This window comes from Ixodes scapularis, unplaced genomic scaffold (genome assembly GCF_016920785.2).
Source record: "Ixodes scapularis isolate PalLabHiFi unplaced genomic scaffold, ASM1692078v2 PGA_scaffold4__175_contigs__length_147842914, whole genome shotgun sequence".
Lineage (NCBI taxonomy): Eukaryota > Metazoa > Arthropoda > Arachnida > Ixodida > Ixodidae > Ixodes > Ixodes scapularis.
The window spans coordinates 27,520,111-27,592,199 of NW_024609879.1; the positions used below are offsets into that span (position 1 = coordinate 27,520,111).

General features: G+C 42.3%; 1 protein-coding gene across 1 annotated transcript; it reads right to left on the reverse strand.

The window, feature by feature from the left end:
* Positions 1 to 9,557: 9,557 nt before the first annotated feature.
* LOC115330504 (zinc metalloproteinase-disintegrin-like ecarin) lies at positions 9,558 to 44,952 on the reverse strand. The gene is made up of 14 exons (XM_040215037.2): positions 44,892 to 44,952; positions 41,840 to 42,012; positions 41,067 to 41,159; positions 38,230 to 38,356; positions 33,537 to 33,569; positions 32,271 to 32,401; positions 30,831 to 30,905; positions 30,582 to 30,739; positions 27,892 to 27,941; positions 25,548 to 25,659; positions 24,206 to 24,370; positions 16,099 to 16,239; positions 11,477 to 11,585; positions 9,558 to 9,635 (listed from the first exon to the last, which is right to left on the reverse strand). Exons 1-14 carry the CDS (start codon positions 44,950 to 44,952, stop codon positions 9,558 to 9,560), a joined length of 1,506 nt encoding a protein of 501 aa, XP_040070971.2.
* Between the last annotated feature and the right edge of the window lie 27,137 nt (positions 44,953 to 72,089).

Consider the following 72,089-nt stretch of genomic DNA (forward strand, 5'->3'; position numbering starts at 1 on the left):
ATTGAAGAGGGCCGGAGCTGCATGACCGAGACACCGAGACAATTTAATTTGGTTGAAGTCAGGAAGCTAATTACGACACTTTGCACAAATCGCTTTTGTAACATTGGGTATAACTACTACAAAAAATGAAAGACGTTTACAATCCGAATAAAAGATTAAGGAATAAAAGGAATAAAGAAACACGAACGACAGGACAGGCGCTTCACTCTCAACTGGTTTTTATTAACACCATTGTCACCTATATATACACATTGCCCAAACCACATCGGATTCAATCGCGACAATCAGAGCCAACCTTCCAGAAACACCATCTCACTCTGGAGCAAATACAAAGACGGAGCGCTGACGCAATTGTTTTCTTTCTTTTTTATGTAGAATGCCTCTATAATCTCTCTTTCCGTTTTTTCCTTTGCCTTCCTTAAAAACTTGGCGCCAGTCAGGTCAGGTTTACATCCACATCGCCTACAATGGTCAGCGAGATGGCCCCCCGCGTTGTTGCTCACACACAAATTATGTTCACGTGCTCTATCATTGAAGCAGCGCCCAGTCTGCCCAATGTAGACTCTGCCACAACTAAACGGAATCTCGTACACCACATTGGTGACGCACGCTGTATATTGCACCGCGTGTTTCTTGGAGCACGGTGCCTTTGGGCAATGTGTATCTATAGGTGACAATGGTGTTAATAAAAACCAGTTGAGAGTGAAGCGCCTGTCCTGTCGTTCGTGTTTCTTTATTGTCCTCGTTTGTTCGCGCTTTTTAACCTTTTATTCAGTAACGGACCAACTAGCCCAAACCCAAGTTTTAATGTTTACAATCCCCATGTAACGACGAATCAGAGCGCAGCTCTTGAGGAGAATGAGGAGAGGGAACGGAGAGGAGCGTCTGCCCTTGCTCTTCATCCTTACCCCCCTCTCCTGCTCCTCTCCCATCTGGAAGAAAATTTTCGGTAAAATTTCCGCTAATTCCCCGTTAAATTTAGCGGGAATTATTTTCCACTAAATCTAGCGGGGAACTTTTGCCGCTAAATATAGCGGGTAAATTTTTTCCGCAAAGTTTAACGGTGATTTTTATCCACTAAATTTAACGTGGAATTTTTTCCGCTAAATTTAGCGGGGAAATTTTCGCGCTAAATTTAGCGGAGAATTTTTTCGCCAAAATAAAGCGGTGAATTTTTTTTCTGCTAAATTTAGCGGGGAATTCTTCCGCAAAACTTAGCCGAGAAATTGTTCTGCTAAATTTAGCGGGAAAATTTACCCATAATAAAAGGCGCGGTTTCGTCGCAAGTGACGTCACATGTGACGTCATTATGGGAAACGTCCCGTAATGCAACGCGCGGTCACGCCGGCGCCGACGCCGCTTAAGCCGGAAACGGGCGCCTAAGAGCTGTGCTCTAAAACATGGCTAACAAATCCGTGTTCACGGATGCTTATACAATCACTGATAAAGTTGCTACAATTAAAGGAATCAAAATGCGCTAATTAAAAAAAATATATACCGGCGAGTGCGATGGTTGACGACGTCTCCCTGTGCGGTCCGTTCAAGGTGAATAAGTTCCGACGATTCGCTGGCTTGCTATGGGCGTTAACCCCTGGCCTGACACCCGCTTCTTGAGATGGCGCACACACACACGGGACAATTCCGTCCTGTACTTAGGTGGGGCCGTCGACAGTGGTCCCTCCAAGCTCGACGACACGATGCGTCCGCTCGAATCCGAGTTTCTTCTCGCACCACCCTTTGTTCTTGACACCCAAAGCCAGGCTCGCACACCAAACGTAACTATTCCCCTCCCCCAGACGGTCATTGCCCTGCGGGTCTGCCCTTGCCGTTTTATGTAGTGCAACCCTGTACGGTTCAAAGACCTCCTGGTATATATTTTATGCCTCGTTTGACTCTAGGCAGAGTCACAAGAAAACATGCCTCGTCATATTTACGACTGCGGATGTCCCAGACGCGGTCGTCTGCCGTCTATGGTTTCGAGAGTATGCCGAGCCTCGGCGAGGGAAGTTCAGAACCGAGGGATATAAGCGTTGTCCCACCGAGCCTGGACGGGCCAGGTGAGGGGAAGGGGACCACCGAGCGAGGCGTCGAAAGACACTTTTCGCACGCGTCAGGGAATTCGAAGACGAGGGAAAGCTCCGCGAAACTGTGAGTCAGCTCACGTCGTGAGACATGCCTTCCCTGACATTCGTACAGTACCCTTGCCGTTTTATATGACAGTATCATAATATCGATTCGGGTGACTACATACATATTCCTGAAAGAAGGCCCCAGAACTAACAGTCGGTATGGAGGCAAGCCGTACAATCTATATCATAATTATCTTAAGAACAACCGAGTAGTGGAGAAGCTCGAATGACCACTTTTGGTGAGATTCATAACACAGAAAATACCGAAATTTCTTTTCCATCAATTTTATTAAAAAAGATGCCAGTTCGTTTTAGATATTATGGGTAGGATTATTCTGTGGACGTTCATGTTCAACTTGAAAAGCACTGGAATAATACCTTTCGTGTGCTGAAGATTCAATCTTTTGTGATATACACTCTCAACAAAAGGGTTGTCGTAGGGTACTATACTTGGGGTAGTCAGAAGCCGTCACAGATATCGCTACCCCCCCTTCGTTACACTAACAACCCCGTGGGCAGTCACACGGCACGCAATCAACAGGTTGTCAGAGTGAGCACCCCCAAAAGCAACATATCGGCTGGCAAGCGACAGTGGAGCAATACGAGTAAGGCCTAGCGAGCTGGACTGCTTTTTGCTCAAATACGATGCTCAAGTGCGTACGCCCCTTCGCTGCCTTCCGGCGCACAAAGCACTCAGAAACGCGCCTCGAAGCACCGGCACCGCACCTATTACGAGTAGGGGCGACGATGTGAGGGGGGGGGGGGGGGGGGGGCGCATTCGGGGGGGTTTGTCCGCGATTGCTTTCGCGAAGCCGGCTGCATTTATTTCGCGGCCCGAAAACATTCAAAGGAGGAAACGAAATAGCGACAAATGGAATGATGTCTTTATTGAACAGAGCATCTGCTTGCTGTGCTTGCCGCAAGTGATCCGGCGTTTTCGGTTGACAGCGGCGAGGCGAAGCATCACCGATTTAGGCGGCGTCGGTTGCGATCGTTCAACGCACCTGCTCACCTGTTAGCATTCGTTATCCACTTTCGAGTCCCTGGTAATCCTCACCGCGTCTGTGCACGCACTTGGCGCTATTCACCGCACGGAACACCCATTCAACTGATCCCATTTGGACGAGAGGCCGAGAACCGAACCAGACCGAACCCTTTGCATAGAGTAATATACACAAGGTAAAGAGCGGACACTGCCATAGGCCCCAGCGGCCCAGATAGACGAGTGACAGGTAGCGCTCCTAGCGGGCGGTATTAAGTATAATCTGATTCCGTTTCCGGTCAAGTTAGTTTCGGTTTCGGTTTGGGCATTTCTGCTCCGGTTCTCCGGTACCCTTCTCTCTTTCTTTCCTCCCCGCCTCGCTCATCTCTCGGGAGCACCTTGACTGCCGAAGCCGCTGTTTTTTTGTTTTTTTTTTCTTTTTTTAATACTGACACACTTTTGCTTTATTTTTTACAATAGAGTCCGTGGAAAATGTGTCAAACAATATTTCAACTTACTTCACAAATCAGAAGTATATATATTTCTTGTTCTTTTTATATTGTAAAGCATTGAAGTTACACAATCACCGCATTGACTCCTGGCTGCTGGAGCATTTTGGGGTCAACAACAGTAAGTGGTTCGAACACACTTTATTGGACCGCATTCATGTACACATGATTTACTTCAGAAGCTCTGTATATTTTATACGAAAGAGATCGATACTCACAAAAATAAATGAATATGAAGGACTTCGGTATTCGTACACTTCGTAATAGATTCTTAGCGGAACCAAGTTAACAAACCCCTTCCACGGAGAACATGCTGTATGATACATTCACTTTCACGCCGACTGGAGTACGGGAAGTAAGTGCAAAAATAACTAAGACATCGCTATCATTACCAGTCATAAGAGTATAATAACAGTGCGAAGCACACGCCGGATAGTACAAATTCCCGATTTCCGGCAAATATAAAAAAACACCAATTTGCATAGCCTCAAACTCAATGCGGGCGAGCCATTACCAAACAATGAGAACTCTATTCGAAATCTGACAAGATTCAATGTCCCTAAATATTCCCCGAAATTGTCCAGAAAAGAAATATGGCTTCAGAAAAAAGCGGCTAAAAAACTATGGACAGTGGATACAAAAGTGGATACATTTTCTTTCAGATATTGTTAGCCTCTATACACTATTTTCTATCGAATTTTTTTAGAAAGTGGACAAATATTTTTGTTAGGGAGCCGTGATACACATTCGCTGGAAAAATGGGAAACAAATATTTGGAGAGCAAGCTGCATCGCCCACTTAATCACTTTTTGTTTTTGGTTTGGCAACCGCCTCTGTTGATACGCTATTAACAGTTAAACCTGTCTCGTTCTTACTAGCCACTGAAGAGTGCAACCAAACTTTGTCCGAATTCCGGTTAAGAAATCAAACATGTCAACACAAGCGTATTCTGCAAAACAATTTTAAAAACCCTTTGTGGTAATCCCCTGGGCAAAGGCGAAAACCACCCAGACCTCAAAGTGTGCTATACAAGGCGGCACACACTCCTCGAACATGTGTCACACTCTCTAGTATGGGAAGAAAGTGATTTTCTAGTTGCTGAATGAAATGAAAGGCAGCCTGTGATGGTACTACTAAGTTCCCGAAGAATTTTCCAGGCACGTGGTATGCTTTAGGAACAAGACAGTACTGGTGAGGCCTGGTCAAGTTATTAGACTCATCCGATAGCAGCTGAGAACAGCCACAGCTGTAAGTTGTCTGTTCAAGCAAAAGCTTGATATAATAATAGCCCCAAACGTAATAAAAACGTGGACGAGTCATCAATTATGTTAGACCTGATGTCTGATGCCAGCTCAGAAATATCCTCTAGTGGCGGGAAGTTATCTATTGAAAGACATTCCACAATGTCTGAAATTAAACTTTCATGGTGCGAAGATATTTGCAACTCCTTTAGGAGGTCAGCCTTGTCATCTTCTACGTTTTCATTGTCCGACAGTTTGAGCAGTTTCTTTATCCAGAGGTGTTTTAGTCCTGAGGTGAACCGATGCACATTTGGGCTTGTGTTGCAGCCCAGCATTTGTCGTATATAGCTCCAAAAACGTTCTCACGTGTGTCTTGCTGCAGGCGTCGTGTAAGTAAGAACTTAAAGTCATGGCTGCTTGAAAGCTCATCCCAGAGCATGAGGACACTTTTTATAGTAACTAGCCACCCAATGATGGCTTATGGCTGCCTCCTACTTTGGAACTGCCATGCTGAAATCCATCCGAGTTACTGGTGGAGAAAATCAAGTATTTGAGATTTTCCCTTTAGAATGGCATGACGCAACTTCTGCCTTGTCTTCTTGAATTTTTTAGCTATTTAGACAATCAAAAAGTATGCACATCCTATCACAGAGATAGGCTGTAGCCATGGCTGCCTCAGGAAGTTCCTTTGCATAAACAAGAGATATGATTACAAGAAAGATTGAGGCACTCAGTACCTGTGGGGCACAATTTTCTTCCATGTTACAGAAAGGTTTTTGAATAAATGTGTCTCTCAGTAAGTTTCGGAGTCAATTGCAAGCTAATCTCATGGATAGAACAATGAAGTTCAACAATAGAAGACCGCTCAATGACCTCATTTCCAATGCAAAGTTTGTGGGCTTGGAGATTGCTCTTGGTTGTTTTGGGAAGGTGCGGAACATCACAGACAAAGTAAACGTGTTCCTTGTCAACTTCAAAAAATGGCTTATCACCACACACACCAAGCTTACGTTTGAAGCCCCCTAACCACAGGCCACAGCCTTTACTGTGAAGACAACAGTCTTAAAGGGGCGATGCACTGATATTTGTATTTTGCGCAAATACCGCTCAGAACGAATCCCTGAAGTTAATGATCCGTAAAATATACCCGTTCGTTTTCACCACACGCAATCGAAGTCGCAGAAAAAAATAAAGAAAACGAGCAGAGTTCATCCCCTCAACTCGCAGCCAGAACAAGCGGCCCCGCGATCTGGAGCCGATTATATGCCGCCAACGTTGATCATAGTCATGCGCTGGGATTGGCAAGGCACAAAACACGCGCTGAGTTCCAGACATTGTTATGGTTCGGCTGTTGTCGTCATTGCAGCGATTTGACACAGGACACTACCCGAATGTTTCTCGAGCTATCGATTATCACGAGCCCAAATCGAGTGTCCACGCCATGCTCGGGTCCAATCAATGAGCCATATTCAAATATCGTCACTGGGCGGTACTGCTACCGTCCAGCTATGTCACCAGGTTTTTCGAAGGAGAGATTGAATAAAAACACTGGGTTTTGTCCTCGAAATTACAGCGCAACAGAGGAGTTTCTTGGTCAGTGGCGTTGTGTGCGAGTATCTCTGAGTCTTACTAGTGCCAGTAAGCTCGTGTAAAGTGAAAAACATTCCAACTGAATATCATTGCACCGCCCCTTTAAGCTCCCGAATGAGAGAAATATGGAGACTGCGTTAAACAGAAGACGTTGTTGGAGTGTGCACAACAGTGTGCAAACGCACCTCCTGGAAATTTCAGACAGCATAACAACCAAGGCTCTATCTGCAATGTTAGAGGTTCGTTCAACACCGTCATGTGTAAACCCATGGGCAATGTCGTGTGCAAGGTCGTAAGTTAAATTCTTTTTTTAAAACAATCTCATCGAAAATCAACATGCACACACGTTCAAGTGCAGCCAGACAGCCCGGCAGAAACAACAGCGCGAGAAGCTCGAACCGATCGGCTCCACGAATTCACGCCGAGCATGCGAGCACTCGGGCGGTCATGCGTCACCTTGATTGATGCAAAGTCGAAGGAACATGATGCAGCAGAAAGCACAGATGGACGGCACGCACGGCACAGACGAACGACGAAGGGACGAGCAGAGGCCATGCAGAATGATGCAGAGGCGACGGCGTGCAGGCAGGCAGGCCATGGCAGGCGCCATTCGTCACGTGGTTTTTGTGACGTATTTGATTTGATCTATTTAGTCGTTTTAAGTACTTTAAACAATTTTAAAGCATTGCCATTTAAAAAATAAATACTTTTCACAGAAAGAGTTTTAATTAATTTTAACCAAATTGTAGAAAAGCGCCACGTAGCGGAGGGTATGAAACGCACTATCTGGGCCGCGAATCGGCTCCTGTGTCCTCTCTTTACGGTTACTATATTACTCTATGCCCTTTGTGGCTGCTACGTGGAGCCATGGAACGCCTCCATGTTTTTCGCTCAAATAAGTAGACACATAAACGCGCGACTCCTTAAATTGGGCGGCGACACGCGCCACCTAACGGACAGCGCTCAAATTAAAGGAAAAAAGAAACCAGATATTCGTGCTCTGAGCGCCTCGCCAGACAATGCCGTATGTACATATCCCACGCCACACTTCACTCATACGCGACATACAGACATCACAGCATTTTACAGATCAACGCATTCAGAAACAGCACAAGATACAACATCACATATTGACACTCTACATTCCTATACACACGCCTAGTCGACACCACCAGCTTATATACTGCTGTATTTTATGTGACCGATTAGGATGGTGACCACTGTCATATTTTGCATAAATACGAAAAGACTGTGCAAGATTTAGCCGTATATATTCTTTTCCTCTGCTGCCCTTAGGAAAGCGCTCGTATCTCTAATGTAGGGCCATTGCAAAAGTGAACTGCATGCAGATTATAAAAAAATTTGAATAGTTGCTACACGTCACATTTTGAACTGTTTCGTTTTCTCGCTCGCCTACACTTCAAGTATACAGAAGCCTGTTTAATTAATTGTATTAATTATCGAAACCAATTTGTGCAATCACAACCTTCTGAACACACTGATGTATTTTCTTTTCTCTTTTTACATATCCAGACTGACTTTAGCGGCGGTTGGGTACACGTTGAGTACACTGAGCACGCGTAGGTGATTTTAGCGAAGCCCGTCCGCCGGTCCTCCCCGAAGCGTTATTTCAGTTTTCTTCTTTTCGCTAAATATCCGTTCTATGCGCTCGCGCTCGCGCTCGCGCCAAGAGGACAGTGCAGAATTGCTGCTTTCGGGCCCGTGCCTTCCCCTGCAACGAACGCGAAATACGTATGCTAAATTATCTAAATCCTAGTTGAGACAGTAGTGTTTGACTGCGTGCGTCTGACTGCGTTGCGGCAGCAAGAAATCAGGACATCCCTGCTGCTTATATCGCGTGCCAAGATGATTCCTTGAATTGGATTCCACGCTTGATACGAAGCACAGACGTGCCGGTGAGTGGCTTTCGGTTCTCGACGCAACGCTGTCAAACGCTAGTGTCTGAACCGGCCTTGTTTGAAGCATTTTTTTATCGAGTATGCTCGATGAAATGTGCCAAATGAACCGGAGAATGCGAATTATGTAGCTCGAGACCGAGAAATAGTGAAATAAACGTACATGATCCCAGATATCTGTGTACGTTCGTCCTGTCCGGCCTCAGTCGTGGTGTTCAATGCTTCATACTTCACTGCACTTGAAAGCAAAAAAATTGGGTACGACAGGCGCGCAAGTTCGGCGGAACCGAGGAGGCCAGTTGCAACTGATCTGCACGCAGAACTGACCGATCACACCTTTATTGAGAGCACGCTCTTTACTGAACCGCACAACAAAAGACGACGAGAGTATCTCGTCCGGCGAACATTCAAGTAAACTCACGCCTGTGCGTAGCTTCCTGTGCTTTTCTAGAGATTTGGTTAAATTCCTCGAGCACGACGCCAGCTGGCAGCTGTTTACTGCTGTACATGGTAAAACCCGCGACGGAACCAAAAAGCACAACCGCGATACTTTTTATCTGCCTCGGGTTTTAGCAGGTGCCTACCAAGGTTGCCTGTACTAGTTTGTTTTCTGCCAGTTTAGGCGAACTGAGCCACACGCTTGTTTCGACCGGTTCAAATTTGAATAAATGATAGCCAACGCACAAATAAAACAAGTTTCAAGTACTTTTTGAGATTTTTTAAGTGACTTTTACTATTGAACAACTGCATGCACTTGAATGTTCCATTCAAGAGTTTATTAAACGTGACTACCCCATGCTTGTCACCTGCCAACAGGGTGCTAACTCTCAGTGGCTCGAGCTCAGTGGGTAGTTAAGTAAGCCTGTGGGGTAATTACAGCCGTCAAAACGCACGATGACGAGGGGGGGTGCTCACTTTTTCTTAGAGTGTATATAAGCTTGCATATCGCTTGTTTTACTGAGAATTTGTTTTGTGAAGTGAAAATCTTTCTATAAAACTGCAACTTTTTGATGCCATTTTTTTGTATAGTGACGCTTGTTATAAAATTGAGAATACGATTTTCTAGGATTGCTTTATTTATTAGTCAATTCAATCATTTCAACCTCAAAGGCGTCATTGTCGGCCCATTTGCGGCCGAAACGGCTACGAATTTCATCGAGTGCTGCGTGTCCTTCACGTCCTGGCCGTTGTTATTGTTGACCCCGTGTTGTAGGCGTCGCTGGCCTAGGTCGCTGGTCCTTCTTAACGCATTGGTGTTTGACGCAGTGCTGGAACATCAAAACATGTAGTCTTGAAATCGTAAAGCGAGTGAACTTATTTCGACTTGCTTCGCGTTCGCCTGGATTCTCGCTGCTGTTAAACACCGCACAGGCGGGCTAAACTATTTAAGCTGATGACTGACAAAACGGAAGTCATATTGCAGCGTGGAAATGAGATCACCATTTGTTTCCGGCACCCACGGAGTCGCTTAAGGAAAGACACAGAATATTCCATCGTTTCTTAAGCGGACGGCGAGTGTGCGCTTAGCGATACTCAGATTCTTATTAAGGCCGACCACAGCCGATGCTACGTTCCAATGGAACCAACCAAAAAGCGACAAAAAAAGAAAAAAAAAGGGGGGGGGGGGGTTGCGCAATGATTTCCGGACTTAGGTCGAAAATTTGTGCGATTCGCCCTCTAACACTTCTGAAGTAAAGAACAGAAAAACCGATTTCGCTTGCGTGTCCCAATTGTGTAAAAAAAAAAAAAAAACGAAAAAAAACCCCGGAAGATACATGTTGGCATTTCTGGCGCCCCTCAATTCACTCGCAGCCTTCAGGGTCACACCTGGTCGCACTCGTAGTGAGGTAATTCGGGGTGCCGTGTAGGTTCCCGTGTGCTCCCTCGGGGGGCGCTTCCTCTCTCTGCTGACAATGGTGGTGTTAGGCTGCAGCTTAGAGCCCAGCGAGGTCAGGTAACCTTCACGCCGTAGTTCCTTCGGCTGCCACTCGCGGCTGCCGGTGGGGGAAAAATCTCGACTTTTGCCTTGCGACTATGCAGCGGAATCGCGACATTTTTTAGTGAAGGTGATGTTTTCTGTTTCCTCCGCGACACGATAAAAAAGGTAAAAACGACGAAATGCAAATTATTTTCATTATAAAATATTTGTACGCACCCCTTAAGGCTAAGTCACATAGGGCGTATTCACGCCGTATTTGCGCGCGCTTTAGCGGTCTTAATTCTGACGTCGAGAGGGCGCAAAGATTGAACCATGTAGGGCGTATCTCCGATGAATATATAGGGGCGTTGGGACGGCTCCTTCCCCGTCGCCTCCTGAAGGTCGGCGTAAATATGCGCGTATTCGGTAATCCGACCGAGACCGATCTCGGCTTATCGCATGTGTATAATAATCCCTACAGCTCTGGTAGTTCAGTGTTCTAATAAACGAATGTATTTGCTTATGCGGTGATGTCTGCCATACACATGCGATTACTAAATTCTATATTTGCTAATATATTAACTATTTGCTGATGCATTACCTTGGCTCTAATCATGACTGATCTATATAAAATTCTGGAAAAGCGCCTAATAATAAAAAAAACACAAAAAACAACTAACGTTTGTTTGTTTGATTGCGTAAGAAAAGCGACGATAGTACAAACTTTTTCGTAACGTAATTCCTCGTCAACGTTCTAGTTACTTCACAGGAGCAGCTTACAAAGCTTAGAATAAACAACCACTTCACCGAAAGTGAAAAAGTGGATTACTTAGAGTAATCCAGGCTGCAATATTTGCATAATGTCTTGCCCTTGTTATAAATAGCAAATATTAGTTATTAATAAGTTATTAATATATCAAGAAACCTAACAGTGACGATGGATCATACGATATTATATAGTTATTAAATGGCTAACGGATTTTATTACATCCCGGCAATACTATCCCAACCAAAAGCAATCCGAGCTTCTCATATATTTTTTTTAAAGTTAGCTTTTGGTGTAGAGCAGAGAACAAAACATCAGGGTTAAATTCGTATTTAGCGAACGACGTACAATGAACAGAACTATTATTACAAGAAACGTCTTGTGCGAATGATCCGCGATACAAATTACAAAATTATAGGCCTTACATGTCCGCTTCCACACTCCATTCCATCCGTAAGAGCGGCATACAGGCACGGTTGCCTGGGTCCAAAAGGGCAACACGACACGATGCAGTCCCTTGCCTTCTTCGATTCATGTGGACAAATGAAGTTGATAATTCATTATGGAATAGCGTTACGATTGTGTTGTCTGGTGGTTTTATTCGGCACTTGTAGGGAAACAGCGTGAAATAATCAAGAAATAAAATTATGCCAAATTGTTTCTAAGGAAATGAAAATAAAGGTTGAGTTTTTGAATAGTGATGCCGCAATGGAGGTCTCGGGCTAAACCTGCTGCTTTGACCGGGGGCGCTCATTCGGACACTTGGCGGAAAAATCGGCGCGAAATCCTGCGGCTCTGATTGGCCGACTCCAAGTTCAAATGGGGCGTTGGCCAATCACAGCCGCCGGATTTCTCGTCGACCTTTTCGCCAAGTGTCCCGATTAGGGCCCCAGGTTGGTGTCCTATGCTAGCAATACCGTCGTGCGATTTTCTCACAGTGACTGTCGATTCGGAAGGGTGGTTCCCTTTTCGACCCATTCCCAATTCAACCTTCCCGTGTGTACCTTCCCGTTTCGACCCGGCTCAAAACGACTTTCCCGTTTTATCCTTTCCTGTTTCGCCCTATACCGAAACAACCTTCCTGCTTCGGCCATCGTTTGTTGTCAGTTGGGTCGGTTCGTTTGTATTGTTCGTTAACAGTTGATTAGGTTGAAGTGTACAATGTCTGTCCTCCTGCTGACCTCACCTCTCCCTCTCCCGAAACAACCTTGTAGACACGAGAGTTTAAGATAAACACGGTATCAGGGAGGGCTCACCCGAACATTTACAGCTTCATCGATTTGATCAAACGGGATGAGGCTTTGGCAAGGGTATCGTTGCAGCAGCCTGCAAAGAGTGGCTCCGTGCGGGCCAGGGGGCTCAAGTGGGTCAGCAAGGATCGCAAACAATCAGAACTGGAGTGTCGCCTTTCTGATGGCCAAAGTTTCCCTGCTCGACTTTCTCAACAAGGCGAAGGCATTTTCTGCTCCATGAAGTTTTCCTGTGTGCGCGAATGTTCAATGTTTAAAATCGTAAAAAAAAAAAAAAAAATAATAAAGTCGCAAATATATTCCTGTCATTCTGTCTGATTTATCGCTCTCCCAAATATCAAGATCACGAAAATGACGTTTTAGAATTATGTATTCAAACACTTTGGGTACCCTAAAAATAGCGTTGCGATGGGGATGCTATTTTTACCTTATCCACTGTGCGTGTGTACGCAAGATTTTATTATTGTACGCAGCGCGAACAAGCGATCGACAATGTTGGTGTTTATCTGATAGAATTAGGCTGCCATAAAAACCATTACTGTCTTTGGAAGTACTCATCTGAGCCAGCACCCTAAGCCCTCAAATCTGGTGCCTGCTAATACCATTTCGAAGTAAAATTAAAGAAAAAAAAGGAGCGTCAAGGCCGTCTTTGCAGTAACGGTCTCGCAGAGTGTACATAGACCGTTTCGGGGTTGCGCGCTATAAAGATCATCTTGAAAAAAAAAAAAAAGAAGTGGTTGAACTAAGAATAATATATTACTTCGAAGCTTGCTTGAAAGAGGTGCATATTTTTAGAATACATTGGCATGCAATAATATTTCAGAACATATATTCTGAAGCAGAACGGTGCGCACGCCAGGGTCAGAACGACTAAACTTTACTCGAGAGATATTGTGATGGGCAGGATCTTCTACAAATGGGTTGAAAATGGACGGGTTCAAACGCAAAGGGTCTTTCGAGTATCGGTTGAACGGGGCGGGTTCAAATGAGAAGGGCGTTTCGGGAATGGGACGAAACGGGACAGGTTCAAACGGGAAGGTCGTTTTGAAAATAGGGAGTTTTAGCAGGTCGTTTCCACACGAACGGTTCGCCTTCGAACGCATCGGCGATGCCACTGCGCATGAGGGCACGAGTCGTTCGGGGAGTCGGGAGGCTCTTCTCGTTCGTTTCTCCCATTCCGGCCACTGGAGTCGTCACCGCAACGCAGCCAGCACCGTTCACGACTCGGGTACAAAAAAGATGGCGGTCGATTCGGCGACCGCCTTCGCCGACCCAGCCGAGCGTTAGGCTTAGGACAACGGGAGGCGATTTGCCGTCCTGTTTAAGTCTGCTTCGTATGAGAGGTTGAACCAAATCATTTCGACGACTGCTCACAATGGTAAGCGATCGCAAATGCGATCTGCGGGCAGACTAGCTGCCGTGGCGACCGCGAGCAGACTAAATAATTTGGTTCGACGGCACACAACGTGAACGATCGTTCAAAATGAAGATGACTGATACACACCACAACCTTTACGGTCGTTCAGACACTTTTTACTCTATCTACCTTCGCAGTTCTTGAAATTCCGACCGGCAAAAATACGTCGGTCGTCTTGTTTACAGCAGTCTTACGCCGAAAACACGAAACGCCGCCACGTTGTCCGCAACCGTCGCCACTGATTTACACGTTGCAGAATGTTTCACATGTTTACTAGAGGATGGCGCCACCATTAAGCACGATCATCATCATCATCGTTTGCACGGTCGTGCCAGTTTCACGATTCGCTAAAGTATGTCAAATTTGACGTACGGCTTCACGGAACGGACCAGCTGTACCGTTCGTGATTTCGGAACTCCCTAATGGGTCGAAAGGGGACGGGTTCAAACGGGAAAGTCGATTCGGGAATGGGTCGAAATGGGACGGGTTCAAACGGGAATGGGTTGTTTCAGGCTACGCCCATTCAGAAAGGGTGTGCCCTAAGCCATATCAAATCTTGTTTCTAAGAGTATTCATTTTGTTACCGCTGAAGCGGTTAGGGGTATACGGAAATGAAGAACACTATTCCTATGCTGTCCCTGAAGCGTCATTGCGAAGACATTGTTGGCAGGCTTTTGATGGACCTTTTCCACATACCGACGGCACCAGGCGGCGGCTGCACGAACTAAAAATCGGCGATGGGAGCTACCTGCGCCACCAATCGACAATGGGAGCTACTCTACCAGTTTCTTTGCTCTCTGAGCTGCGGCGCGTGCGCAACACGACTTTAAAGAGGGGCATTCGTGGCGTCCACCCAAACATCATGTTTTTCTCTGCGTCCATTTTCTTTTTTTATGACACACAATTATATATATTCTGCAATTAATTACGTGTTCTACTCGCTGATCCAAAGCCTCTTTTCGAATTTCCTCGATTGTTCGTGCCGACTTCCACCGCTTGGCGTTGGGCGCTCGCACGTGCGCAGAACGCTCATCCTGTCAAGCAGAGAGACTGCAGCTTCCAGATCTCGTTGTTTATAACATGTTGTGTCCATCGTGGTGTGCATCTAGCCTGGATCCTTTCAAGTGCTCCTTTATTTATTGAAAAAAAAAAAAACAACAACAACAACAACCACAACATAAGCGGTTCTTATTGCTGTGAAAGTGATAGGCTTAGCTTGCTGAGACACGTTTCGTTCGGTTCTTGGGACGCCCAAAGGGGCAATTCTATCGAGGACGTAGCTGCACCTGTAAGAGTTTGCACACCTTCGAGTCTAGGTGAAATATCTACAATTTATCAGAGTCTGGGGGGGGGGGGGGGGGGGGGGGATAAAAGCTCACATGGTAGTTCCTCGAATTACTCAAAATATTTAAAAGTTTTTTGGCTTCTCAAAAAAAAAAAAAAAAAAAAAACACCCAAGCAACTGTGAATTTAAATCATTCATTATAGTGTCTTTGTTGCATGCTTGGGATTATTAACGGATTATTTTTATTGAGTTATCTCCTAGTTTTTATTTTTAAGGGGGTTAAATTTTCGAGGTTTTGTATCGAGTCATTACAACGGTTGAACAATGATGAGAATAACATTTCGGCACTCGAAGCAAGAAGCGTCATTCAGTTTCGGTTCAACGATTCCAAGCCGAGGGGGAATTCAAGCACTGTGAAAGTGCAACGCCACGGCGTTCGCCGTGCGTCTACTTTCTCATTCGCCGGCTTATCGAATAAACCGCGAAAAGTACGCCATGACGTGGCGCTTTTAGTTTATATATGTGCGCTTTTGCGTCTTCTAGGTTTCTTACAGCGCTCTGACTTAAAGTGTAACGAAATATAGATATTATTCTGCCGCCAACAGTGTACAAAATCTGCATTGAATGTTCTGGATGTCACTTCTGAGTCGAGTAAACAGTCTGAGCGACTATCCAACAACATCAACATCTGTTATGAAAAGCTCATTTCCAGCCTAATTTTAAACGCTATGCGTTTACTTTATAGCTTGTTTTGTATGGTCTTTCTTGCCAATTCAATGTAACTATCCAGATAAAGCATGAAATGATTTTATAATCTCGAGACACTTGGTCAGTTCCCTTCCACAGTATACTATTCTTGTGTGCATTTATGTTTCAAAAATATCATAGATTCCGTTCAAGTGCACCACATGATGAGGAATCAATTCTTAATAAAAATGAACACCATAGCCAGAGTATACTAATAACATCGGTGGGTGTCGCGTTTTTCCGGCATCTAAGGACACTCTTGGTTGTGTCTCTGCCACTGAATCGTAACCAAGGGTGTTCTGCGTAGCATAGCTTTATGATCACCGAGTAAAGCGGTGGGAACTTACAGAATTGGTTGTCATACCACTGAAGCCTGGGTAGGTTAACTCACACAACCGTTGTTTCGTAAGGTTTGCACCGGGAAGTTCTGTCAATTTTATCCAGTAGTACTCCGGTGACAACACATAAAAGCAATCTTGTCGAAGAGTCCTGAAAATACAAAGGGGAAATAATATTATCCGTAGTTTGTCACAGTTAAAAAATGCAGCATACGCTCCGCTCGCAGGCATAATCTGCCGGCTTCAAATTCCTCCGCCGCCGAGATATATTGCATTGCCTGCTCCAGGCTCGCGCGGAGGGTCCAAGTATAGCGGGTCATAGAGTGAGACATTATCACGAAGACGAAACAAAGAAATATGTGCGACTTCGAAAAATAAAGATTAAAAAAAACCGGGAAGATTTTTTGCTATTGTTGTCATGGCAGACGCGAGGATGCCATTGCAAGTTTGTCTCCCGATGAATTTACATGTGTCAGTGGTAGGAGCGGCTATCATCGCTTCCCTAGCTTACCTTCTGGCTTTTTTCAACAGCGAGACTTGACAAGGGCTTAACGTTTTGAAAAGAATACATATAGCTTCGAAGACATGATTTCAGTGGGCATCTTTCATTTATTCAAGCAATACTTCGTTTCAGCTTAAGTCTAAAAGCAGCCGACGCTACGGGGTAACGGGACAAATCAAATGGCGTCAACAGCAAAGTCACTATGTCGTCTCTGTTCGCGATTGGTTAGACGGTGATAGGGCACGCACAGAATGGTGACAAACACCATAATGGGCACTTTTGACGAAGCTTGATCGGCCCCCTCAGCTCATAGCGTCGGCTCTACGTTTTGACCAATAGGGCAACTCCGGTCAATATTCTCGAATTTGGGATTAAGTCTGTTTTCAGCTCAGTCAATGTCCCAGACTTCGAGGCATAAATTTTCTTGTTTATATTGTTTGTAGTCTTATAAATATCACTGGCCAATATTTGGTTTCGAACACGTAAAAAAAAGAACAGAAATTATTTGAGAGGGAGAGCAGCAGTGATTATTAGCTGTACGGCCGCGACCTGACGTCACGGTGGTGCTGCGGTACGCGACACCCAATGTTACTTGAATAAAACCTAACACGCTTGCCACCTGCTAAAAAGCACCTGGTCGCGTCTGTAACAGCGGTTTTTGCGGAGTATGTGGCTTTGCTTTGACCTAATATTTCGGCTGTGATCATATTTCATGCCACTAAAGTGATGACAGTCATTATTTTGATTTTGTTTTCGACCAGAGTTGCCCTTTAAGGTGATACGAAGTATAGTAAGAAAAACACACAGAGCGTGGCGTGTTGGCGCGGCCACTACGCCGCGTCACGTACTGCCGAGAAGCTCCCGAACAACTGTGTCTCGTGCCAGGCGCAGTCCAGCGCGGTGCAGCGCGGCCCGGCGAACTCCTCCATTTTTTGGATGCGCGTCTCCGTAGAATCAGCATGGTCTCGAGGAGCGTATATCCGCTTTCTGGTCGGTATCAACCATGCGATCGGTCGGTGTGGTCAGTCTGTGTCATGTGGTCAGGCTTCGAAGCCGCCATTTGGGGCAATGGTTTGCAGTTTGAAAGAAGCGAATGATGGGGATAGCGAGTGCAAACCAGGAGATGCCTTCTACAAAATGTTAAGCAAATGTTTGACGAAAGAAAAAATCACAATATCAGTTCCGTCGAAGCTAACTGATTGGCAGGTTCACCGGAGTCGTGCCAAGTGACTTTGGCGAATCCGACGGGGTACTTCGCTAGAAGCGGGGCACTAGTTATTCCACAGCGGCCCTTTTCTGACTGATGTGCTCTCATCATAGCTAGCCTTTCACGTTGACTCAAGAAGCTGACACCAAAAAGAGCGCACGATGGCTATAAATTACTCAATGTATGGTTTCGAAATTGTAGAGTACTTTACGAAGTCCATGCAGACCAACACAGGTTATAGTCTCAATTTGATCGCGTACCGCTACTATCGTTTACAAGCTAAGAAATCCCAGGTGAACATTTTTAAACGGCTAAAGATTCTATATTTTTCGCTGGGTTTGTCGCTCCCATATATTCTTCGGGGCTTGTTGTTTTGTTCAGGAATGGCTGCTGCGGCGCACGACTAGAACACGATTATATGTAGCACACAGATTGTCACCCTTAATTTTATTTAACTCTACCTCTGGAGCGTCATCGAGCTTCCAGTTTTTGCCGGCGCATATCCGTCCGGCCCGTGAGGCCTACGAAGCCTCTCGGGGTGGCGCACCCTCGGAGCAGTCCACGCCCACGCATACACTCACACAGTGGAGCGCACGAACGTTAAATATGAGCTCCAACACAGAAGAAACACGGAAGCACCGCACGACACACGGCCAGAACGGCAAGTGCAGATGGCAAAAACGAGTTGCTCGCAAACTCTGACTGTTCCCGACATCCAGATTCCGACTGTGGCGCTTGAGCGAGGGTTTCTGGGATAGCCAACGTCGTCGGTCTGCGCTTGTCGACGACGCGAATGCTCTCTTCCGTTGTGAGCTGCGCAACGCCGCGGTCTGGGGTACGCTGCGCTACGTCGCGTTGCGCGTGACGATGGACCGAGAAACTGAAAGCTCTGGTATACTCCTACGTCGAGCGTAGCAAACGCGGCGTAGCGCAGCGCACGTAGATACTGATCGGTCGAAGATATTGACTTCCTCATCAGCGCCACTGGAAGGCGCATAACCTGCGCTACGCTGCGTTCGCTCTTTTCAGCGTCGGACCATAACAGAGCCTTGAGGGAGGAGACGAATGCATGCATGGACGCCAGAACGCCGAGCTCTGGTTAGAATGATTTGTAGGTAGATTCATAGCCTACATACTGATTCCTATATACTGAAAAAGCCTGGCAGATCGTCACGAGAAGCAGCCGCCGAAATGGAAAGGCTGGAGCGGCAGACAACGGATGAGAGGAGAGCAACGGGACTGACGCGCCGCTGCGGCGAGACGCCGAAACACACTTCACCCGAGCGAATAAGTGTGTTTCGGGTCTTCGCCGCTGCAAAAGCTGTGCGTTGATGTCCAGGTTTCCCGAGAAATGGCTCTTTATGCTCTGTGCTGCCTGATCCTTGCGCTCAAAATCTGGGACCGGGCACTCGATGGCTTCGTCGTCGAACTGCCAGGCTTTGTGAGTATAGAGGAGGCTATGGTAGGCCTAAAACTAGCTGCTTTGTCTGCACTGCACTTGTGGAACACGTTCGAATGCGAGAGAAAAACACCAGGGCCCGTTTGCGGGAAGCTGGTTAACTCTAACCGCGGTTAGAAGTTAACCACATTTCCCTACGAGAATGCATTTTGGGTCGCGTGACCGGCAGGGTAAGGACGGCAAGGAAACATGGCGGCGCCCCGGTGAGTGAGCACCGCTCGCTTTGGAACAAATATGTCGTTGTAGCTGCAATATCGGGCGCGTTAGTCAGCAATGAATTGTTCAGGAGGCTTTCGCTTTGACTTAACTCACGTGAATCGCAGAGCATGAGCAATGACCTCGCCAGATTTTTTAGATAGTCTTTCGATTCTGGCCAGTACTAAGCATAAATGAACGCGATAATTGTCGGCGTGGCATCGTCTTCGGAAAGTGGATTGCCTTGACTCAATCGGCCGGGTATTGATAGAACGCGGAAGCAAACAGCGTCCCAATAGTCGATTTGCTAAATTTCCCGAGCACCAAGGTGCATGCAAGAAGTGTTGTTACACGCGCTGCGCGTGCTGGCATCTGCAGTAGCAACGGCTCTCAAGCAAAAAGCCTAAAACAAATTTTGCCTTCCACGCGCGTTCGTCAAAGCCTTTTCATGACTATTGACTTCGAATCTTTTATAAGCAGAAGGCTAGCACGCGCGGATCATAGAATTATACTTCCTGCGCTTTCCTCGATGCTTGGGTAATTTACCAATAGGTCTATTTTCACTGGAGCCGAATAAACAGGTTTTTGAATTTATGATGGTGTTATATGCAGTTCTTACATGCTGGCCAACTATGCTGCTGGTGTACTGCCCGCCTTTCACCGCTCACTCCTTCCTTATCGTTTCTAGGACTGAACTTCGTCGTCCTCTTTCAAATTTGAAAGGAAATTTCAGAGAGTCTGGTCTTCAATCGAGACAGCCAAGTGTTCAGAAATTTTCCAAACAAGGGTTAATTTAGTTTTACCTGACCCAATATCTGGACCACCAGCAACAAAAAAATATATCTTAAGCTGAAATGTAGGCCGCGCTGCGTTGCGAAAACCCGGTAGCGTGCGTTTTTGGGTCCCCCCTTTTTCCACAGAAGCCACTTATATTTACTACAGTCAGTAGGTGACGCCAGCTACCCCCCTATAATAAAACACGGAGCTATCGCTCATCCAGCCCTCGTCAACTTGGCTAGGTACTTGTAGCGAACTATAATAGTAGGGACGGGCGGTGAACTCTTAAGCGCGGTTAAAGTTAAACGGCCTCGAGCAAACGGGCCCAGATGCCGTCGTTCCGCGTTCTAACGCGTTCAACAGGCGCAGTGGAAACAAAGGCAGCTAGCTTTAGGTGTATTCACGAATTACTTCAACAACAGATGGTCGTTCTGATGTCTCCGTGCGCTCCCGTCTCGTCCTTTCTCTCAGTTTCTCGGCGAAAAGACCCCCGTTCACAGACAGCGTTGGCCCACGCTATAGGCCTGTTTTCCTTGTCCAGGGGGCGCTGTACCGTCCACGAGACGAGACCACAAAAGAGGCATTTTCGCTAGCGTCCACGAGACGCGAACATTTACTGCGAAAGTGAAGCGGCCTCCTAGAGTCCCATGAGGCACGATCCATGGGCGTAAACATGCCTATGTCAGCTTCCCTCGCGTCTACCCACAGGCACTAACAGAGCGTGTGAAAGGACGAAGCGCGACGCACGATGGTAACGCGACCTACAAATATGCGACTTTGCTCGCCAGGGTCGCTTCTCAAAACTTGAGAGCTACGCGTCTGTAAGGTGCGTGCTCTCGTTGAAGTTACGACAGAGTGTAAACCGCCCTTAAAGCTCGCGGCGTTGCGTTCGTATGGAGCATGCGTAGTGTGAGACACTCAACGCTAACGAAAATGCGCAGCGCGTGCGTTTGCTCCTATACGTAATACTAAAACTCAGTATTGGCGTCCACTGAATTGACACAACGCCCAACCAGAGTCATTGAGAAAAAAGCGTTAATATTGCCACAAGTTTGCAACGCAACTTGAGTTAGAAACGAGCGCCAAATCCATGGACGGAAGGGAGGACATCAGTGCCGAAGACATCTGTCTGCACTGCTCTTTGGTCGCCACGCACATTCGATAGATCAAGCGCACACATTGAACACTTCGACGCCGACAGGCCCGTCAGATTCTCACGTCGCCACACACACACAAAAATCTAGATAAATTTAGTGTGAGACATATAAATGCGTTAGTAAACAGACCTTCAGGTTGACGCCAGCAGATTTCATAAAATTAGCCGAGAAGTTGTGCGAGAATCTTCAAAGGTCAAGTAGTCAGATTAGCTGAAGAGCGTGTTGGTAACAATGACTGGCAACAAAAGGATTCTGTTGGCAGCCAAGTAGTCCCCCCTGCCTAATTACACTCGTAGAATATACGAGTGTGAGTCAAACAAGAATCTTGAAATTGCAATGACATCCTAAACCATCTTGCCATTGTCCTGTAAGCTTTCACCTTTCATGCCAATAGCAAAGTGCAAACAAGCAGCATGACGTCACAGTCGCTGCTTGACGATGGACGCCTCACTCGAGCTGTGCACCAACGAGGAGCAGCGTTCTCTGGTCCGGTTTTTAGGCAGTGAAGGAATGGAAACTTTTGAAACTCATTGTATAACAAAGTTACAGTATGGTGATAACTGCATGTCACTTGGACAGGATTAAGAATGAGCTTCACTTTGTTTCAGGTAAGCACAGTTCCCTCCAGCGCTACGAGCTAATCAAACAAACCAATCTCTGTGACAGGCGTAAATCATTAAGCTTTTTTCGTTTATTATTGGTTCAGCTATGATAGAATACATACAGAAATTAACTAGGGAAGCACGGTGATGGTTCCTCTTGATGCTGCCTGATTAATTCGACCAGCTCGTAGCGTCGCCTTTGTCTAGATTTAAAAAGACACTAAAGCGAAGAAAAAAAAGTTTTGATAAGTTTAAATATTTTTAGCAATATTCACGTTATTAGGCGCAGTTTAGTTGTATGCGGAGGTCTCAGTCCGCCAAGCCCCGCCCCGAGCTTACAAGGTGCTTACTTCCCTATTGGCAGGCGAGATGATAGACGTGTGAAATGCCGGTTGTAAAATTGTCTCACAGTTCCGTAATAGTATTTAAATCATCAACACTAGTTTTATGTTTATAAAACACATGATCTGGATAGATTCATTATTGTTTTCAAAGATATCCCGAGATTGCATTTCTGCTTGGGTTTCAAAAGGTACCAAGCATGGCTGCCGGCGTCTGCGGAGTGATAAACGAGGGCGGCTCTTCAAGCTCGTCTGTTTTAATGGGTGCGAGTTGTTCTGCGTTTACCGAGGTGTTTAGACGAAGATTTTCTCAACCGATCTATTGGGTGTCTCAAATAGCGGCCAGGCGCTTTAAATTGACCAGAAACTTCGGTTGCTTAACCTATCGCGCTATGTTTTTGTTCAGCGTGGCCCATAGGTGGTGCATTAAAAAAATGTGCAAAGAGCGAATTTATTTGAGAAAAAAGTAAAACAAGAAGAAGGCTTAACTCCTACGGAATTGGAGCCAAGCCACCCGTTTTCCAACAATAGGGAGCCCTAATGTTTGAAGACCGGTTGCAAATTCTTTGGACTTAATGTATTTGCAAGATACCAAAGTGCTAGCAAAAGCAAGAGTACTTAAGATAGGTACAAGTCTGGACTCTATCTCTTGAAATGTAGCCCTATATGTATTGTCCTTACCATTCACGTTCCCGCCTCAAACGGTGAAGAGCCTGCTTTCGTGAAAATTGCTATGTTACGATATGTTACTCAGTAGTAACATGCAGTATATTATTGGTTATGAAAACAAAACAGCACAGCGTTATATAAAATTTCGATTTATTTTTACTGTCATTTTCTTGATTATAATTTATAAAGTTGTCTCTAAAACGTCCGCGAAAAAAATTATATTTAGGACCGGGGGACTGTTTAATAGTTCCTGTCATATATGTTTAATCTGAACAAAACGAGGACCCGCATGTTCAATATGGCTGCTTAAAAACTGGGTTTTGCGTGCTGCATTTTTTAACTCTCATCAATATTTACACTTCTGCGTAACCACAGGGTAGTATTTATTCATGAAGACTAATTATTGACGTATTCGTAAATTTAACTTTTTCTTTGAACATTTTGCGAGAAGTCATGCATGTTCACGTTCACAATTCCCCTAGGTGCCTTTTGAATTGAATAAATACACCTGATCTTATTAGACAATTCAATCCAAGGTTAATGTCGTTGCATATTTATTTAATAAAACTAAATATTTATTACACATCATTTTCTATGTTTCTTAGTAGCACTTGGCCTTTTGAAGCGGTAAATACAAGCCAAACTTTCAGCGAGAAAACTCAAACTCAAGAAAATGCCCAAGTTGTTATACCAAATATTCTTCACAAAGCCCATAAGAACTGCCCCAGAAAAAAGCAAGGATTTTGTATTCTCTGTAAAAGTAACCTAAAGACCGATGTGCGACTGAAAAAAAGAAAATGAACAGAAAGTAGTCTCTTTTTTTTACAGTCGCATGATACTTAGCCTTCATCTACGAAAGCTTAAATGAGAACACTCCAACAAAAGCTGCATTTGTACTCATGATAAGTGATCGTGCAATTCGAAGTTTGAAAAAAGAAAGGAGTTCAGGTAAATAGTGCTAATAAATAAAAGAATAGCTTCCAGCCTACCTAAAATGTTTCTAAATGGCAGGGAAAACATTACAAACAAGTCAAATTTGTGATAAATCCGGAAGGCATTCGAACTACTCGGTATCTCAATGGTCTTTAAAGGATGAAGCACACTAAAGTCAATTTTCTTCATTATAAGTTAGAAATGAGCGTAGATTAGATGACGCCGGCAGGTAGGGCACACTGAAGCATCAAAGCGATAGAATATAAAACTTTTACCTGACAAATCCACGCATTTGGTCCAAGGAGCAGGAGGACCACTGTCCCATCCGCCTGCCGTATGCAACCGGCGCCATCGTGAAGCCATCTTTTGGGTTGCATACACGATGCTTGTTTCCAGGAGTGCTATATCGTGCTTTGTCCCCGTCATGCACCATACCAAGCCTATTGAGAAAAGTTATGGAAAATTTCTAGGCAATTGTGTTTTGTACGTGAAACCTTTTAGCATCACAAAGGTTTAGCGACACTTTGAGTTTTTAGACGCCCAGGTTCATGGCGCTCTTAATCAGATCGTTTAACGGGTACCATATATACACTTGATTGTTGTTCCTAGAACGAAATGACACCAGCACTCTTGGGGCTGATAAACTTGGCGATCTTCCAAAGCCTTCCATACTCTCGAGCTCCTCTCGCTCAGTGCTCACAGGTGGTCGAGCTCCCCCACGCCTACCTCATTCCTCCACGCCTACCCTTCTGGTCACGTGACTTGTCCGTTAACCAATCAGCTTCGACCACATTACCCCTCGTCTCCAACCCGTCAATCAATCAGTGTCGGTCCTCGCGGCCACGCTTTTACCTATTCAGACTTCACGAAATCCCGAACCGCTTGCCAAAGAACGTTTTACGTTAAAATTAAATTTAGGATATCTGCTAGTGACATGCTCGTGAAATGAAATCATGATCCAGGCACCATGCTTATATTCATGTGTTATAGTTGCTTGCAAATACCGGGTGTTTGAATCGAACAGATTAACAAAATCGTAAAACGTGAACCAATTCACTTTGCGAAGTGAGCTATATGGCCAAGGGGACATAATATAAAGGGAGGATACGCCTCACTAAGAGTCAAATAATCAACTAAGTGTTATTGATTACCTTTTTAATTTGTCGAAATAAACATATGGTTTTAAATAAAAACTGGGTGATTAAAACTACTAAATCAGTATTAAAAAAGAAAAAAAAAAAAAAAAAACATGGAGTAGGTGGTAGGCGAGTGGTACGTTAAAGTTACCACTTGTGCAACAGGCTCAAGTGTGGTGGCGCCAAAAACGCGGATGATGAGAAACGTAAGAACCGCTGGAGTGCGTCAAATTTGGACGCCTATTCAGGGATGAAGAAACACTAAGAACGCGTCTATAGCGTTCCGTTAAAATTTTATGGTCTAGATTTCAATTAAGGTAGCTGAATACAAGTCACCGATATTACAACCGATTGAATATGGAAGTAGTTTGTGATCCAGTCACGCGGCATAACGTTTACAGAATGAAAGGATTAAATGTAACTTCTAAACCCTGGCGCAAGAGGACGACGCGCAACGGGCCATTTAAAGGCGAGTACTCACGAGTGCCCGAGTTCGTGCGTCAAAATAGGGACCATGCTGTGCGTATGAGGCGCGTCTTCTGATTGGGCAACACGCAGGTCAGCCTTGCACACTCCCCCGACGTAGGCGACGCCTGCAGGTAACACAATTGACATTTAAACTTTTGGATACTAAGCATACCCTCTTATATCCCAAATGTGAAAGGCAAACAGCTTTAACACGGGGTGTTCTTTACTCTAAAAATATTAAACACAAAATAAAAAAAAAAAGATACAACAAAAACGCGTTCATTTTTGAGACATGAACCGCATATACAAAATTGCGTAACTTATCAAGTTAATCTTCTAGCGAGATACGTAAAGGCATAAGGAATTCCTTGCGTCCTTTCAAACGCTCTGTTGGTGCACATAGATAGACGCCGAGGGACGCCGACAGACGCTAGTTTACTTTCGTGGATCGTGCATGATGGGAGGTCAGGACGCCGATTCCCGTCAGCTAATCATGTCGTTTAACACCTCAAAATCTGGTGCAAAAGATGCAAACAACAAAGGAGATCTCTGCATAGAAGGTAGTTGACAATGATGGTATTGTGGGTTTGACCGCTTGGTCTCTTGGGAATCTGTATATGCTTTGTATTTGAAAACGATATCAACAAAGGTGATCTCTGCGTAGAAGGTGGCTCAGAGTGACTGTGAGAGTATAAATGGGATGCCTTAGAAGTAAACCAGATAGCTGAATTTGTGACGTTCCCTTTTGTGCCTGTTCCTTCGATTAAAATGTTTTTCCTTTTCTGTTCCACATCTTTGTGTGTCTAGCGACCTATGCTGGTCATACATCAAAAGTGGTCTGACGTAGCAACAAATGACGTCACAGAAGCCGAAGTGTCATGCTGTTGCATGTCGTGATCTTGGCGGTTGGTCGTAGACATGTTAACGAGAAGCTGCGAGTAACAGAACCGAACGCGAGTGTCGCTGTCGTCATGGCGTCCCAACTTCTGGCTGCGAAAGCTTCCGTCTCCTGACACACTGGCGAGCCCGACATTCAGCAGAACAGGTGTCTGCCACTTGCACCACAGCTGTTGGGACTCCGCCAGGATCACGACCGACGACAACATGACACTTCGTCATCAGGCGGAAACCGAGGGACCACTTTTTCTGATGTGGTAAACACACCAGTTGAAGACGCGTGCCAGGCACTTTAATGAAATGGTCACGTATCCCGGACGCTACCTGAGGATTGCACCTCTTTTGTGGTGAAGTCTTGTGGACTGTAGCACCCCTGGCCGAGAAGAATAAGCCTATAAATGTCTATATGTTGAAAAAGCATAAAACTCATTGATATGCCTCCTGAAGTGTAGCTACATACAGATCCATTGTCTATTCACGACGGATGAGGCACACGATAGATCTTAGAAATTGATCACTCTTCACGCTATAAAGAGACTGCAGAGTTGAAAGAAAAACAACATAATGCCTGACAAAATGAGGCACCAAGTCACACCAGAGGCAACGACGCACGAGACGCCAGAGTGGCTTGGGTTTTCGTGTATTAATCTCAACTTTTTATTGATAATGTCCGGACCTCGATTTTTCTAGCAATAAGAAACGGGTTAATTATTACGATTCGCGGAAAATCAGCGATCGTGGAGGTTGCACGGTGGGGCAGGCTCAAGCGCGGATCGGATAATTATGTGAATGTCAGATTATTGGTTTGGACACTGCGGAAAAGTAGCATTTTGGAATTGTGCACAAATGGTGGACCTAAATCGGACGAGTATCTTACGGAACACTAAAAAATCCACGGCGATTCTTACCGACCAGTTCGGTTTGACTGTCTTCTTTCTAATCAAAATCGTTTTTTATTGTAAACTAGAAAGCGGTTGTACTTTCGTGACATACGTTACTTCACGGGGCGTGCCCCCGAAAGAGTCCTGACTAAACTATATTTGAAGATCGATCTCACAATAACGGCGTTATCGGCAGAGGTAGAGTTTGCGCACAAAGAGAGTAAGCAATCTGTTAGCTTTCTAATTTTTTTTTCTTATCTAGATGGCTGCTTCTTTGTAACATTTAGCCATATATTTGTATTATTAATTTAATATTGAGTGTATTTAACTAACTTCGGGAATGTCCGTACCATTTTCGTATTTCCAGCAACTTGATGACGGGGTGAGCGTTTGAAAGCATCTAGAGCTGCATTTTTCAATCGACAGATAGAGTAATTTCCTAAGGTGGTTCCAAGTCTTGGAGAAATATAAGTTACGGTGCCACTCTATACAAAAGGGTCTGTGTTCAAGCGCATGCAGGAATGATTACGGTATTTTTCTTTATGAATTAAACATAGGCGTTCAACGTCTATTTCGTACCGAGGACGCTGTTGGAAAGCTTGCCTTTAACATAATCTGCAAGGTCCAGCCTAGAGAGATGAGAAACGGTCATTAAACTCGGTTAAGTAATGCTTTCTTATATTAAAACACGTTACTTCCCTTGTTCCGTGCCTGGGCGCGGGCATGGCTACTCTCGAAAATACTTTTATCGCCCTCCGCAAATAAGATTGCTGCATCGAATCAGGAAGTCAGAATTCTGAAGCCCGCGTTTTTTAACCTGTCAGTGACTACACCATTCGTAAGAACATAGAACAAGCAACCTGCTCTATAACGTGTACAAAAGCGCCAGATGCTGAGGATAAACGATTCATTTGATGACCTGCGTAAATTGCGCTTAGAGGTAGCATTTTTCTGATTTTTGATTTATTCTGTTAATACCAGTAAAATATATAGCAATTTTAATTTGTTTATCCTTAATCTGCCAACTGCGCACAGCAAAACGCCTAGAATGGGAATGTCATTAATGCTGCTTGATACTACTCGTATCACTAGTTGTGTTTTTAAACCTTCATTAAGAATAAAATGCTGGCTTATAATTTCCAACTGTTATATATGTGTGTCAAGACACTGCGGTGTCTTTAAGAAAAAAATTAATAAAGCATTGCTTTTCTGCCTTGGACGTCACGTTTCTGCCAAATTTCTGCTGGGCTCTCTTGCTATGGTGGGCTACAGTATAGACGACATTCAGCTCACTTATATTCGAGTGATCAGAAGATAATCTTACTTAGTCGATTCGCAAGTGACATGCGGCTAATTGCCCTTTAAAGTTTTTAATGTGGTTCGGATATTAGAATGAAATACAGGTGCACCGCGCATAGGATATTATACACCAACGATATCAAGCGACATTTTTCAATAAACATAATATTTGTAAAATGAGGGTTTGGAAGTACGGATCCTTGGGGTAACAAAGTCTGGCTTCTTAGCCAGGGGCAACGCGGCTCTATAATACTCTGCACATTGACCATCAGTTTGAAGTAGGTGGCCTGAATTGTACGACTAATACAATTTATTCTTCATCCCTCCGTAAGACTTCTTTGAATGAAAATACCTTCATTCCTATGCTGTATCAGTTATTAGCAATCACCTGTTCATAAACCTTGTTAGCACCGTTCACTGCTTCGAGCATTCATGAAATACGTTTGAAATTACTGTTCTTTGTTTTAGGGGAGCGCAGCCCTTAGGCGCCCGTTTCCGGATTGAGCCACGTCGCCGTCGCCGTCGGCGTAACCGCGCTCCCCATTATGGGATGCTCCCCATAATGACGTCACACGGGACGCCACTCAACCCGGGAAAAGTCTCCCACAAAATTTAGCTGGAAAGCTTTTCCGGTAAATTAAGCGGGCAAACTTTTTCGTTACCTTTTGCCGGAAAAATGTTATCGCCAAACTTACCGGCAACATTTCGCCTTGGTCACGTCACATGATGTCACGTGTAACATCACGTTAAAATTAACAAAAACCTTTTCCACTAAAATTAGCGAAAAAAGTTTACCGCTAAATTTAGCGAGGAAATCGACGTCACGTGACCTCAAGACCAATTAAATTTCCCCGCAATATTTAGAGAAAAACATTTCACTACATTACTGCTAAATTTAGTGGGAAAATATTGGTAAATTTGTCGCTAGATGGGAGGGGACAAGGAGAGAAGGAGGGGGAAGGGTATGAAGGAGAAAAGGGGCGCACCCTCTTCTCCGGATTTTTCCCACCTCCTCCTCAAGAGCTGCACTCTAATTCGGTACCACAGAGAATTGTAAACGTCTTTAATATTTTTATAACCTTTTCTTGTTTTCATTTAGTTGTATATTTACCCGGAATGGCATGATAGAAAGTATTGCTTATGGCTTATATTGCTTATATATTATATAGTCTATATTATTATATAACACAATATATTACTATGTAACAAAACAAAATATAATTAGGGTTCCGTGTTTTCAGTGTTTATTTTTTGCTCGAATTTGGGAGAATTTTTCGGGGTGTTTAATTTTCCCTGCAGATTCGCTGCTTTTGTGTAATTCGGTATACATCATAACAAATGTACACAAAAAACACCGAATCAGTAAGAAGAAATTAACTCGTAAAAATACCCCCAAATAAAAAAAAAAAGAAAACTCCGAAAACATGGAATGACATATATATACACATATATATGAAATTATGTTATATCAGAAACATATTCAATATTAGCTACCGCTTTCATATTGCTTAACTTACAAGGCGGTGTTCTGCCGAAATGTTTACATTTAAGACTCTGAGTAGTTAAATAAACCAACAAATGAATAAGGAGGCACGCTTAAGAACACTGAATCCGGGATAAGTTTAGCCTTCCAGTCACACGAATGCCGCTTATGTAGGGTACACTCTAACGTGGACTTTAATATTTAAAAAAAGTCCAAGAAAAGTCTATTAGTGATACTTCCTCCCTAGTTTTTGTTTCGCTTCCCTTACGTGCACCCCTCTTAAGGCCTAACAGTGCGGGGTGCAGTAAAACACGTTATTAGTTTATTTATTTAAGGTACAATGAAAAAAAAGCGTTTGTGAAAGAACATAGCAAGGCATCGCAACAAGCCCTATCTCTTCTCATAAGTGAAATGAACTTTGATTGGCCTAATCACTTCAAATTAGCCCTTGATTTAAATAAACAATGTGTAAATTGATTGCACTTACGATGTAATCAAGACGGCCAGGTCTGCTTTAACATCGACATTTTTTATTTTAATAGCATCCGCAAAATTGTTGATGGTATCTCGAGAGAGCATGTATCTTTTCCTGCGAATTGGCCTCAAGTTATCTGGTGCCTCTATCGTTTTCGTAAAAAAGTCCCCCTAGAGGAAGATATGATTTTGCATAATGGTCTTTTCAACAACGCAAAAAAGACAGCTATTATATGAGAGGCACAGATGAAAATGTAAGTACCCCTTTTAGTGTCATAACATTGACCAGGAGAAAAGTGATTCTTGGGCTGGAAGTGGCCTCGTATCGTAGGTTCACCTTGAGACAAAGTGGGGTAAAGATTAGAACGTATTTTATATTAGCGTATAACGAACACCAATTGAGCAGAGGCGCAGCCAACAAGGGCGGGGGGGGGGGGGGGTAGGGAGCTGATAAGGTTACCACCCCCCCCCCCTTTCCGCCTAAAACAGATACCAGTCTACACCTCTGCATTTGAGCTATGATTGAGAACCACAAAATAATTACAAAACAACAATGTCTTGGACTGATTATGCAGGAATAACTACGGTTGAGTTTTGGAGCTTTTGTCTTTTTCGCTTACGCTGTAGCGCTACAACTTGTGTTTGTTTAGTTTTTTTATGTTTAGATGCGATTCGCATAAACTTAAATTGAACGGTTTTCGGCTTACTTTGAGTGTAATCGTTCACACTAAAGAAATTCAAGTTCACGTCTTGGGAAAAAACGACCCATGTTTCTTTTTAAAATAAAACATAGTTGGCTTCAAGCTACAGTTGCTGAGCGCGTCTCGCACTCAAATTTGTGTTATATAAAAAGATGCTGCAGTTGTGCAGCCAGGATACAAAACAGAAGCTCAGCCTTTGCGAACCAAAACACAGAAGCCTAATTTCTTAAATTTTTTTTTCAAACCTAAACTTGCCACGCTCTACGACCTGTCGCCTTTTCAATGTCTGAGCGTTTATATTTTTATTCGATTATATCGATTAATCACCAAGTAACTCTCCGATACTCTAGTTTTACGGTATAGATTCTTATTTTTTCCGAAGGTAGTGAAAAAGTAAAACTATTTTCGCGTGACCAGGTCAGCAAGTTGAACTTGGGTTCTAATTAGAATCGAAAGTTCGCGAATAAAACTCCGAAGAATGAGCCAAAGTGAGCATGTTTTGAAGACATTGTTTTGACCACGAAGTACTTGTTTTAACTTCATGGCATTTCTCAGTGCATGATGGACCACCCTTAAGCTGCTCGTCACTAAAAACGTTTAGAGTTTAAACATCAATAGTTTCTGATCACGTTTAACCGTGGCGTTCATGTGTTTGCTATTATGCTCAAAGAATACAGTAATAGTATTACACTTGTACTAAAGGTGAAACCTGAGCAAGTTATGAAGCGACTTGTTTTTACGTGACTACTATCAAAGCAAGCGACATTTGAAGTATCTCGCTGCGTCTCCTTAGCGTGAAATCACTGAGATTAATGATGGAAATAAGGGTTTCTAATGCTCTCTGGTGGGTTATCCGGTTATGATAAAAAAACTCTGCGTAACGTGATATTAACACTTGATTTTTGCACATGAAAAAAAGTTCCCAAAGTTGTGTTGAGTGGGAAGTAAAAAACAGAACTAAAACGAACATAGTATCATATTGTTTATGAAAGAAGTCATACCATTTGAACACTAAGTGCAGCGTATTCTAAGAGGCTTTCATTATTTGAAAAGTGCCGGCTGTGGTATGCATCGAAGATAAACGACACCTCGATTTGGAACTCGGGGGGAATTCGTACTTGGGCTCGGATTTCTGGAAAACAGAATGTCATCGAGGTGGCACAATAAAACGAAAGTGTTTAAATAACATAGTATTTCATCAAGTTGGACATTATGGACAAAGACAAGTGTGAATACGCAAGTAATGTATGGCAATGGCTATGCTTTAATTTCAGTCATAAGTAAGGCAGGAGTCAATAGATATGTGTGTCCAAGATCATAAAATATAATTAGAAACAGCTTCGCTACTCTTCCAGAACATCTTTTTACGGTCCAAAGCCAGCTGTAAATTACAAATATTGCTGCACTTGTGTTGAAGTCTTGAAGTTAAACAAGTCGAAAATATAAAACAATTTTATGACAGCCACGTTTTAGCGACCCTTAACGAAGCTTCCTAAGTACAAACCTTCGAAGCCCAAATGAACTACGTTCTACCAAAGTGGGTATTTTTGTTTCCTCCCACTCTCGTGTCGGGAATGGTTCTTCGTGGCATGTCCCGACGTGAATATATCCAAATGCTTCTAGGCCTCCTTTTACTCTCCTCACCATGCATCGCTTTCTCTATTTTAACTCTATTTGAATACCTTCATTTGTGATCGAAGGTGATGCAGCAATATAATAATGCTTGTTCTTTTGATGAATTATTTCTTGTATTGTTTAAAAATCGAGGCTCAATTAGTAGGAATAAGATATTTTCACTCTGCTGAAAAGATGCTGTAGAAAAAAAAGAGCAAAGAACAACCGACCGGTTGATGTTTCTCGTGTTCTCTGTGGCTTGAGGCGCGCGAGTATTTACGGGTCCCGAGGACATCAACTTTTTGTTTTCGGTGTTATCAATGTACTTTTGCAATTACAAAATCATCAAAACTGCTGTCAAGTAAAATGTGCTTATACGAGGCACGAAATTATATGACACGTATTTCTATCAGACGCTATATTGTGCAAATACAATGTGAAGAATCACCGATGTTAGGTTCGTGCTGACCGGGTCCTGCAATTTACAACTGATATCGGACTTAGGATTATTTTATTGTTAAATATAATCTAACAAAACATGACAGCTATATGAACATATCTTAAAACTATTATAACTCTCGTAGACGTTGCGCAATTAAAGTATAAAATCTTTAAACAAACATAATTACTAGTGTTAATATGTGACGACTTACCTGGCCTTGCCAGGATACTCCGTTCCGTTGGTACTGCAAAATAAAACATTGTATTAATACTTTTAATTGGTTAGTTCTGGAAGCCTGCCATGGGAATGGAAACAAATTAAGAACAGTGAGTTAGCGCTGCTGCTTTTCACTCGAAAAACAGCCGTTAGTTTTACTGTGGCGTTTTCTTATGTCAATTCTGAAAAGTCACAGAGTTGATGGCGAAATTCGTAGCTTTCGTTTGCGTAAAAAGATGCGGGTGACTTAGACTCTATATATACACCAGCATGCTGTTTACAAAGAAATCAGGGTTTTCCCACGCAAGGTATGGGCACTGCGCGTCTGCAAAAACCAGATTTCGGTGAGGCGTCTGCGTATGCACTGTGAACACAGCAGTGGCAACGCAGTAACGTTACGTCAGAGCCATGGGCTCATTTATGTTTTTATTTACTCCTGGACCTACCTCGTCCAGGGGGAATTACTGCAAGGTGTTGGAACATCACAAAAACACATACAGCACAATGTACGCTAAGAAAGATAACACAAAATAACCGACACTTAACGAGAAGAAGCCTACAGTAGAACGCAGTAACGTATGTCAGCGAGATGAACTGTCACGAATGTTAATCCGGTGATAATTTGCTTCGAGATATAATGCATATCCCTTGTATAAGCATTTTTATTGAAGCTATTTTGATCAGAAAATCATTGTAAAATAACCTAAAACGTGAAAAGTTTTTGGTTGCATAGAAGATTCCTTTAAAGTTCTTGTTTAATGTTTGAAATGCTCAAGTGAAATCTGTAGCTGCCACCTCCAAAAAGAACTGCACGATATTAGATACGTTCCAATTAATAAATTAAATTCTGAGTTTGGGAGTTCAAAACCGCACACGCGTATGCGAAAACTGGCCGAACGTTTGTGTCATAGAGTGCTTCCTTTAGATACACAGGTGCCCTTTTGAACTTACTTTTGATGAAATATGATGTACTGCGAGGTATATTGGTTTACTCAGTTAAGCGCTTACTTCAAGTCAAAGCAGAAGGAGAATAAACACCTAGGTACTTAAAATGATCAGCCTCATTAAGTCAGTGACCGTTCAGATGATGAAACGAAAAAATAGGTTTGCGCGTTCTAATGAATTGAGTATAACAACACTGTTTTAGGTCCAAGTTTATTTTACATTTTTCATATCATCATAATACCAGATCTAAGCCTTAATGCAAAGCAGCGGCGTCTAATACACTCAGTTCTTTTCGAGAAAATTGTGCGATGTTTACACACAAATTTCGTCTTAAAATGAACTTCACCTCTTTATTTGCAGACTGCAGTTCGTCTAAATAAATGATACGTTCTATATTCTTCACATGAGTTTTGTTTTTAATTCATGAGAATATGGAAAAATGGGTTGTGTTAGTACCGTTTTTGAATATGTTTGTAGAATGTATATTACTAACAAAAAGTCAAAATTAATCTATTGAGCAATAAAGTTATTTTCAGAAAGGTGTTGAAACATATAGGAGCTATGATTTATGAACCTGTACGCGATAGTGCGCGCGATTATGAATGCATTTTTAGAATTATGACATACGGACGCTCAAACAAAAAACAAAAAAAAAGCAAAAAAAACAAACTTACCACCACATAAGGTTTTCTTTTGAAAAAGTCAGTCCATAACCTAACTGTAGTATGCAATCACGAAATTCAGGAGCTGGTGAAGCTTTACTGGATGCTGCATAAAATTCGGGTGGATCCAGCTGAACATAGAAAGGAAGGAAGGAGAGGGGGAAAGCCAACCAACCGCTGGTTTTTTCATTTGTTCCTCACTGGCTTCCTATGTTCAGCTGGTTCCCCACGAATGTATTAAAACTGGCTAAGCGATTCTTGTTGTATGCTATATAGAAGTTGCGATCTTACATCACAGATTATTACCAGGAGAGGTACTGTTTGTAATGACGTCTCACATGTGTCTACCCAATTGTATGAAATACTTGTGGCACTAGAAACGTTTTGTTCGCTGCTGAAAAAAGCGCATTCGCCTAATGCTCCATATCCTTAGAGCGCTACAAGAAACTAACCCTTTCAGCGTGATTGCAATAGTTCGCATGCCTTGTTTTAAACTTTAGCAGTGAAGATAGAAACACATGCAAGTTTTACCCAGTATGAATTCTGATATGTATGAATGTAGATAGAGCCATTAAAAAAGCTGAGTTTCAAGTAACGCCCCGTCAGCCATCTTGTTGCTCCAGTTATCGGAAGGTGTATTAGAAATAATTTGTTTTTGTCATCTTGATATGTTCAAACAGTCAGTGCGAACGCCGAACGATGTCGGCCGAGCTTCTTGACAATCTATATACAGTTAAGCAGCATTTTCAAACAGACTATCGCCAATTCTGTTTACTTTGCACTGAATAGCAAAATAGCGGTGTTGTAGAAAATGAAAAATCAGAGTATGAAGGGTTGATACCTAAAAAGTGGGCTGTTTAGCCAACCTAAGAGTATTTTCCATACCACCTTTAGAGTGTGGAGAACGACCGCTGCCGGTGTTTACATCGCTCCTCCTGTCTCTTTTATGGCGGAAAACGCTCCATTGCTTTCGCGTAAAATTTTAAGATTTTTTTTTTTCTAAATTTATTTTACGTGAATTTTACAACACTTCGGGGGTACATTGAAGAAGTAATAAAATATGCGGCTGGACTGGGTCTGCACCCCACACACACACACACACACAAACACACACATAAGATGTTTCTATAATGAATGATTCGGTGATTTAAGTCGCAAACACACGACAGAATATATGTGTTAAATATCGCTAATATTCCCTGGAGGAGGGGAACAAGTGGGACAGAGGACAAACACAAATCTCCCAACATAGCTAGGTGACTGGTGCACTGCTGCAAAAATTCGCCTGGTCTTGGTATTCAACCAGGCGCCTCCATTTCCAGTGGAGCGCTCTAATAACTAAGCTGACAAGGAGTTAGACGTCAGTGGAGCAAACTGGTTTTAAGAGCTGCCACCACTCTAACACTAAAGGCCGGTTCAGACACTTGCATTTGAGTGCGTTTGACTGCGTTGCGTCGAGAACCGAAAGCGAGCCTGGGTTGTCGCAGCCGCAACGCAGTCAAACGCAGTCAAACGCAACTGTCTGAACCAGGCTTAAGAAAGGTGAACCGCGTGCATTTTAAGGTTATGATGATAATAAAAAAATTGTGCAATAGTAGTAAGCGAGCTGGACAAGAAAAAAGATAATAATCACAGGAGAAAAAGAACGTGTGGGAGAAAGGACAAGCAGAAATCTGCAAACACTAGGTGATTGGTGCGCGACTAAAAAAATCCGCCTGGTCCTGGTATCAAACAAGGAACGGCTGCATTAAATTACTTCTTGTTCAGCTGGCTTGCACCTTTGCTTTAATTGCATTATCGTCATTTTACAAAAATAAAGCAAGACAGAAAAGATACAGAATAACACCGATTGTTTGCGTAATTGATAAAGGGGTTTTTAGTCTAATGGTTAAGATAACTCGGTAAAAATGTCAATAATAAAAACAGCGATCAATTATTTGTGGTTATTGCGAGCTTGGTGAATGTACCAGGTTGAACTGTGGCGAATGTTATACGTTTTGCAGTTTCATGTTAAATTTAGTAACTGTTCGTCGTCCCTCGTCCCGAGTTTGTTTTATTCTTTTTGTTGGCAGTCAAGGTTACCCACAGGCTTTTCAGTTAATGTTCATTTTAATTTATGCCTTTTTTATATTCCAGGCTTTCGAGGCGTTTCCCATGTAGAGGGGACTGTGGTCACAGCCATAGTCGTTAGAATGTACGGCTCGGAGTATCTTGGCGCCATTTTGGGTACCATCGTGGTACTTTGAGCTGCACAGGCTCCGATCGGGACAGTTTTTGTTTTGCAATGCGGCTATTTGAGCGGAAGCAAAGTGTTGAGAAATCATTTTCGACATTGTTTTGTCTTGTCGTGAGCTGTTTTATCTAGTAGAACGACGCTCTGCAACCCTTGCACCTACAACCAGACACGTCGGCAAATGCTGGCTGCAATTGGCCAGATTAATTCTGCACACCAGTCAGAACGCAGAGTCCTCATTCTAAGACGTATCCTATATAGTACCTTTTTAGCCCTTACGACCGGTTTATAACATGACACATTCTAATGCACTTATGCAAAAGTTGTCGACGTGGGTATATCTGTGTAACAAAATGCGTGATGAATTTGCGAGCTTACGTTATGAAGACTAATTTATAGGCACATAGAAGTACCAACTGATTTCGCGTATTACCAGGACCACCTGTTGATTGTCTCCTTTTTCAAGTCAGCTAAGCTCCTAGGCTGGTGTGTATCGAGAATGTAGCGTAAGGTTCCTCAGCCTTAATCAATGGAGGGAAAAGAAAATCGGGCTGCTTTGTTCTTAGCACTGTAATATGATTGAAAAGATGGCTTTCTGTTACAATCATCTGAATATATTTTGAGTAGGGCTTATAATTACTAAAAGGAGCAAATTAGTTTATGCAAATCGTAGCCCCGTACTTTAGCGAAACAAATAAATGTTCGTGAACAATGAACACATTAAAACATATACGATCGTATAACTACGTATATACATATTATATTCGCTTTATAACATGAGTATAAGTTTCAATGTGTTTTTGAACAAGTCACACATGAAATATTCGTTTTTCAATTAGTTACCTCACCGATATAATCAGTTTTGAATTCAGCGGGATCCTCGATTTCGAAGACTCTGTGTGCCATGTGTCCATCTTCGGAACGTCCCATCAGTGGTAGAGGAGCAATTCTCAGAGTATGGCCCAAGGACCCGCGCTATGAGAAAACAGAAAAAATGGCTTATGAAACATCGTTCCCAGGAAATGTTTTTTTTAACTTCTTATTTCATATTTTATTTATTTGCGGAAATATTAAAATTATCTAAAGTACTTATATTTTAAAATTAGCGATGCGTCACGATATAGGCCTATTGACCAGAATAACATCTCCTCTTCGCACTTTAAATCTTGGAAAAAAAAATTTGAGATAATCATGCTAACCTACCGTGATAATGCTATGAGAATACTTTTACTCTTGACATGAATTTGGATTTCAAACTAACACTGCCCATCAAAGCGCCTACTCAAAATTTTGTCATTTCATTTCTATCGTAATATGTATGAGCGATATCAAAGGTAATCGATCGTTTTCTTAGGCGACATGTAAGATAATTTCAGCAGAAATTATTTCTAGTATTGATAAAACAAGAATAAACTATATAAAGTAAACTTCTACGTTTTTTTTTGGAAGTGGAATAAAGTTTTTGTTGTACTTTCTATTTGAAAAAAATAGCTGTTAGGTTAATTTATATAATATGGTCCTCTTTCTGAAATTACTGCCGAAACCCTACATGATCACCGTGTGTTATATGAACACTATCTATATACTGATACACTCTAATTTTGAAATATAAAGAGCTGTCTCGAACAATTTCTGCTAGGTGAAGCCACCAGCCCTGAAGATTTCTCTCGCTTGTGAAGGAGACAAGAAGGCACCCCTTCATATTAATATTAGATACGTCACATTAGTGCCTAGACTTAAAGGGATACTTCAACGAAATTTGAAATATTCCCGTCGTGTTCAAAAATAGGTTGAATATGATCCACAATATCCGGAAATGACAGTCGCACGCTTATATTTGAGCCTGGTGGCTGTATTTTTTGTTATAAATGGCCCACTCTGGCAAGCGCTCGGACAAGGCCCAGCGGAGACCACGTGACAGCCAACGCAATCGTGACGTAGGTCATTTCAGGACGAGCAAAGCTACGACGAGGCTGACGTTGAGAGGATGGCCTAGTCGTTCCAGCCACCGAGGCGGCTGCTTTTGTACGATTTATGAGTGACAAGCTAATCTTCTGTAATCTTGCAGGGGGACAATAGAGACTTCTCCGACACACAAAAGACATTCTCGGGAAGAGGGGAGTTCCTCCTGCCCCTCTTCTCTCGTCGTGGCCGGAGGCGAGATAACCTCGGTCACTAGCTCTCAAGGTTCCTAGACGGGCACTACAAACGAGGCGTTAGCGACATCCCCCAAGTGCTCTTTGCTAATCGTTTAATTCGTTTTAAAATTGTGTTTCGTGACATTTTTAACAAGATATTGGTATGTTCGATGTGATGCTGCTCCTTTGAACACATAGAGACCAAAAAATGAGCGCCGAAATTTCGTTAAAGTATCCCTTTAAATTACCCTGGTGTGTTTGTCAAAGAAAATCTCGTGGCTTGCAGTGCTCCGTTGCATAATTTTTAGTAGCCGTATATTATTTTGTTTTATATAAATAAATAAATGAAGTCCAGTACCGTCAGCCGTTGTTCTGAAGGAAGCTTGACGAGTTAAGAGGCATACCCCTTTTTGTCAGTAGTTCAAGATTTCAAAAGAAACTGAAGTTTCCACAAATCCACTGACTTTGGGCTTTTGTGAAGTTTATTCGCAAGACACAGGCTTTTTGCTTTTTATTTTATTTTTGTTACGACCTCAAATTTTGGAGTTCTTCGGATAAATCCGTATTGGCAAACAATTTAATGGCGTTTCTATCTTTGTTTTTTGGGGGGGCGGGGGGGGGGGGGTGGGTGGGGTGTTATTCGAAAACACGGGACCGTACCCATAATCTACGTTGATAACGCATTGACATTTTTCATTAGGCATTTGTAAGTTATCGGCTTCACGGTGAGAACGTCTTGTGTTGTTTTAAGCTTCTAATAAACCGTGCTTAAATAGCTTTTTAAATCTGAAGAGGGAGATACAAATCTGCAGTGTATTGTGTTCTGTTTCAATTGAATGAGCTATGCATTACAAATCCAATCAACGAAAATTGCAATTGTGTATTACGATGCATTCCTGCCACACAGTTGAAGGAGGGCACGCCTTGTATTGGTTCAAATCCGACGGTAGGGCCATGTAAACGTGATGACGATATTACGTTGTCATTGCATTCGAAAGGATTGCGGTAGGCATATACGTGAAAATATTGTGATAAAAGATAGACTAACTCCGTTAGTCCAATACGTTGACAAGACAATAACAAAAATAAATGAAATCTTGCATTTTCATGACCAGTAAAAGGCAAATATAGCACGAGCTGGGTAACTTCCACAGCAGAGGTACTTAAGGCCTCATCAATACTAGGAATGCCAATCAGGCCAGAGGTATGTTTAGTTTAGTTCGCTCAATATCAGTTCATCTGCTTGGTCAGCCTAGGAAGTTGATGAGTCTGAAAGTGTGATCTGCCATTTCGAACTAAAAAAGACGTCACCAGTGAAAGAAATTGCTTGTACAAGAAGCATGATATCTTTGAGTATACATAGATACGAAAAGAACGCTAGGATAAACCGAAAATGTGCCAAGAGGCTGGAATGAACGCTGCTCGCATAAAACCAAATGGGAATCATTCTATGTGTCAATATCAGCTTTAAACTTGTTTTCTCTTATGGTAGATACTTTCTGAATTACGAAGTATAGGCATGGATCCGATAAGTGAGATCTCCTTACCACTTCCACAGAGCCGTCTTTCTCTGTCACAGATAGCACTGCCATCTGACTTTTATCATGATAAATGTTCTTTTCCACTTCTCTCCCATCCACCTTAAAAACAAAGATAGAAAATAAGGGACTAAAATACCAGACGAAACGATCGATGAACCGTCTTTTGTTTCTGTTATTTTGTGAATGAAGAGCGGTGGTATGGCTTGGAGTTTGCTAAAATTATGCAGCCGTCATGAGCCTATTTCTTGAAAACGTTTACACACTTTTAAATATAAATAAATTATTTCTTACACGAAAGAGGACGCAAAAAAATAGAAGTAGGTATCGAAGGTGAAAATTCTGTTGGAAACGAGTGTAAGGTCAGTAATATGAGTAAGTGACCGGTGTTCAAAATAAAATTTTATATCAGCAAAAATAAAATATATTTAAAAGGTACTTACATCTTGATGCTCAATCCTAAGAAATACATAAGGATGCAACAAGAATAAGCATAAAACAATTCAAAATTAAATGTGGAGCTGTTTTCAAAGCCGTGCTCTGTTTTCTATACGCTACAAAGCCTATACCTTTTTCGCTTCCTGCGTCTGCGAATTTCGAAATTTAAATATGACATACATGTTTTTGCTCTGAAGTAGAATATCAAGGCAACGCCTTTCGGCATGACATCACATACCAGCTCTTTTACATTTTAGTAGATGCATATTTAAGAATCACAAATGAACTAGGAAGTTGAACAAAGAAAACAACGACGGGGTTCTTAAAGTAACAAAAATACTTACAATGTTATCCACTTGTTTGTCGCCATTAAGGCTCGATACTACAAAATTTTCAGCGAGTACGGAGCTTTTTTCTAAACGAAGAGTAAGTTTCTCATTGATGTGAAGAAGTTTTCCTCCATTCAATCCTCTTGCTTCCAGAAGCTTAGGATAAACAACATACTCCGCAGAAGGCCCTGCGTTCGAGATCACAACGTAAGGTTCTTGCCGCAGTTAATGTGCATAACAGCAATATTTACGTTTAAGGTTTTTCTTAACTGCGGAAATCTTAAAAGGTACAATTTTAAACACGCCTGGCTCTCGCGCTTCTCAGGTAACAAATTTGACGCCGGGTAGAACGTGTCGCATTAAAGTAGTTGTTATGCAAGTGGCACCACGTGCACCCGTACTAAAGGAAGTCACGTGCACATTTTACGAAACAAAATGCCTTAATTTAGTGAAGATCAAGGTTTTTCTATAATTTGTTTTATACAGAGAGGAGGCACAACAAATCTAACCCAATTTAACGAAATAAAAAGATCCCCTTGCATGCTACGGCAGTATACCATACCATGAAAGTGAACCTATGTTGTAGATTGGTTACAAAAAATATTGAAAGACACTATTCCCTCAAGAGAAAGTTACCACTAAACATCAAAATGCACCAAACAAGTTAAAGAAGAATTAAGACTTTTTAAGTTTAAAAAAACAACGTTCTTCCTGCCCTATAGGGCATTTGACTGGGCAAAAAAATAAAGAAATGGCTAAAAAATTTTACTTCTTCCTTTTTTAATCGTGGGTTTTATTGTTCCGCAATTCCACCTACGCACTCGCCTTCAAAGCTTGATCAAGAACTACGTCGTCTTTATTTCTAAATATGAATTGCAAAAGGCTGGAGTCCTCCATGAGACAGAACATTATGTAAAGTATTTGCAGCTACTGATAAAAACATAATTGTTTTGCTCTTTAAACAAAACCTATATGCAGGAATGCCCGCACCTTGATAAATTGCAAGACTCTAGCATGCAAAACTGATATGAAATACTTATTATTCTAGATGCATTGCCAAAATACAAAGGCTTCCAGGTCAACGTGATAAGTCAATGCCTTTCAAAATATCTGTATAAAAGCAGATGTTCGAAGCAAAAGGAGACTGCCAATTACGAACAATTCTTTGAATCACGATAGATAACGAACATTTTCGTTTGCTCTTTCACGTCCCGTTCAATCCTGTATGTTCTTTTTGTTTTTCTTGTACCTTGGTTCAGAAAGGAGAAAGTGCTGGACCGCATAACTCTAATGATAAGACTTTGTTTGTCTACAAAGCAAAAAAAAGAAACTCCATAGAAATGTTTCTGGATAAGGGATATATACGGAGCGACATTTAATTCGGGAATTAACAACTCCGTGACGCACAGACAGTGGATATGAAAAACACTTCTACCCTAGCAGGTCCGAACATATTCATATAGTGGTTTTTGGGACTCAGACAAGAAATCATATTGACTTCTTAACAGAAGTTGCACTTGTTTGTGTCATACTGTTGGCGGAAGATAAAGAGCAGGAATCTGAAGAAACGGATGAACAACACGTTTTTTGTAAAGATTGCGTATTGTTCCAGTGAAATGTCAACCCTATTAACAATGTTAGGATAAAAATGCTTTAAATACATAAAGTGATTTTAGGTAACACATGGTTGAGGGATAATCTCACGATCCATATAAGTGTGAACACCGCTTCGCTTAGCTCTCGGTAGCATCAGTGCCCCCTGTCTATTGCTCCGTGAAGTATAAAGCCGCTATGCGTACGCACTCTGCACTTCCGTATCGTTTGCTTGGGAAAAACGCTCGGCGAAACCGCAAAACTGTTGACTAATTACCATGAAGATTGTTCGCTAGTAATGTGCGCTGGCAAATAAAGCTTGCATAAATATTGTGGAGGGAACTTTTTTATTAGAAATTTTAGTAGATCCCATGACTTGGATAAACACCTGACTCTCCGTCGACGCCTTTGCGCATGCATAAAATTGAGTGTTTGAGGTATCGGGCCAATCTACTAAAACTGCCTGTTGTTTACTTATTTACCAAACACAACTGCGCACTTTCTAACCGTAATGGGCCCCAGAAGTGATATATATATAGCCGTGTTACGGCTCCCGCACCCACCCGCACCCGCATTCTTGTTTGGTTTTGACCGCCCTTAACGTGAGCTGAGTGTTTTTTTATGATTATTCACATTACGTGTGAACTCCACTAGAAACTTTTTTATAAATAGAGAAAAGGCTTTTGTCTAAAATATATATGTGATTTCTAACAATCAAATATACGTTGATAAAAAAAACATAAATATCTCACATTGTTCTTCATAATGAAACAACTCCGGGAGAAGATGTGAGATAATAAGTGCCCCACGGAAATTGTCGACCGGTCTTTCCTTATAGTTTACTATCCACAACCAAAAGCATCACACATTTATATTTCTCAACGCATTCGAACATGTCACAAGTTTCGCAAGATGCTTGTTATATCTAGTGTCATATACCTTGTCACAAAAAAATATGTGAAATCTACATTCACATTACGTATATATGGTACATTTAGTTGGTGTAACCCTTAATGATGCTCTTTGAGCGATGTAGATCGCTTAAAAAAATATTTGGCATTTAAGTTTCTTCTAAAGAATTGAGGTGCAGACTAAGGAACATTGAGATGCAATTTCGGTAACTTATCTCCATTCCTCTCACGAACACCCTTGTAAAGACTCGCATCTGCATTGTTCACTTACAATATCTGCATTAGACTCAAATGGTTGTCGTGGTGCGGCATGGCCGATTCGCCGAATCTCTTTCGGCGAGCGCGTGAGGCTTTCTTCTCGCGCCTCTTATCGCCTGGCTTCTTTGCCGTCTGTTTATGTAGCTGATTAATAAAACTTTTTTGATAGTTTCAAATAACTTTATGCGAAAAAGCGGTACACAAACACAACAATAATAATATTGAATATCTCACTGACACGATTAGTGTACTTTCAATATGCACAGGCATAGATGATATCTACAAATGACCCATGCCTAACTCACCTGCCCGAAGGCCCTCCGCCACCATGGCACAGACAAGCACAAAAGCTAGAAGTGCAGACATCTCTTCTCAGGGCTCACCCAAGCCCGATACTTCTTTTAAAGACGTGCGCAAGCCTTTGCGCAATAAAGTTTAGCGTAGTGAAGTCAGCTTTTCATTGTTCATAAAGAGGTTCTCGTGTGGAGCATTGAACGCCCCCAACGTGCAGGGCGATGTTGTTTGTGACTCAGAACGATACGGACGTTAGCTGTGACATTTCCGAAAGCTCAAGCGCGGTTTGTTAACTGAGAGGTCATCCGAAACTTTCGTGATAATCATTGGTTGATCTTTTTGTGTGACGGGATGTTTGAGGCTTTATTCGCGTTATTTCTTGTGTTTACGTTGCTAGCTTCTGCACTAAAAAAATACTGTATTCAGACCAGGGTGTCGAACCGAAATTTCTATCGGTTCGGTTCCGGTTTGGGTTCACGTCTTTCGGTTCGGTTCCGGTTCAGTCCCAGGAGCCAAAAATAACGGTTCAAACCGGTTCGAACCGGTTTGAACCGCTAAATTGAGAACATATTTTCCGCGTTCTTTTGGCAATATACACTATTTCCGTTGTGAAACGCTTAACTATATAGTTTCTTTGATCGTCCGTGCAATTCACTTTTGTTCTTAGGTACAAAAAATATTAAATTCAGTTATTTAATTTTGACGCAAGGGTAGAAGAAAATCTACATTAACATACATAACGTCGTGTTCATACGACTCAATTACTATTTGTTTACAAGTAAAATATATTTTGCCTGAATCAAAATGTTTAAGTACAAGAGTAAAGAGTTGAGCTTGTTGGTACATACCTGTAAATAGATCAGCTTCTAATTTAGAACTATACTGTATTTTCTTGTCCTTTCTTCGTGTCAAAGTAAAATTCTAAAGTTGAAGCTGATCTATTTACTCGGTATAAAATGCTGTCGCGAAGTGTGGTAGGCCGTCTAAAATACCCGTGATTGGTACAACTTTGTGTGTCAGTATTAAAAATGAAATTGTGTCATTGAACTAAGCAATTAATTACATCAAACAAAAATATGAAATGAGCATGCACCTCGTGGCCATATATCATGAAGTCAGACGCTTTTCACTAGACCACGCGAGGCACGCTTGCGCGGCAAATGAGAATGCGATGCAAACGAGGCTCGTTGACGCGATCGCGTTCCACTTTTAAAGGCGAAGCTTAAGCGTCCTTCAAAATTCTTTTTTGTTTAGTAAAACGAAGTAGTATTTCACGTTCTACTCGACAAGGCAGCTACTTAATTGGACACTTTCTGACGGTTTGCGCGCGTAATCATCATAGTTCCACCGCGCGCCCCTGTTTACTTTCTTTTCGTCCAGCCCCACAGACACATAAAACTAATGTTCACCAGATAAAAAAGGCAATAACAGACTTCTATATGCTTGAGAAGTTGTATGGGTGAGGAACACATAGTTATTTAAATTAGCTTCAAAATCAGAAATGTATGTAAGGCCGTCCCATATCACTTACAACGTGCCTGTCAAGGATAAAAACGCCGGAAAAGATTGGCAGAAGCGCCTTCAAATAATTTGGGGGGCATTGTAATTAAATATATTTTATATTGATAAAAAAATTTTACTTTATAAAGTTCACATAACCGCTTGAGACCGACGCGGAAGGACGATACTCGAAACTATGCGAGCTGTGGAGTCTACGTAAAAGTGTTTTTCTGTTTGCTGATTGGCAGTGTGAAACATCGGGTTGCAGGGTACGCTAAAAAGGACTCTATGCTGACATGATGAATTGGAAGTCAAATACACGAAATGTTCAAAAAGAGAGAAATAATTAATGTTATTTTTTCCAAATAATCCCTTCCAGAACACCTTACTGCAAAAAGAATGCGTAAAGATGCACGCAATGATATTCATGATTTTACATAAATAGCGCGAAGGACAGACAAAGATTCTTGAAATCTTAGTATATTACATTTCATCAGCTTGCATGAGCTCGAAACTTCCGAAATACTGCCTCGGGAGGCAAATGTTATATTCGGTTTCACCTGCACTTGTTTTGGGCACTCACTTTACAGCGCTATATGCTAGAATAGTCATGCGTTCTAACATTTCTCTAGGCTGCCATATCTCATCGCGAGACTGCTATAAATACTTCACAAATTTACAATTAGGACATCCATGGCTAGTGTTGCGAACATCATATTTCACCAGAAAGCTTAACTATTTAGCATGGTATTCACGTGACGTTATCACACTATAGGCTGGTGGTCATTCTGATTCCTTCTTGCTGAGAAAGTCAAATTCGACGGTGCAAAAGGCACGCTGCAGGAGGTGCAAGCTCAGTGAAAGCAAAGTATTTGAAAGGCTAGTATTATTATTCTTAGTGCATCGTCGTGAGGAACGGCGCCAGCATCTGGCACGACAAAAACGTGCTTTTTGGCAAAAGCGCTTTTCCAATCAAAGTAGTTTTCAGGGTCACGCATTTTGGTCTGCGCCAAAGATGCAGGGAAGAGGAACCTCTACAACACAGTATGTTTCTAAAACTCCCCCCCCTCCCCCCCCCCCGGCCCCACACACAGACGCACTTCTTTATACAGCGGTGCTGTAAAGGGCTAGTCATGCGTTACCGCCATCTATAAATGGCGACGGCAACCAGACAGCCGGCTTGCCAGTTGTTTGGTTGCCACCGTCGCTCATTAATGGCGGCAACCCCTCCAGCCTTTCCAGTCTGGTTTGCCGACTTGCGGCCGGCCATTACTTCATTCCCACCATAGTACAGCATTTCTGGCCTTCCTTCTTCACCAGAGTGGAAAGGCTGAAAGTATTCCTGAGGAAATGCCTCCTTCGTTTGTGTCTGTTAATTCGACAATTTTATTTGTCACTTGTTAACCGCAACCTTTCATTGCTTTTATTTTGCACCCCGTGAAGTTTAAAGGGGTCATGAAACGATATCGGGTTGGAATGTGCATGACTTTTCCGAGGCATACTGGTCCCCTGGTCCAAGTGTACACGCACAGGGCGCCACTGATTCAGAAGCTTCTTTGTCGCGGTGAAATTGCGAAGATTGAACGAGACTATTTCTTTTAGTCTTGTCTTCTCAAAGATTGATGTCGTAATTGTAGGATCAAAACCACCCGCCTCTCGACAGTCGAGCGCGACTCATGGATTGGGCAGGAGAACTGAGTGAGCACCGTACATCGGCTCGTAACAATCAATGCCTCGTCGGACACTTGGGTAGTGGCTCGTGTCCAACCACTGTGGTGATGAGAATAGTCGAACTCTAACCATGCCTGAAGCTCCAGCACGCGTTTTCTTCCTTTAAAACTCCAGCGCGGGGGTATGATTAAAGTTGGCGGCATAAGATAGGCACCAGGCCACGTGGCCGCTTCTGGCTCCGAGTTGAGGGGATGAACGATGCTCATATTTTTCTAATTTTTTTCGGCGGCTACCATTGCCTAGAAAAAAGAGCAAAGCCAAGTTCATTCAGTTATTAACGTTAGGGACTGATCCTGAGTAGTATTTAGTAATGCATAGAAATATGTTATAGCTCATTTAAACAAAATACAGAGGGGTCGAAACTTGGGAAATAACTTGAGAACGACGCTCGTGTGAGACTTACAGCGGCTGCCAACGTTCGGCTGTTCCTCTCACGTCACTAAAATATCTTCTTTTTTATGCATTCCTTCCGTACACACGTGTAGTTCTATGTAAGGTCATATTAACAGGTCGCATTTAGTCATTTCAAAACTTTTATTCTCAGGGACATCTTTCGGATATACTTCAGCAACAACGAAAAAATGTTTCAATGCCTCAATAATGTAAAAATGGACTTGTAACTTTTTTTTGTACTTTCAATAAATAGTGTTAAGAAATAACCCGTGACGTTGATAGGATGTGGAAATATCCACTAGTTATCCCCTAACAACAGATGCAGAAAAAATAAAAGACAGAGACAGCTGTCGATATCTCCTCAACTCGCAATTTGAACAAGCGGCCACGTGATCTGACCCTAATTATATACCGCCTGTGTTCATCACAGTCATGCCCTAGGCTGCAAGGGTTTGCAAAGCAAAAGCTTGGGCTGAGCTTCAGATATTGTTCGTGTTGGGCTATTGATTATCATATCTAATTGACATGAGCCGTTACCTGAATGTTTGGCCATGCTGATTGTCATGAACCCGATCACTCGACTAGGGGTTATGAAAATCGCTTACGTCACGGTGTCACGTGACTCTCGGTGCGAAATCGTGATGTCATGTTACGTCATGCTGTCAACAAGGTGAGTACATCTAGTGACTTCCTCAAATTAAATCGATTTAACACAGTGAGTTACGTGACGTCATGAGGCCACGTGACATTACTTGACAACATGTATTGACACCATGACGTCACGTGTCAACTTGACACATGGTTAGTCATAGTGCCAACAAACGTGCCATGAAAACCCACAATTTATCATACGTTGCAATTATGTATATGACGATTCGATCAACAGATAGAAATACAGCCGCCAATTGTTTATTCCCATATGTTCATTTTGTGATACTAGCAAAGAAGAAAAAAATATTACCTTGAACCGTTTTGAACCGGTTACCCTTATATTTTTTTCGGTTCGGTTCCGGTTCAGTTCCAAGATGGCAGCGAAGATTTCGGTTCGGTTCAGTTTCGGTTCGGCTAAAAATAACGGTTCTGTTCCGGTTTTCGGTTCGGTTCGGTTCCGGTTCGACACCCTGATTCAGACACTCCGTAAGAAGGCCGTGGTGACTTTATAGATGAGGTTTCAAGCACATGGGTGTTTAAACAATCGAAACGTATATATATTTTTTATATTTTGCATGTTTTAACATGTCAGTTTGGCACATGTTGTAATATTTTCTCCTCGCCCTGTTTATAGAACGTACAGGTGTTATGGCGCCATTTTGTTGACTCTTGCTGAGAAATCTCATATTTCAGGGTGATGCACAATTACGGCTAGAGAGGCTAAATAAGTGAGATCTCAGAGTAGCCTCACTTCAGCCATCTTAGTGTTTCAAATCATTGTTACGAGCTCTCGTAGACTTTACCTGAAGTCGCAAGAGATGGGCTAGGTTCATCTAATAAAATATAAAACAGTTCGGAGAAAGAAAAGAAGGGCATCGGCCGAGCATTTTGACACTGCATATCCAGGAAGTTCCAATTTCAAATCATTGCGATTTTCAGTTGCACTCTCTCTGCACAAAGCACCAAAATGGCATCGTTAAAAAAAGAGGTTGAAGTGCCTATAAATTAAGCGTAGCTCTCTAACTACAGTCACCGCAATCAAAAAAAAAATAATTTTATTAAAAAAGGCAACTTCAAAATAATCTTTATTTTCCTCTTCCCATATTTTTATTCTCTTCCTAATCATGTCCGATTATGCGCAAGTAAAAGGGAACAAAAGGAAAAAAAAAACATGGCTTTGCAGAGCTTTTATTTTTGTTATACATTTGAAATCGCGGCGCTTTTTCAGATAAGGCAACATAACTATATATTGCCGCGTATCAACATTTTGTTCAAATTTTGTTGGCGGGGTGGCACATTGCTATGCTCAGCCGCTTTCATTTATTTTCCTTTTTAAATTTGGCGTATTATTTCTTTTCGTTATGCGATTTCCTCAAAATACAGCAGGTAAATACAAAAAAGTTATTAGAGTAATAAATAGAAGGAACTACCTAGCAAATGATAACTTTAACACTCCATTCTTTCAGTCACGTGTGTGTAATTCCGCCTCGACTATGAGAGGCTGCTTCGAGATGACCAAATATGGTATTATAACAGGGGCCAAGAGGATAAGTCAGAAATACATCCTCTTGGCGTTTAAAAAAATCAAAACAAATCTCGACTTAATTTGATGACTGACGATTGGGGCGAGCCATCAAGATGACCTGCCTGAACACTGACGTGTCACCAGGACGCCCGAGTTATCTAAAAACCTCATGATAAGGCAAATATAACGAGCGGCTCTATCCACTGTTTCGCACTAAATTTCACTGCAGCCAACACTACAATTGGATGGATCTAATCAGGCAGTGCCAAAAATAGAGTTATTACAATAAACGCCAGAGGCTCGTCTGGCGCTAGTGTCTACGGGGTTCACGATTGCATATTGAAGGAGACAGAAAACGTTCTACTTTTCCAGTCTTCCCGTGTATTCCTATGGGAAAACGCACGTGATATTTTTCTTTTGGCCAGGGAATAATAGAAATCAGCGTAATTTCTTTACCTGTAACGGCACTTTGTAGCTTTATTCCCTGAAAAAAAGTGTAATTTTTTAGTTAATGTTTTTTCTTCATTACTGAGCGATGTTTAAGTTAGCACTATTTGAGATCCAGGTATATGTTCGACAGCAGAATACGTCAATACAAGCTATGAATTCAATCAAAAGAACAAATAAAAGGTGCTTACAATTCGTTACTAGCCCAGTACGTTTGCTACTTACCCATAGCTTGTTACTAATCCAGTGTGCCTCCTTCGTTCCAAAACTCCATACTTCGTTCTTGTGTGTTTTGCTCGTTTGATTTGGCATATATTAGCATCTTTTTGGTGTTTTATGAAGGTGTTTCACTCTGTGTGCCTCATAGCACTCACTATATGCGTAAATGAGAGCCCTATAATAGCAGTCTGCAACGGCAACATGTATTGTAGATGTGTATTGGGCTATTTTAGCGCAGTGATCGACGCCATGAATTCCGAAGAAAAAAGCTATGACTCATATTTTTGTAGATGGAATAGTAAAATGTTAACAGTCTTTTATTCTTTTACAACACTAATCAATATATGCTCTTAAAATCAAGCTCGAACAGAAAATGCATTTGCGTTTTCCCATAGGAATGCATTAGAAGAAGTCCAATTTAGACTGGTTGCTGTCTGCTTCGAAATTCAAAAGCACACTAGCGCCACCAGAAACTTTAGCGTTTATTGTAATAACTCTGTGGTGCCGAGAGTGGATTGTCACGGCGTTCGTTGTCTTCGCGCGTACCCTACCAGCGACCAAACCAAACACGCACTGTAAATGCGGCCTCATCCTCCTCTAATGCTGCACGCGATAGGTTTAGCCGTAGATAGCAAACGCGAGACAGCGAGCAACTTGATGATCCACTATTAGTGCCTCTTGATTGGCTAAATGTCACTGGTTCGCTGCGGTCGGACTTAATGTGAAACGGGTATAGATAACTTATTTGTATTCCCAAATAAAGTGGGGATTTGAAACAGTTGGGTCATTGACAAACGAAAAAACAGCGCCGAAAAACGCAGGAACACAGACGAAGGGAAACAGGAGAAGGCGCCTTGTCCTGCTTCCCTTCGTCTCTGTCCCTGTGTTTTTCTTCGCCGTTTTTTCGTTTGTATTAATACAGCGCATTTGCGATTATCATTGGCACCGTATGCAAATTTCTGCCAATATGAAGTGTGCAGCGTGCAAAAGCATAAAAACAAAAATATATAGCATCAGACAACGAGTGCATTTCGGTTAAAAAATATTGATAACTTCATAATTTTGTAGTTTCGAATCATGGCAATACCACGAAACCACAGACAAAAACAATTGACGATGTAGGTGTTGATGGAAGTGAGGTTAAAAAAACGCACACTTCAAGCGAATGCAGTTCAATGTCTCCTGAGCTTTCGATGAATACTCACACAAACTATACGTAGAAAAAACTACCAAACCAGACGCGACAAACCTTCTCCGCTCGCGGCATTGCCTTTTAGCCATAGGAACCCCCAAAATTGTGTATGGGGTCTTCTAAATAGCAAGGTCAAATGATATCTTAGATTGACTTTAAAAAAAATTCTGAACACGGCTCTGTCTTCTAAGAGGTATTCTTGACATCATTAGTGAAAGTTTGCCCTCAGCCAAGAACAAAAACTTTATTTGGTATAGTTGGCCATGTTAAAGTTCAATTTCACTGAAAAATCAACCGCAATGCATGCAGCTCAATAAAAAAAGCAACATCTCTTATATGCAAACTAAAACCTCAGTCAGAATTGCACGTTAAGGCACTTCAAGACTAACCCTTTTAAAGAATCGGCGAATCAACTCGCGATTTTGCACCTATCGCCTTGCGCTATTTCGGCGATCTTTCGAAGGAATTTGTGTAAGGACTCTTATAACGTCCGCAGAGGTATATTTATTTCGTTAACAGCCTCTTCAGACCGCCGGCTCGTATGGATGTCTTCAAGAGTCCCTACGTTTATGTCACTAGTGGTGTATCGACTACAAAAAGGAATGCAATTACATTTTACAACTCTTACGCATCACTTAGTGTCATTTCGAGTTAATCACAAGCTTTCTCGACACGATCACTGTACCAGTCGTCTGCCTTGATTTCGTAATTAACAAAAGCCATTAAAGCCAAATAATTTCTTGCTACGATAGGCTACGAGTTACACTGTAAGAAAGTACAGTCGCCATCACTTTTTGAGAAAAGGAACGATTAAAACAATAATTTTTTTTGTTTTGTTTGAGGAACCAGTATTAATTCCCATATGCGGTGACAGCTTAAGAGTTCAGGTGGAGCTCCTCCAACCTCTTTCAGCCCTAGCAGAGCGAACGCTGAAGTGGAGTTCGCCTCGTCTCCAGCGTTCGCTTCGCTAAAGGGGAAAGACGTGGGAGGAGCTTCCCTTAATCATCAAGCATAGTTTTGTTTTCTTGAGAACGTCCACAATCCCTACTATGACATTGTCTACATTTCGCTTTGCAGCTGTGACGTCTTAGGTGGTAAATCCAAAGAAAATGATCGAAGTATATCTAAGATTATCAGTGAAATCACCTACACTGACATGCTATATCGTCAGAAAAAAGGATCACTTTTCTGTACAGAGTTCTTTACTTTCGTTTTTTTTATTTTTTTAAAATGATCTTTAATTTATTTTATGAGTTTGAAGAAAAAAATCAGATGTTGCTTCGCCTTCCGCACAGCCACAGAGAAAACAGCATAGAATTCGACCTTTTTTAACTTGTTATGCCTTTTACACACTATCTCGGACATATTGTTTATAAATATGCGAGTCAAAAGTTCATCGAACGCCCTTTCCGTTAACCTCTTCACCCCGAGAAAATTAATGGATGTTGAAAAAGCGGGCAGCAGCGGGCTCTCGCTAAGGCCTACGTCAGACCTCACTACGTCAGACGGGCAACTTTCCAGCAATTTTGGCGTTGCTTGTGAGTTTTTCTCTACCTTTCCCTAGATCCTGGCGCTGGGACACGAATTGCTCGAAAAGCACGAGGATCGAAACGAACGAGCGACTCGGACAACTCGAAGACATTTGAAGTGGCAGCAGTCAATCCGGGATGCGATATTTTCAAGTGACACCCCTGTGGCGGGGGTGATGACAACTAACGACATAGTTTTTGTGTGAAAGGGATCGTTTTTACGAATAAATAGTAACAGGAAGATGAGTGAGTATTCTCAACTATCTTTAAAGATATGTAAAACAAAAGTTTAAAGCGCGCAAGTGAGTACTAAATAGTGCTAGAAAATTATAATATAATGATGATGATTAAAAATTGTAGCAATAAGGTTGCAGCTTACAATATTTGTGGTCGCCAAGAATTAGTAATTTAGCCTCTCGCACCGTCCATGACTACATTAGCGGGTGCATGCTGGTGTTGCGACGTTACGTTATTAATAATGATAATAATAAAGAGTTTATTTTCCACGTACGTTGATGGTGGCGATCGCGGAAAAATGCTGAATGGCACAGCTTGACAAGTCCTTGACCGCCGGCAAGTCACAGAAGCAGCAGCCCAAGGAAAAAAAAAACATTCACAAATTTTGATCAACACAATTTAACAAAGCGTGTTTCAAACATAATGTATTTTATCATCAGCCTTTGTTCTCTCCTTGATTATACTGTCCCATTTGTTCTTACACGTGGGCAAGTTGATATTGTGTATTTTGACTTATCAAAAGCCTTCGATAAGGTTAATCATGACTTACTCTTGTATAAGCTCTCTTTATACGGCGTTTCGTCGTCTCTTTTAAACTTATTCCGTAGTTATCTGTCGGATAGAAAGAGTAGAATAAGAATCTTGAATAGTTTCTCAGATGTATTTACTCCAACTTCGGGAGTCCCTCAGGGATCGAATTTGGGGCCGCTACTTTTTCTTATATTCATCAGTGATATAGAATTGTGCATACAAAATGCGAAACTGCTCTTATTTGCGGACGATATTAAGCTTTATCTTAGTATCCATTCGGAAGATGATTGTGCTCTTTTGCAAGAAGATGTATCCCGTATCTCAAACTGGTGCTCATGTAACTTTTTGCTGGTCAATCCAGATAAAACTAAAGTGCTATCTATGTGCAGAAAACGCGAAAGAATTTTACATCAATATTTTATCGGCAATTCCACTATTGAACGTGTGGAACAAGTTCGTGACCTTGGTGTTTATTTCGATAGTAATCTTACCTTTTCATATCATGTTACACAAATTGTTGCTTCTGCCTTTAGAACAATGGGGATGATATCACGTTTGACGCATGATTTTTCAAATATAATGTGCGTAGTTCGATTGTTTTGTTCCCTTGTACGAGTTAAACTTGAGTTTTGTAGTTCAGTGTGGAATTCGCTAACAATGACCGACGCTGCACGGATAGAAAGAGTTCAGAAGCGATTTATACGCCTTGTTTACGATAGATATTTTGATAGAAAATGTTATTTTGATTATGAATACCTTCTTAAAGAACTTTCACTCCAGAACCTTTCAAAAAGAAGGATTGCTCGTGACATTATATTTTTATACAAAGTGGTTCACGGCCAAATTGATAGCAATCTTGTGTCGTCTTTGAACTTTCATGTACCGGCCCGAGTCGTTAGAAACTCAAGCGTTTTTTATAGATCTATCCAAACGAGACCGTCTCCTTTGGCTAGAATGCAAATTTGTTTAAATGAATTTCCGACTCATGTAGACATATTTTTAAATTTTGCTGCGTTCAAACGACTACTTGATATGCATATTTTTGGTTTATGATTGTGAAATGTTTTAATTTCGAGAGCATATGTCGGGGGGGGGGGGGGGGGGGGGCTTGAGATTGTGTACTGTTTTAGGTGTTCTTTTTTTTCTTTTTAAACTTTTTATGTGCCACCACACTGTAACCAATAGGTTGTTCTGGGGCATTATACAAATAAAGGATTATTATTATTATTATTATTATAACAGAAAAGTGACCTATTTGTAGACATAAGTTTTGGAACCCCGAAAGGTTAGTTCATACTCAAATTGATTTGAGGAAAATATTAGTCGAATTTTTTCAAGGAAAATTGTACTGAATTCAAATATTTTATCTTCAAGTAGGTTAAGTATTTTTGGATAGTATGTTGAAGCATTTGTTCGCCATATTACGCTCTTGCAGTGACCAGCTCCCAACATGCCTCACGACGGGTAGAATACGCGTGAATATTTTCTTAGTGCTGAAATACTTTTTTGAAAACGTTTTTACCCATAATTTGTTCTTTTTTTGAGACTAGTAACAAGTCTATGGCCAAATAGAGCATGCATATTGATAACGCGAGACTTCTTAAATAAACCTTTGGTCTAGAAGTTGATTGGAACGTCTTCTATAGCCCTTAACACTTAATGTTTTTCAAACAAGTTTATTTTTTGCAAGATTCGTCGACCGTCGTTGTACCCAAACTAAATTAAAATAGTTCATGTGGGAGAAAGATAACGAATTGTGTAATAATAATTTCACCTTTGATGGTAACATGTGCCGGTGCCAGTTTATCACACCTACTACTTGTGACAACTTAGAAATAAGGTAATTGACATGACTATCTCATGACATATTCTCAGATGCTGGAAGAAATTGTCCCGTCTGAATCAAGCCCAGCAAAACTCTATTTCTACTCCCAAAGGAAACATTACAAGAAACAAGGCTGTGTTGTTGAGCTTTTCTACTGCCGTCTACGTCTGAATGAAGTAGCATATTTACGTTCCTTCCGTGGAAGCATGGAAGCTTGTAATGCCATCTCATACAGGCGAAAATGGCTATCAGTGTTCTAAATAAACATGTATTGAATAGACCCGGCAACCAGCTTTCCAAGGCGCTTTCTTTACTCTCAGCGACAGTGCCAGGTGGTTCATTGCCTGCCGGGAACGTTTTACGACATACTGCTAGGGCAAGGTTATGTGCGGAGTGGAATACACCTTACTGAAAAGCGGCTATATGAAATTAATGTGATGCTGGAGTGGTTATCGCTTCTTTGATTTTGAATTTCTGCGGTGATCTGAAACCGATGGATGCCATAAAATCAACACCACCTTGAATTGTGTTCATTTATTTATTGAATTATTTGAATTGAATTGAATAAAGCTTTCATTTTTTCCCTTCGCTTCGTTGCTTACTGCCACCGGTTCGCCTGCTACGCTATGCCCGGACATCTAGAGGGCCGTCTGCAACTTTGTTGTTGTTTGTTCTTTGTGTTTCCAATGTCGTCTGTGATAACCTCATATGTTCACCTTCGATTGAGTTTCTAATCCGAAATCATAATTTTGTAATTTTTGGTACCTAATAAATATATTAAAAAGTTTAAGATCGTTATACATTTCTATGCGGATTTTATTTGAGTACGCGGTCTCGTCTGTTGTGGGTCATAGTTGGTTGATCAGCCGGCCGCCTTCGGGCATACAGCAGCGCATACTTGGAGATGGCAGACATCTTATGTACTGCTTACCACTGCGAAAACAAGTTTCTCTGACGTGGTGGAAAATCCTTCTTCCGCTTCCCGAAGACCGAACAAACGTGAGTAATTAAGTTACTTCAAATTAAACTGGAAGAGGTATTCAAGTCCGGCTTCAAAGTAGCCACTGACGCCTCAACAGATGATTAGGACAACTGCACGGAGGTCGCTGAGAACTTCACGGACAAAAGACCAATTGCACTACTGAACACCAAGTCCTGTGTAGCCGGGTGGGCAGCCAGTCAGATCTGTCATTATGCTTGCTATAAGAAACATGGAACACACCTCGAAAGACATTCTGTTGAAGAACAAGAAATACTCGCATACGGAATTGACACCCCTTTAAGACTTAGCTCGTCACTTAGCCGGTAACATCAGCCGTGCCATCGACTCACATTTCACCGATATATTTCACCAAACAAGAGTTCATCTGAAAACGCACTTGACGCCGCTGATCGACACTCAAGACCAAGGCACGGTGCGCAAGGATTGCCTGGACATGTTTGTCATCAAGTATTTGAATCTACTTTTGAACTGTTTCCCCAAGCGAGCAAAGAAATGACCTGCCAAAGGAAAAGAAATGCGAAAGCAAAACGAGGTCACATACTTCTAGCACGAAGCAGTATGTGACGAAGCACGAAGCACTATATAGCACGCTATACTGCTTCGTGCTAGCACGAAGCAGTATATTTTGACCGGGCAGTGTGAGCTTGATTACGTTATTCCTTTCATCTGTTTTGTTCTTAGTTCCTATCAACGACGCGAAAGCAAAGAAACAAACGTCTAACGTGCAGTTAAAAAACAAGTGAAGTTCTTTTTTTTTTAATATTTTTGTTGTGTTGCTTTCGCTTTGTTTGTTGTGGACTCAACACCAACGGGAGCATTACCTGCTAATTGTCAATGCTCCTACCGACGCCCCGTGCGATCGTCGTCGTTGCAGGTTGTTTTTGCTGGGCGATTTGTATCTTTGTATCGTCTGCTTTTTTGTTTCGTAATCGCTGTTTTACACGACTGTTTCCCCTTCATTTTTATTTTGTCTGGGATGTTGACCTTACCTTTCCTGCAAAGCTCGGAAAGAGTTTTCACGGTAATTTTTCTCGTTATTTTTTGTTTTTGTAATGCTGCAGGGGTTTGTAAGCTTGCTCTCGTAATATTACTTGCAGTTTGTGCACGTTTTAACATTCATCTATTCGGGTAAAAAAAGGTGACAACTCAGCTTGTAACGGATCAACAGACGTCATGGCTCGAATAGCTAAACGCCTTTTTTCCGCTTCCCAGACGCGCTTCAAACACGTGCTATCCTCTGAGTGGTGTTTGAGACCTTTAAATATACTTCTCTATCTTTGCCTCTGCGCGGGCTGTTATTTGATTGTCGTAGCAGTTGCGATCAGTGGATTTCGCTTTGCAAGCGAACTGACCGTAATGAAGTGTTTCAGTTGTTGGGGTGACGAAACGGGGCACGCAAAGCTCGAGGACTTCGCGGACCCTATACTTTCCCATTGCGTCGTCTTCTTCCGTAGACTCCGAGTCCGCTAGAGGTAGCACTGTCACGTTCGCCGCCACTCCCATAAATTTTCGGCGGAGTTCCCAGTATTGGCGCAGCTATATCATATTGGCTCATACCATAGGCGCGGTACAAGGCCAGGGCTTTACCGAAAATAGATGCCACCGCAGTACTTGCTGTAGGCTTGAGCTTCTTCAGTCAGAGCATCCGTGTTGATAAAAAATGACTACATCTCCACGCGGCGAATGATGTTGATTGGGGCGAAGCTGTGGCGGTGCTGATGATACTGATTTTGTTCATAGGTAGTGCAGATTTTGTTTTTATTGGTCATAGGTACACTCTAAAAACTATCACGCTGAACTTCACGCTAACCGAAAGTTTCAAGCGTTTAACTGCCGTCGATACCACGGGAATGGCGTTTTAAGCACCAGGTGATCGAGAATAAGCGTTTGTTTTCTGTGTCCAAGCATTAGAGCACTCCAAAAAAATCCCGCTCGGGCGTTGTTTTTTTTTGTTTTGTTTTTTGACGTGATTAACTGTGTGAGCGTGACGACCGCAAAACGCACGCTTAGATTTTCGGAGAAACGCGTGCGCCACCATTCATCGTCACGCTAATATATATCCGAATAGATTGACCCTCCCGAATCTGCTCTTCCGCGTGCTTCTTTGTTGATTTTTAGTTGATGTGAGCTTTTCCTTTCTGGAAGCACAGAGAGCGTATGCGTCCTCTCTTTTGGCGGGAAAAGCGAGAAAGCCGTTGCGCTGTTCCCGTTGCCGGCTGGCTCGCTCAGTCAGTTCCCGACAGGCTTTGTTTGTGACTGGGGATGAACCAGCTTGGACTGACTGCGACTGGCGAGACTTAGACGGCACGTGAGTTCGGGCACAGTGTGCCATGTTTACCGCACTTGACGTGCGTGGAGTGCAGCAGGGTCGCTGCAAACACAGCGAATGCGAGTGCCCCGAATTCCTGCGAAAGACGGATGTGAATGCCAGCCAAGGAAAGGGCTTCCCACTTGGCTGGCGCCTTTACTGCGGCCATTCTCCAGCAATTCATGGAAGAGTGCAATATTCGGGTAAGAACCCTGTTTTTGTGTATCCCCCATTACTGTCCTAATCCGCTGTTTTTTTTTTTTTTTTCTGGTTTCGTTGTGAAAGCGCAAGTATCAAGTAGCACAATCTCCACCGTACTGCTTTTGTCGTAGCGATGTGCTCTTCAGCATAACTGTTACATCTAAGAAACAGTTTTTGCTGCTTGTGATTGAGCGCGGCATTGAAACAAATGTTGTTTATCCGGGATGGTTAAGGGTTGAACCATGCGCGTTGGGGCGTAGTTGAGGTAGTCGGGCGAATTTGTACTTGACTTTAGACACTGCAGTAGATAGGTGAGCTTGTTATTCCAACTGTTTATATGCTGTAGCAAAAACTTCAAAAGGATATTGTGCCTGAAGTCGCGCCTCTGCGTCGGTCTCCCGTGTTGAAAGTTCACAGTTTCGAATCTACGAACACCCAGAATATGGGTGAAGGAGGGAATGGGTATGTGGCAATGTGGCAAGAGAAAAAGGGTGGCAGCAAGAAAGAAGGGAAAGGGTACACACGGTTGCATTGTAGGAGGAAAAGGGTCGCAGCGGCTGAAGGAGGCGCAAAGAATCACGGTAACATCAGAAGCAGCCGCGTGAACCTTTGCATGTTCCGGTGCTTGTAGGCATGTTTCCTTTTGGTTTTGATCGGCCTCAACCTAATCGTTTTTTTATATAAAAGTTTGCATTAATATCGAGTTTTAGAGCGCAGCTCTTAGGCACCTGTTTCTGGCTTGAGCGGCGTCGCCGTCGCCGTCGGCGTAACCGTAACCGTAACGCGTCGGCGTAACGCTTTTTCGTGACGCGTCGCTGACACCGTCGCCGTCGGCGTAAAGCGTCGGCATGACGCGTCGCCGTCCGCGTAACCGCGCCGCGCATTATGGGAAACGTCACATAATGCACCGCGGTGACGTGCACGTTGCATTATCGGATGTTTCCCATAATGCGCCGCGCGGGAGGAAGGAGGAGGGAGGGGATGGAGGAGGAGGGACGAAGAGAGGCATACCGTCCCCTCCGTACCCTACCCTCCTTTTCCTCAAGAGCTGCGCTCTAATGGGGAATTACAGGGAGTTGTCAACGTCTTTCATTTTTTTTTTTGTCCGAGTTTTATAACATATTTTTGTCGGCAGTTCTTGCATGCCTCGTTCGCCATAAATGACCACAGCATTGACAGCTCGCTTCATATTGCAGCAAGGATTGATGTGATAGGAATTTTCACTGCAATTGGTGTGCGATTTACATTTACTCTGAAAGCACGAGGCAGTGATGACACTGCATTTGGCTTTAGTCGAAAAATATGCCATAAATTCAGTGCACAGTTTGTGAAGTGACAAAAAATAAAGATGCGATCGTGTTTCCTTTTGAGTAAGATAAATTCGCAAAAAAGCAAATGTGCTGAAGTGGCCCTTTCTTCGTAGCTCAAGATCCTTTGATGCCTGGTCAGCAGACTGGGACAGGACCACAATCTTGTGGCGGAGAACTGAAAGTCCAGACGGCAATGCCATCGCGTTGTCCCAACCACCATCGATTGCGAAGTTAAAGCTTTGTGTCTTTCTTCAGTAAAACCCAGTCTCGGGAAAATCTACGATGTTTACAAATTTAGCACGCAGCTATTCTCTCATCTGAGGCCAGTGCAGCATGTAAAAATAAATTAAAGAGTATGTGGCTGGTACTTTAAAATGTGACTATTAATGACACAACGAAAATAAAAATGATTTACGATCATGCAGATTGTTTTTGTTTGCGTTAGCTACTGTCGACATGTTGCACAGTTATTTGATTAGAAACAATTCAGGTAACAAAATAGTGGGCTGCTAAACACGCAGAGAAAGTTTACGCGACATGTCTAGTTGCTTACGCACGCAGCATGCGCTGAATATTTGTGACATAATTACTATTTAATATATGAGCATGTTTCTGCAATAATTGGTTTTTGTACAAGTTGGCCCTAATTCACCCTCCCATGCAGCTGAAACAACCAGCTTGTAGCCGCCCTAGCTGTTTTTAAACTTACCCTGATATTCGCAGAAAGTGCAAGTCTCAGGAATCAAGTCTGCTGAGCCCCCATAACGAACATCTATAAACATAACGCCACGATTTATGTGAACATAAAAACTAGAAAATGCATGAATAAGTTAAATGAAAGCTGGAATTATGGCCCTGTTATCGCTCAGATTGAAAGGAACAAGTTGTATACGATTTTCATTTACATTCTGAAATAAGCCTTTTGTTTTATGTGCGCAGAAATGGCTTTCATTTTTGCTCATTGCTGTAATTAACAAAAACATTTATAAAAGCGGTGCTTAATGGTGGCATGATAAAGGAGCTTGCATATATGGTGCCGAACCAAAAGCACCCGGTAGCTGATAAAGAAATAAAAAGCCTCCAAAATGTTTTTTCTTTCGATAACTTGAAGATATAGCGTTCAGGTTCAATGCCAGACTCTAACAAAAACACTAATGCTCACAGCCAATTCCGCTTGCGTTTACCTGACCTTATGCAAAACAAAAGACCTTAATGCAAGTATATTGTTATGTGCACACTACAGTATGGGTCTGGGAATCTAAAAAAACATATAATCTTTCAGCTTGATTTTGGAAGTGAACTAAGGTTTTAAACCGACATTGAAGGAAACGAAAGACGCCTTAAGAAGGTTCTCAATCCCAGCGGCAGCAAAGTTGGCAACCTTTGAGCAACCATCGTTCGTCGGCCGAGGCTCACCAAAACCGCACTGATTTTAGCGGTGAGTACAGCACTTTCGCAATAAAGATAATACTTCAAGCACACTCAAAAAGCACTTAATGTTACACAGCTTTACAAACTAAGAACAGCCTGTTATGAGAGCCTGAGTTAGTGCTACGTGGACAATGTTAACATTCAAGTGTTTATTCTTATTTTTGTAATACTAAGTTCGTTTTTTATGTAATTATATCTTAATCTAATTGTCAACAGGTTGCACCGACGGATATTCTTGGACCCTGCCTCATGTGAGGCGAAACGAGACGGCTAATCTGCGGCAGCAAACCACGAAACGAAATCGACATGCAACCAGACAGGTCTCTCGAGAAAGCGCTGGTGCTATGCCTCTGTGCTTACTACTTAAAGAACGTAACATACCCAGCAGCATTCGGGCAGCTGCTTGGTTTTGTACAGACAGTAGTGAAACCAACAAGCGCGGTCTAAGGCAACGTGGGCCCAGAAAAGGTTGCGTGATCTTCTCTTAAAGTTGCACATTATTTGAAAACAAAAATAAACTTCTCTCGGAGTATTTTGTAGTTTTTTTCATACTCTTCTTTGAGGATTGGTTGGAGGGGAGTTATGTACAGTGCCCCTCAAACTTAACGCCGCCACTCGGTTTCGCAAATGTTGATCCATTAATTTTTATTGCATGCTACCCAAACATGAATTGATCGCTGCAACTGCTGGAATTCCTTCCCCTGGTTAAGTTCTCATCGGGAACGCTAGTCTTCACCAACCATTTTGACTGCCATGTTCAGGAATAGCTCAAAAAGTGAAGAAACCGAACCATCTTGTGGCGGCGTCAAGTTTGAGGCGCACTGTACATCAAGATATTAATAGCTCTAGTCAAGTGAACGAAAGTGACCTTTAAAATAAAATAAAAATTCTAAGATATGTAAAAAAAATGGCAAGTGCCACGTGGTCGAATGCGCCAAAACTAAATGTAGTCATTACGCCAATTCAATTTTTGTTAGGAAATGTTTACGGCCCTAACGAAGTCAACACTTTGCTCAATTGAACTCATTTAATGTTTACGCCAGTTTGACCTTTGTTAGTGAAGTGTTGACGTTGTTTAAACTGGTTGTGTTGTGTTACGAACCATTTTAGAAGGAAAGACCTCCTTCTTATTCTGTGCTTAATTTCTTTTACAAGATTGCAGACTTGTCACCAAGCACGTTTTTCTAATGTACCAATTTTTATAAAAAAATGAACCGCAAAGACGTATGACACAACACAATTATCACCGCGTAGCTGAAAAACACATGGTAACGAATTATATATTGATATTGTTTCTAACATTTACTGAAAAAATATATCCTGATTCAAACTCACTAAAAATTCAAAATATTGGCATTAGTTCATAGTTTCATGATACTCATAGAAATTGCAGTTCGTAGCGGTTAGTGGGTTTTGTAGTTTTTAACGGCTTATTTGTAAAAACAAAAATAGATTTTTATAAAGAGTTTAGCGCCGAAGCTAAAATCTGTTTGCCTTTCTCAATTTAGTTCCTTTTGGACTGTTCCTTCTTGTAACTGGAGCCTAACGAGATCTCTCTCTCTGTCTCTATTTCTCTCTCTTTCGGTTTGGGTTATTGGACGCCAAAGATAAATTGCTAAAATCTTTATACAAGTTGCACGGTTGTGAACAGCTTGCAGCTAATTAGTACAGTGTCCCAGGCGTAACATGCATTTTCTACGCGACGCATCTGGACAATTTCATTTAATTCACAACTGCCATTCGTATATGTGCGTAATTATGTTGATCTTCATTGCACCATTCAATTCGCATTAAGGAATAACTGGAAAGATTTAGTAGATCGTTTTTGAGCTCCTAAAATGATATCCGATAACAATATGCGTATGGGCCCGTGTGTTCATGCGCTTATTATGGCGTGCGTTTTCTCCACTCTTAAATAATGACGCCTTCCAGGCGCGTGAAATGTGCGTGGCGGTTGAAACCTCTGGCCGTGGACATTGGGCTTTCTTGCATTTAGTATATCGTCCCAATCATATTAGTTGTTGGGACGATATACTAAATGCGGGAAAGCTCAATGCCCACGGCCAGAGGTCTCCACCGCGACGCGCATTTCACACGTCTAGGAGGCGCCATTATCTAAGCGTGGAGAAAACGCACGCCGTAATAAGCGTGCAAACACCCGGGCCCCCTCACGCCTGCCAAGCGTTAAACCATAGCACAGTTCAAGCTTAGGGAGCGTGAATTCTAAGCATTGAAATACAGCACGTTTAGAACAAGCCTGTAAAAAATCGCTTTGTGTCACGCTTGCAAGCGTTAAACCTATGCCCAGTTCACAGTTAGGGTGCGTGAACTCTAAGCGTTGAAAACACCAAGCTTAGAATAAGCGTGTAAAAAACCGCTTTCGTCACGCCTGCAAGCGTTAAACCTATGCGCAGTTCACGCTTAGAGAGCGTGAATTCTAAGCGTTGAAAAACACCACGCTTAAAACAAGCGTGCAAAAAATCGCTTTGCGTCACGCTTGCTCTGCGTGACCATTTTAGAGTGTAGTGCTGAGTTCCGGGTGGCGTTGGTATGGAATGTGTGATATGAAACATGGTTATATACGCATGTGAGCATTTGACCGTAGCGCCCTCTCGTCTATAAACGTTGAGCCAATTTTAACGTTTAAAGCGATTATATACGCATTTGACCGCAGCGCCCCCTCCTGTATAGACGTTGAGCGGCTACATGCAACCTTTCATCCATGACATCCCCAGCTCTTGAGTAACTACCATATCCCAGAGCCCTCTACTCGTCCCGCAGTCGTGGCCGAGTGGTTAAGGCTATAAACTAGAAAGCCATTGGGGTCTCCCCGCACAGTTTGATACCTGCGCAAACATTTTTTTTTTCTTTTTTTTAAGAAGACAGATGGGGTGGCAATCGATGTGAGCACGGACGCCGGATGGACAAGGCTAGACCCTAAGGAGCCTCGCCCCTAGAAAGATTCCTGGTCTTGCGTTCAGCCTTGTCATGGGTGTTGAGTGTTGCAAGAATAGCCTTGGTCTCGGCTAAATCCGTCGTAATATTTTCCTACCCAGAGCAACTGCCACGGTGACTTTTGGAGCACAGCTTTTAGGCGCCCGTTTCCGGGTTGAGCGGCGTCGCCGTCGTTCCCTTCCGCTTGTTGAAAGGAACAAACTTCGGAGATTGTTTGTGGGTTGGTCAACGAACGCACGATTGGCCACGTGTGTGTTTCCCGTTAAGTTTTCCGGTGGCAGCAAGGGAAGTTTCAGAAATTTTAATTCAATAGACCTTTTTACGGTTTTATGACTACGCAGGGAGGTGACATTTATTCGAGGTGAAATGTTAACTGATAACAAACTCGCCTCATATCAGTGAGTGTTGAAAGGTTTAAACGTAACTTTTCGATTCTTTGAAAAGATCCCACTTTTCAATGTTTTCGAAACTTTGTTTGTTGACAGCGCGATCTGAAGAAAGCGCGTTCAGTTCTCGAAATGTCAGCGACTGAAGCGTAAGGGGAAGTTTTTCTTCTCATCGGCTGGTTTATCGTGGGGTTGGAGTAACATGCCAAAAAACACGAACAAGACAAATTTAACGAAAAATGACGCACGCAGTACTGATCCAAGTAAATTGTATAAACAAAGCCATATCGAAGTAACTAGTAATATGTGTCTAAAATAAGCCATGCTTGTGATATTCTTAATCATTCTTGAACAAATTCGTGGTGAAGAGGATGCAGATGCAGACTCGGGTAAAGTCTTTTAGTTGGAGTCCACAACCCAAATTGTTATAGCAGCTCTTCGTGAGCATTACAATTCAAAATTATTTTTGTAATCTGGCGTCCCACAAGGAAGTTGTCCGGTTGTTTACTTTAGATCCTCTCCGTACTGCTGATTTTTTTTGTTTGTTTTAGGTAAACTGATTTGGTTCTTTTTCTCTTCTGTTTTTCTTCAAAAAATGTTTCAGCGTCTTTTTTTCGGCTAAGGTTTTTTCACTGAGCAAAACGGTGTCACAATGGGCTGGACTCCTTGCTGCTGTTCAAGATCCTTGAAGATGCACCACTGCACCAAGTCATGTCTCTAATTCACAGAAAAATATATATCCAAATTCGGTATCTACTACTCAATAGTTCCTCCATTAACGATGATGTCATCAAGGTAGCGTTTCAGGCTTCCCAGACCTGGCGTTGACTTCCTATGGTTCCTTAGAAATTGAAAGGCTCTGATGATATACTCAAAGACCCAAGCTAAATTAAAACGGTTATTCATGCTCGAGACACTTCTTTGTATCTTCGTTCATCTCCACCTCAATATATCATCGACAGGCCCACATTTTGCTTCGTTGTGGACCCTAAAACATTTCTCGATTCGTAGGCGTAAGTACGATGCATCATCTGACTGAGAAATGATAGTCAGGCTGAAACCTCCGCGTACTCCCACGAATCTGCTTATCTTCAAGACAACGACAATCGAAATGGTCCACTCCGCTCTTTTCACTCGAGTTTATCCCCCTCTCGGAACTTGAACTGCGAGGCATATACCACAACGTTCGTTTTAATGATATCAGTGATCGTGGCTGCATGAGATTCAGAATAACGTTCTATCTGAATTGAATCCAAACCTTCGTCCCCTTTCTCTGACCTAGGTGGTACCTAAAAAATGCTGCGTATTCAAACTGCCTCGTCTCGAGGATTTTGTTTTTTGTGTTCTCAAGACGAATAAACATGCTTTTTATATGATAAGGTTTATAGTTCTGATTAAGATTCTTACCAACGATTTTGCCTGGCTTGTACTAGTAAAATAGTTTATAAAATAATATTTTCGTTGAAATTGACACCGAACATTATGAACTTTATGAACGCTTCGCTGAAACTGGTTAGTTTCGTCCAGCTCTGTTTCCCTGACGTGATACCAAACATGAATATCGATTACGGTAACCTATGAACCCGTGTACATCTGGAGTTACACTTGTGCATCTTTAGTTTAACATTCCAGAAACCTTTAATCTCGGTCGAAAGTTCACCGGACACTCGATATTACTTGTACGGTGTACATATTCTTTCAATCCTGATCGGAAACTTGGAAGACTCGTTTATTTCTGCACATCTTGACGATGCAACATTTTGTTCTCCATATTATGTGGTTTTAAACTTGAAATAGTATTTTTAATTGGCGTGACCGGAAACATCCATCGCTTCCGGCAACGACTGAAATAGACCCCAGAGGAACCAACCAACACCGACGTTGCCCACTTTATGACGCCACCGCGTCTGCGTCTCTTGGTACGACAAAGATTCGATGAAGAGGGACATCACTTAGTTTGAGGGAGCGGAGATTAACCCCCGTCATCTTTGGAGAACAGCATGACGGACTAGTACTGTGATCGTCATTAAGAGCGATGCGAGACTGCTCTGAATTTTCTTACTTTCTTATCTATTTAACTTGTACACGTTTTGGATCTTTGGGTAGTAAGTCGGGTTATAATTACGATTTCGCGCTTTATTCCCGTGCTAAAATGGTGGACCGGAACCATGACTTTGGGCAAGCCTGCGAATATGCAGCGAACAAAAAGTTGCATGATTCAAAATCAAATATTAAGCAAAATCTATAAACTTGAAGGAATAAAAAAAAAATTAACCGATTTCAAGAATTTTTGGGGGAAATCTAAATTTGGAAACGTAATAATGATCTTTGTGTGCAATTGTCAAATTGACAATTATACGCATCGTACATTTCAAAATGAACGATCTATGGAGGCTTATATTGCTACAAATATCCTGCAGTGTGAACGAATAAATAACGTAGATTTGAAGGAATTAGATAACGTTTTATTACACAAACATCCACAGCATTCCGGGACATGCTCCCCTTGCGCCCTCTCTTGACTGTTGTCAATAAAACGCAGTAAAATGTTAATTTCAGCCAAAGTATTGCAGAAATCCTTAAATCCTCGGAATATCTGTAGAGGGCACTAATACACTCTTATCTAATTCCTATTTTAACGTCAGGATTATATACTTTTTTATTTCTGGGCTTTACTTATTATTTTTTTTTCATTGAGTTCTAGGGCCGTTTTGACACATTTTGAATTTCTTCTCTCTGAAATGACGAATTGTAATCTTCCCAAGGAATATATTAGCTGCCGACTCCTCGCACATGCCGCAGTTAAAATATCGGTATTTTAATGAACCCTTTTCGTTCCTCCAGACTTTCCGTATTCGGCCTGCATTTTGGCCTGCAAAGTTAGCACTCTGCTGTACAGCTTGCGGCCAAGCTAGCTTTATGTAGGCTAATCGGAAAAAAGGCTTGTACGATGCACTTGTGGCAGCATATAGACCGATTGTTTAACTACCCAAGCACCAAGGAGAATGCAGAGAAAAGTGTTCCACGCGCCGCACGCGCACGCCTCCCATGTATGAAAGATTCGAAGTAAATAAAAAAAAAGCGTTGCTGAACGCGCGTTCAAGAAGCTACTTGTTTTAAGCTTTCGCTTTAGAACTGTAACTGCTGCAGACGCCAGCACGTGCGGCTCGTGGAACACCATTCCCGGCATTCTCCTTGATTCTTGGGTAATTTAGGAATAGGTATTTTGACTAAGAATGTGAAGGTTATATTATGACTATATAAAATTTTGATGTTTACAATCAATATTTCTCCCCTGGAGTTTAACTATAAGCAACTATTCTATAGGGTCAGAAACAGGGACTCAAACTGCAACCGTAATCGAAACCGAAAACCGTTCAGGAAGACATTTTTCCAGTAAAGCTAAATAAACAGAAGAAAGCCGTTTTTTGAAATTCTTTAAAACTATAGCCGTAGCCGTAATGCTAGTTTAGCAAAATTGCTAGCAAATCCGTTCTCCTTCTACTAAAATCTGACAGTTACGCGGGCGTAGGAAGTTCGAAGAGTCACGCAATACATTTTGTTTGACTAAATACCAAAGCACCACGGAGGATGCTCGGAACATGGGTACGGGTGCCACTCACACACACGGTGTTACCTGAAGGAAAGCGTCATTTGCTTTAAATTTTCTTTAGAAAAGTTGCTCTTGCATACGCCAGCGCGTGTAGCTGTTTTTGACGCATACACGTGCTCCTTGGTGCTTACGTAATTAAGAAAAATATTTATGGACGCTTTGCACACGCGCCAGATTACGGCCGTCACTGCTGACATTCTCTTGTTTACCCAGATCCGGTAAAGCGATCTTTGACTAGCTTCTACAAAGGCCGAGGCTGGAAAAGGACTCAGTAGAATCTAAAAGTGCAATAACCTACCGTGCTGTGCTCATTGTGAAGGAAGTGAACGACATAAAAAGAAAACAACAGTTGAAGGTCTCTTACGACGGCGCCCATGCACAGCTGCTGCAAAGCGTCTTTATACCGTTCGAGAAAAGCGCTTCTGCTCAGTGTCCTTTTTTTATTTCTTTCGCGGAAAGTTTCGAGTGGGGGGCAGAGTTAAAGGCTTGGTGCCTGACAGGGCCTCTGCTCCCCCCCCCCCCCCCCCTTTCTCCGTACAGTTCAGCAGCGCATACAAAAACACACTGGAAAATACGTCAGAGAAACAAAATGCGCCATTTACCAAACCGATCTGTTAGTACAAGTTACAACGAAGCATTTGTGCAACATTCTAAATATATATAATCAAAATTAGAGTTTCATATACCATGAAAAATAAAAATAAAAATAAAATAAAATAAATAGCACTGATCATCGAAAACGACCAGGAACAAAGACATGCTTCTGTTGTAGACTAAAAGCATACAACTATACAATGCATCACATTAAAACGTGCCACAACACAGTGGTATTAATAAAAAAACAATAAAATGTTTTTCTCTCCCACTTACACATCAAGAAACAAGGAATGGAACTATGCACAAAAATTAAAGACATATTTTTAACACTCATGAAGTTTACGGCACTAACAAAGATGAAAAAGCAATTTCACTTGGCACGAGCATCCTTTTACAAGCACATTTAAAGCTATTAAAAGGTTGAGGGAAATCTACGGACATATCTTTTCTTTTCAGAGTTTAATTTATCTGGAAATTTAGCCTTTGTCGGCCATAGTTAATTCTTATTGCCGGCATATTCCTTATTGATTTTCGAATATTGTACGTGCTCAGATTGTATGTTGGGGTAGTGTGGAGCTTGTTTCTGTGTGTCAATTGTAATAATTTGAAATAAAATACTTGATCTGCTTTTAGCATGTTATATTTATTAAAAAGTGGTTGTGGGCTTAAATTTCTTCTGTCTCCTCTCTAATTGTCATACATGCGCAAGAGTTTTTCTGCAAGATAATTAGTCTGTTGTAATTAGTTTCTGTCGTAGTTCCCACACCAAGATGCCATAGCTCATTTTTGAGTAAAATAAAGAGTAGTATAATGTTTGTTTAAGCCAAGTTGGTAGTTAATTGTGGACTTTGTATATGCTTCCAGTAACTCGGGACAGTTCAGCCTTGAGCATATTAACATGAGTTGACAAAGAGAGGACCTCAGCGCCTGTGTACTTTGCTCGTTTTTCAAAGTGGCGAACATGCGCGTGCTGGGCTGTGGCCAGTGGCGTACCAACTTGTTCTTGAGTGGGGCGGCAAACCAGACAGCCCCCCCCCCCTCCCTGGGGTGGGGGGCGGTTCCTTAATTGCCGTCGGGCGCCGCCACCCAGTCCTTGCTTTGCCCAGTGGCGGCTTTTCAGGGAGGTGGGTGCAAAACGCATGCCTTGCCCCCCCCCCTCCCCTCCCCCCCCCAGGATGAAAAAGGGGGGGGGGGGTGCAAACGCCACCCTTGCCCTCCCTCCCCGGTAATTGGTACTCCCTTGGCTGTGGCCTAGCACATGTAGACTGTGATTCTCGTAAACAATGAAATGTCTACAATGAAATGAAGCCCAATCGTGTAGGCAGAGGGCAGGTTACTGTTCGTGAAGATCGTGGTAAAATGAAGATTAAAAACTCCACAACCACCAGGCCAAAGATCAAGCTGCAAAGAATGGCGCAAAAATGCACAAATGCACTATTTATCTTCAAATAAAGAATATATCCTTGAAGATACAATAGTGCGTGAAGTCCAGAAATGAATCATAAACATATTAATTTCAAATAATTTAACAAGAATTGCTCAAAGGAAAAGGTGTCCCCATATTTTTTTCCGTCAGAATGAAATGCAACGCGGTGAAGCACGCATCCACGAGTGCGAATGAGAAG

What these genes read in the sequence shown, in the direction of transcription:
- LOC115330504 (XM_040215037.2), bottom strand. Translation starts at nt 44,952, where the DNA reads ATGTCTGCACTTCTAGCTTTTGTGCTTGTCTGTGCCATGGTGGCGGAG. An exon ending in GGCGGAGGGCCTTCGGGCAG is followed by an intron (nt 42,013 to 44,891) that starts GTGAGTTAGGCA and finishes TCTCGAACGCAG; the next exon opens with GGCCTTCTGCGGAGTATGTT. An exon ending in ATTCAAAACTGATTATATCG is followed by an intron (nt 33,570 to 38,229) that starts GTGAGGTAACTA and finishes TTTATTTTGCAG; the next exon opens with TACCAACGGAACGGAGTATC.